The following is a 72,089-nucleotide window of genomic DNA, read 5'->3' as shown; positions in this document are numbered from 1 at the left end:
AATTCTACGTAGCTTAACCAGACTCGTGATTTATTTTAGGCAGGCTATTTAATCATAATAAATAATGGAAAATAAAAAATAAAGTGCAGACCAGATTTGCAACCAAATATGTTTTATGATTATTTATATTAACCCTCAATTTAATTACAATACTGTTCAAAAGTTTGGAGTCACTTAGAAATGTCCTCGTTTTTGAACGAAAATCACACTTTCACAGTGATAGCGACTCCGGCTGGGAGCCCCTGGTGCCAAGGTGCCCATCCCCCACTGAAACGGGTTCATCCACACCTACCCCCGCCCGGCCATCTAGAGGTGTGAAGACAGTAACAAAGAAGCGGAGGGGAAGTGTGGAAACTGCTGGCAGAGAGGTAGAGGGGAAATGGCACTCTGTGCTGGAGGAGGATGTGGAGCCACGTCCTCCAATATTCCAACCAAAAAGGCCACCAGGGCCTCAGCTCGACATGACATCAAAATACAGCCCCATGAAACTTTTTCAATTGTTTTTCACCCCGGGAGTTGTTGATTCCCTGGTGTGTAATACTAACAAGTATGAGGCTAGGAAGCAAGCAGGAAAGAAAGAGGCATGGAAGCCCATTTCCATGTCAGACCTTTTCTGCTACTTTTCACTGTCATGTCCTCTACAAGGTTTTTAAATATCTCACAGGCGCTTCACATCAGTGACCCAGAAGTTGATGAGAATGACAGGAGGAGAGGCACCGCAAGGTTTGACAGGCTCTGCAAAGTCAAACCTCTCTACCCCAGCATGGTTGAGGCCTGCGAGATCCATTTTCAGCCCGCCCAGAACTTGTCCATAGATGAGAGGATGGTAGCCTCAAAGGCCAGAATTGGCCTAAAACAACACATGTGTAACAAACCAACTAAGGGGGGTTCCAAGCTGTTTGTTTTGGCTGATTCTGTGTGTGCATACACGTGCAATTTTTTTGTCTATGAGGAGAAGAACACTTGTGCGACTGGTAAAGGACTTATTAATATTAATATTTGAGATTCTTCACAGTAGCCACCCTTTGCCACTGCTCAATTAAAAAAAAAAAAAAACCTTGGTCGACCAACAGCCTATCGACCAAACAATCAACTGGTCAACTAAATAGGGTCAGCCCTAAAATGAATCATAGAATGTCGTTTTTGGGACATGATGAAAACATTAATACACGCTAATAATAGTTAAACAGTTAACTAGCCGGGCAACAAGATGTTTTTTTAATTCGCTACCAAGTTAGTTTGTTCTGTTCACTATTATATTTTATAGTCTAGGACTGCCTGCTACTGCAATGTCTGACTGTCTGTCTCTCCACTTGAGAAACAGCCCAATCGTTTTACATGCAGGTAATGAGCGTACTCACAGACGCTCTAAAGTGTCATTCCGATCCTGGCTGATATGTTGATTTTTATGCGATTGATAAAATATTTAAACTGTGCCTTAATATATAACATTATGAGAAATTATTAAATTCATTTAAATGACTTTTCAGAGAGAGCAGGGTGGGGGACAGACAGGTGACAGAGTGAGAATGAGAGCGAAAGATCGAGACAGCAAAAGGGAGACAGATAAGAGGCTGTGAATGAGATCCAGTCATATTCTCACTCTCCGTGGTGATAAATGGGTTTGGCCTGCTCTTGCCATGGTCTCTGTGGCCTTAGTGCCGTAAAGCCTGCTCTGTTCCGCTCTGTCAGCCTGCCTACCTCTGCCAGGTTCACTGCTCTGTCTGGAGAAACCCAGAAATCCTGACATAAACTGCTCAAAATAACACACACACACACACACACACACACACACACACACACACACACCCCCCCCCCCCACAAACACAGATGGCTGATGAATGCTTGAATTAGAAACAAAAACTGTATATTGCATCTGGAATAACCAAAGTACACGATTGTCTTTTCTAAATCTTTGTGACAATTAAGATCATAGAAACTGGGAATGACAAGAAAAAGAGTGATTCATTTTTTAGACCTAACGGTTTTAGCCTCGCTCTATCCCATGCCAAGCCCATCTTCTAATCGTTAAACAGGTGAGAGCAGAGTGGAGCAGTCAGTCAGTTTCACACACACCTCTGGAGACAAATCCCAACATGATGGAGGGCTAGAGCCACAAACCAGGCTGAAATCCATCAGGCTAAAGAAAGAGTGAAGCGCACGTGCACACCTTCCCTGATACACACACAACCCCCAACATCAAGGACAAGAGTCAGGGGTCGTTATACACTAGAGGGCAACGTCTCCAGGGATTGATAGCTGTGTGATTGAGAGAGGGATGAGTAGATGAGTTTTGAGCGAGAAAGAGCGACAGAGCGAGAGAGATGGAGGTTTAAGCGAGCGCTGTTGGTGGTGAGAGGACTGATAAATGGCTATGTAATTCTACAGATGCTGTGATGAAAAAAGTAAGATGTCGCCAACAGAGATGGTCACCTTGCTTCAAGTCCTTAGGAAACTATGCAGTATTTTGATTTCTTACATTTTTACCCAAGGAAATCGTAAGTCTTATTACATACAGCCGGGAAGAACTATTGGATATATGAGCGGAGTCAACTTACCAACATTACGACTAAGGAATACGACTTGCCCAAAGATGATCCACTGTTTGGACCAGCACCCAGGACAATGGACCTAATTCCAGAAGCCGGCCCAAAACAATGGCGACGCAGAAGGGGCAGACGGAGCGGCCCTCTGGTCAGGCGGCCCTCGCCCACCGCTCCTGAGTATACTAATCGCCAATGTCCAGTCTCTTGACAACAAGGTAGATGAAATTCAAGCAAGGGTTGCTTTCCAGAGAGACAGAAGAGATTGTAAAATCCTCTGTTTCACAGAAACATGGCTCTCTCGGGATATGTTGTCAGAATCGGTTCAGCCACCAGGCATTTCAATGAAAACACCTCTCTGGGAAGAGTGGGGGTGTATGCTTCATGATCAACGACTCATGGTGTAATCATAACAACATACAGGAACTCAAGTCCTTTTGTTCACCTAACATAGTATTCCTCACAATCAAATGCCAGCCATATTATCTCCCAAGAGAATTCTCGTCAGTTATCGTGACAGCGGTGTACATTCCCCATCAAACAGACACCAAGACGGCCCTCAAGGAACTTCCCTAGACTCTATGTAAACTGGAAACCCTATATCCTGAGGCTGCATTTCATGTAACTGGCGATTTTAACAAAGCAAATTTGAGAACAAATATAGTGCAATTGCATAGTGCAATCAATATGCTGTTAGAATTTGCTTTGCAATACACTCAATCACTTTTCTTCACAAGCATTTAGCTACAATCGCATTAACATCTGCTAACCATGTGTATATGACCAATAAAATTTGATTTGACATCACAGAGGGGAGACCAGGACAAAAACCAGGTCGGCCACCTCAACCACAGGACAACACACCCATCCATCTCTGTCAACAGGCTCTCTCTTTCTCTCCATCAATCGATTTGTCTCCCTTACCCTCTGCCAATCTCCCTCTCTCTCGCTGTCTGTTTTGCCCTCTACCTCTGTGTCTCTTAATTATGGCCTCTGAATTAAGTTCATATTTCATCGTTGGCATCATGTGTCTGGCTAGTCAGCTTGGATATGTAATAAAGCAGCGACAACTCCATTTAAAAAGCAGATCCCGACTGCTGGCCTGGTGTAATCACTGTTGACAGACTTAGAATCACTGACTGTACCATGCTGCTCCCCCCCAGCCTCCATCTCCCTCCCCTCAGGAGTCCATAATAATACACAGATGACAGATGAAGACATGTACTGGTATATGGATGGCTTTAAATCCTCTTATGACCTCACAAGATAGCGCCATACTGGATTGCCGCCGTTTTGCAAGCGTCGACAGAAATTTGCTACTTTGTGATTATTTTGCCATTTATTTTTACTCTATTTTCACTAAATAAATCCGCTATCATTTCTCACAACCGACAAGAACTCTTGAACATCAGATCGGCAGTTACTTACCCCAATTCCGATGGTTTTAGCGTTGAAGTATGGTACTGCCATGATCCGAAATAATACCATGGTATTGCCTCATCGATATAGCATGGTTTTAAAACTGCATTATACATATGGTACCATCTTTATGAATTATGCGATAACGTAGTACAACAGCAGTACAATGCTTTAAATAATGAGAGGCAGGATACTATTGTTGGTCCTAGTTTGTCTCTAAGGGCAAAGAAAAAAGGAAACCGTTGCTGTGAAAAAGGGGAAACAGTTTCTGTATCAATAGTAGTTTTATTGCTCATGTTTGGGTTCCCCGTGTTGCCAACCTGAAATGTGGGAGAATGGGAGATATCTGGTAGCCGTTCAATTCCGGCGCCGACAGAGATGGCCGCCTCGCTTCGCGTTCCTAGGCAACTACGCAGTATTTTGTTTTTTTACGTGTTATTTCTTACATTGGTATCCCAGGTACTCTTAGGTTTCATTAAATACAGTCGGGAAGAACTACTGAATATAAGAGAAACGTCAACTCACCATCAGTACGACCAGGAATATGACTTTCCCGAATCAGATCCTGTGTTCTGCCTTCCACCCAGGACAACGGAATGGATCCCAGCCTGCGACCCAAAACAACGACGTCGTAAAAGAGGGAAACAAAGTCTTCTGGTCAGGCTCCGGAGACAGGTACATCTCGCACCACGCCCTAGCATACTACTCACCAATGTCTAGTCTCTTGACAGCAAGGTTGATGAAATCCGAGCAAGGGTAGCATTCCAGAGGGGCATCAGAGACTAACGTTCTTTGCTTCACGGAAAGATGGCTCACTCGAGAGACGCTAATGGAATCGGTGCAGCCAGCTGGTTTCTTCACGCATCGCGCCGACAGAAACAAACATCTTTCTGGTAAGAAGAGGGGCGGGGGCGAATGCCTTATGATTAACGAAACGTGTTGTGATCACAATAACATACAGGAACTCAAGTCCTTCTGTTCACCTGATTTAGAATTCGTCACAATCAAATATCGACCGAATTATCTACCAAGGGAATTCTCTTCGATTATAATCACAGTCATATATATTCCCCGCCAAGCAGACACAGATGGCCCTGAACAAAATGTTTTTGACTCTTTCCAAATCACATATCCTGAGGCCGCATTCATTGTAGCTGGGGATTTTAACAAGGCTAATCTGAAAACAAGACTCCATAAATTCTATCAGCATATCGATTGCGCAACCAGGGCTGGTAAAACCTTGGATCATTGCTATTCTAACTTCCGCGACGCATATAAGGCCCTCCCCCGCCCTCCTTTCGGAAAAGCTGACCACGACTCCATTTTGTTGCTCCCTGCCTACAGACAAACTAAAACAAGAAGCTCCCGCGCTCAGGTCTGTTCAACACTGGTCCGACCAATCTGATTCCACGCTTCAAGACTGCTTCGGTCACATGGACTGGGATATGTTCAGCATTGCGTCAAACAACATTGACGAATATGCTGATTCGGTGAGCGAGTTCATTAGAAAGTGCATTGATGATGTCGTTCCGATAGGAACCATTAAAACATTCCCAAATCAGAAACCGTGGATTGATGGCAGCATTCGCGTGAAACTGAAAGCGCGAACCACTGCTTTTAACCAGGGAAAGGTGACCAGAAACATGACCGAATACAAACAGTGTAGCTATTCCCTCCACAAGGCAATCAAACAAGCTAAGCGTCAGTATAGAGACAAAGTAGAGTTACAATTCAACAGCTCAGACACGAGGTGGTATGTGGCAGGGTCTACAGTCAATCACGGATTATAAAAAGAAAACCAGCCCCGTCTCGGACCAGGATGTCTTTTTTTGCTCGCTTTGAGGACAATACAGAGCCACTGACACGGACCGCAACCAAAACCTGCGGACTCTCCTAAAACATTTAAACGCGTTAACCCTCGCAAGGCTGCAGGCCTAGACGGCATCCCAAGCCACGCCCTCGGAGCATGCGCAGCCCAGCTGGTTGGTGTATTTACGGATATATTCAATCAATCCCTATCCCAGTCTGCTGTTCCCACATTCTTCAAGAGGGCCACCATTGTCCCTGTTCCCAAGAAAGCTAAGGTAACTGAGCTTAACGACTACCGCCCCGTAGCACTCACTTCCATCATCATGAAGTGCTTTGAGACACTAGTCAAGGACCATATCACCTTCACCCTACCTGACACCCTAGACCCACTAATTCTCTTACCGCCCAAATAGGTCCACAGACGATGATATCTCAACCACACTGCACACTGTCCTAACCCATCTGCACAAGAGGAATACCTGTGAGAATGCCTATGTGAGAATGCTGTTCATCGACTAGCATTTAACACCATAGTACCCTCCAAAGTACCCTAGATAGTACCCTCCAAACTCGTCATCAAGCTCGAGACCCTGGGTCTCGACCCCGCTCTGTGCAACTGGGTCCTGGACTTCCTGACGGGCCGCCCCCAGATGGTGAGGGTAGGTAACAACATCTCCACCCCGCTGATCCTCAACACTGGGGCCCCACAAGGGTGCGTTCTGAGCCCTCTCCTGTACTCCCTGTTCACCCACGACTGCGTGGCCACACACGCCTCCAACTCAATCATCAAGTTTGCGGACGACACTACAGTGGTAGGCTTGATTACCAACAACGACGAGACGGCCTATAGGGAGGAGGTGAGGGCCCTCAGAGTGTGGTGTCAGGAAAATAACCTCACACTCAACGTCAACAAAACAAAGGAGATGATTGTGGACTTCAGGAAACAACAGAGGGAGCACCCCCCTATCCACATCGATGGGACAGTAGTGGAGAGGGTAGTAAGTTAAGTTCCTCGGCGTACACATCACGGACAAAGTGAATTGGTCCACCCACACAGACAGCGTCGTGAAGAAGGCGCAGCAGCGCCTCTTCAACCTCAGGAGGCTGAAGAAATTTGGCTTGTCACCTAAAGCACTCACAAACTTCTACAGATGCACAATCGAGAGCATTCTGTCGGGCTGTATCACGGCCTGGTACGGCAACTGCTCCGCCCACAACCGTAAGGCTCTACAGAGGGTAGGGAGGTCTGCACAACGCATCACCGGGGCAAACTACCTGCCCTCCAGGACACCTACACCACCAGATGTCACAGGAAGGCCAAAAATATCATCAAGGACAACAACTACCCGAGCCACTGCCTGTTCACCCCGCTATCATCCAGAAGGCGAGGAAAGTACAGGTGCATCAAAATGGGGACAGAGAGACTGAAAAACAGCTTCCATCTCAAGGCCATCAGACTGTTAAACAGCCACCACTAACATTGAGGGGCTGCTGCCAACATACTGACTCAACTCCAGCCACTTTAATAATGGGAATTGATGGAAATTGATGTAAAATATATCACTTGCCACTTTAAACAATGCTACTTAATATAATGTTTACATACCCGACATTCCTCATCTCATATGTATATACTGTACTCTATACCATCTCCTGCATCTTGCCATCTTTATGTAATACATGTATCACTAGCCACTTTAAACAATGCTACTTAATATAATGTTTACATACCCTACATTACTCATCTCATATGTATATACTGTACTCGATACCATCTACTGCATCTTGCCTATGCCGTTCTGTACCATCACTCATTCATATATCTTTATGTACATATTCTTTATCCCTTTACACTTGTGTGTATAAGGTAGTAGTTTTGGAATTGTTAGGTTAGATTACTCGTTGGTTATTACTGCATTGTCGGAACTAGAAGCACAAGCATTTCGCTACACTCGCATTAACATCTGCTAACCAAGTGTTTGTGACAAATAAATTTGATTTGATGCCCAACTTCCATCAACACTTCTCCAAAGCAACTACGTGCGATAAAGTTCTAGACCACTGCTATTCTACCCTGTCAAGCATGCATACAAGGCCCTCCCTCGTCATCCATTTGGCAAAATCAGATCATGACTCTGTACTTTTGCTTCCTGTTTACAAGCAGAAACTCAAACAAGAAGTACCTGCAATTCGCTCGGTTGAGAAACGGTCACCAGAATCAGAGGTTATGCTACAGGACTGCTCTGCTAGTGCTGATTGGAATATGTTTTGAGACTCCAGCGCCAACATTGACGAGCTAACCACCTCCATCACAGACAGAATTAAGTTCATATTTCATCGTTGGCATCATGTGTCTGGCTAGTCAGCTTGGATATGTAATAAAGCAGCGACAACTCCATTTAAAAAGCAGATCCCGACTGCTGGCCTGGTAGAATCACTGACTGTACCATGCTGCTCTCCCCCCAGCCTCCACCTCCCTTTATTAGACTTCTTAGAAAATGCATCAGCAACGTAGTACCCACGATGAGGGTTTTCTGCTTCCCCTATCAAAAGCCCTGGATTAACAAGTTGGCGCTTAACTAAAGAACAGGGCTACCGCACACAGTGCCATCTTAGACAACCCTGATGCTATGGCCAAAGACAGGAATAATTACAAGAAGGCCTGCTATAAACTCCGTAAAGTAATCAAACGAGCAAAAGGATAATATAGAAATACAGTGGAATCATTACACAGACTCCGCCACACACCGTATGTGGCAGGGACTACAGTCCATTATGCATTACAAATCGAGACCCAACCGTGATCTGCCCAACGATGCCTCTCTACCAGACGAACTCAATGTATTTTATGCACGTTTTGACAACAACATCGAGCCAGGTGTGAGGGACGTCACCAACCCAGAGGAATGGGTGATCTCGCTCTCCGGGCCCCAACGTTATTCCAGGGCACGTGCAGAACAGTTTGGCAGGCAAATACACAGTCATTTTCAACCTCTCCTTGTCCCAGTCTGTAATCCCAATGTTTTAAGATGACCACAATCATTCCTGCGCCTTAGAACTCTTAGGCTTCATGTCACAATGACTACCACCCTGTGGCACTAACTTCTCTAATTGTTAAGTGCTTTGAGAGGCAAGTTATGGCACATATTAACTGCCTCATCCCAGCCACACTAGACCCACTCCAGTTTGCATACCGCCCCAACAGATCCATAGATGATGCAATCTCAATTGCACTTCACACTGCCCTCAGCAACCTAGATAAGAGGAATACCTATGTGAGAATGCTGTTAATGGACTACAGCTCAGTGTTCAACACTATTGTCCACTCTAAGCTCGTCACCAAGCTTAGGACTTTGGGTCTGAATGCCTCCCTCTGCAACTGGATCCTGGACATCCCGCCATGCTGACCATTAATAGAGGGGCCCCACAGGGGTGTGTGCTTAGTTCCCTCCTGTACTCCCTGTTCAACAACTGTGTGGCCATGCACAACTCCATTATCAAGTTTGCTGATAACACGACGGTGGTAGGCCTGATCAGGAGGTCAGTGACCTGGCAGTGTGGTCACATAGCAACAACCTCATCCTCAATGTCAGCAGGACCAAGAAGCTGATCATGGACTTCAGGAAACAGGGGTGGCGAATACGCCCCCATCCACATCAACAGGGCAGCAGTGGAGCAAGTAGATCTTCAAATTGTGCCAAAATCACTAAGGACTTAAAATGGTGGTTGAAAAGGTTTGGCATGGTCCCTCAAATCCGCAAAAGGGTCTACAGCTGTACCATTGAGAGCATATTGACTGGCTGCATCACTGCTTGGTATGGCAATAGCACCGCCCTCGATCACATGGCCCTACAGAGGGTTGTGAGGACAGCCCAGTACATCAGTGGGACCAAGCTCTCTACCATCCAGGATCTCTACATCAGGCGGTGTGAAAATAAGGCCCGGAAAATCATCAACCACCCAAGCCATATACTATTTTCCCTGCTGCCGCATGGCAAGAGGTACATCAGACACCTGAACAGCTTCTCTCCCAAAGCAATACGACTAACTAACAAAATAGCTACACAAACTGTGTTAACCTTGTATCATTATTGACCTTTTATTTCAATCTCGCACTGTCTCTATGCACACTCACAGGGCTCTACACACTCAAACTCTCACTCCATCATTTGCTCACTCAAACATTCCAGGCTGTATCACAACCGGCGGCCGTGATTGGGAGTCCCATAGGGCAGCGCACAATTGGCCCAGCGTTGTCAGGGTTAGGGTTTGTCCCGCGGTAGGCTGTCATTGGAAATAAGATTTTGTTCTTAACTGACTTGCCTGGTTAACTAAAAAATGTAATAATTTAAATTTTAAAAATAATAATTTAAAAACTCTACACACCCACAAGCTGCTGCTACTCTGTTTATCTTATATCCTATTGCCTAATCCCTAATAGGCCGTCATTGTAAGTAAGAATTTGTTCTTAACTGACTGTTTAAATATTTCCAGTATATAGTATGGTTACTTACTTTGTGTATTTCATATTCTTATTTCTTGTGTATTTTTGTAGTAATATATTGTTATTGATAATTGCATTGTTGGGTTTTCAGTTTGCAAGAAAGGCATTTCACTGTACTTGTACATGCGACATTAAAACCACAGGTTGTGTATCAAGCTCTATACAGTGGACCCTTCTTGAGTCATGAGTTTTCCCGGTTACACGAGTCTACTGAAAATGGAATGTTTGGCAAAAAAGGCGAACCTGTTATGGTCTTTGCCTTTCAAAATCAGAAGTGGTCTTCTTTGACATTCAGCACCTCACTTACCACAATCCTATTCCCTCATGTGTCTCAGCACGACCCTGAACCACTTCATGACTAATAGCTTACCTCCCGTTGTATAAACCAGAGAGACAGTCAGTGACACATAGCCTCACAAAATGATCTAGCCACTGGGCTGAATCAGCGCTATCACAATGACTCAAACAATAGAACCGACTCCCTCACAGGTACAACCTCGCTAAGACGCCTTCACCTCTGGCTCAGGCACAACGACGGAAGCTGGAATCATTGAGGCGGATCAGACAGCACACATACAATCACACAGCACAATCCAAGGATATTCAGAGCATTACAAAAGCCGACTGCAGGGAAAATCATCAACGGTACAAAATGGTTAAGAGCGAGTCTGACAACACGTAAGTACACACACACCTGAGCAGCTCCAATGCAAGTCATACCAAACTGCCCCCATGCCTTTCCAGGACGGAGCTGATAAGCCAGACAGATACTGCAGGATTAGAGGACTGACAAAGAACAAAACCTTGAAACTTATAGGAGAACAAGCGTAAGTGAAAGGGTGAATAGACTCCTTCAAATCACCCATAGAACTTTAAATCCTCCATAGAATAGCCCTTAGAAGTTGAAAGCGTAAAACACACAAAAAAAAATGTTCAAATCGGCCATATAAATGCCCATGAAAGAACAATACCAAAGCTACTGCCGTTACCCCATTACGGCCTTGGATCACAAGTTAAAGCACCATCTCGTCTCAAAGGAGTACAGTAGAAGTAAAGCTAGAGAACGAGTAAGTACAAACTAAAAGCATCATTTGTGTCCCTTGGATTATGCACGGTGGCCACTGGCCAGATGGCAAAGTTTAGTTCCCCCTCAGCTATTCATATGGCATCGTTAGAACACAGCAGATGTTTCACTGCTTGTTTTCTCAGATGGAGTTCTTTACCACAGAGCTATGAACTGGGTTTTCTATTAGAAGGTGAGACGGGGAGGTGTTGCAACCCAACACAATGATACAAGGTCAGATATCTTTCCCCTAAATGGTTTAGTTCAGGATTGGGGTGAACCTGTGTGGTTGAGTGGTAACATTCCTACACGAAGCACATATCAGAGCTTCAAAACGGTATTGGGTTCGATGATCCCTATGAGCACCATTCCTACATGAGTCTGATCTTAGATCTGTAATTCATATCCAGCAACATACCAAGGTCAGTGTTGGGTCCAGCCAGGACCTGTTTAAACTTGTCCAGGCGGGATGCCTCCCTCTCTGTCATGGCTGGGGTCCCGGAGGTGTTCTGGTCAGCTATACGAGCCACCATGGGGATGGTGGGCCGGTGGGGCAGGGACTGCTGTCTGTGGAGCGACGCATCTGGATAAACAGAGAGAAGGGAGAGATACTGAGAACAACAAACACACACAAAGATGCACACACTTGGTCACACGCAAAAACACAAACACGCACACCTGTTGCGAGCACCTTTCCTCTGAGCACACCCATTGAATTCACATGTCATACAAAACTGTCACACAAACACTGTGTAACCCAACCACCTTTCTCCACTACAGTAACAGCAAACCTGCATTTTTATATTTATTTAACTAGACAAGTCAGTTAAGAACAAATTCTTACTTACAATGACAGCCTACCCCAGGCCTAACCCTAACAATTGTGCGCCAACCTATGGGACTCCCAATCACGGCCAGTTGTGATACAGCCTGGAATCGAACCAGGTTCTGTACTGACGACTAGCACTGAGATGCAGTGCCTTAGACCGCTGTGCCACTCGGGAGCCCCATTATAGACAATAACAAGGCAGAGTAGAGTTTGTTCCCAGCAGCAGAAGTAGAGGACAGCGGAGGACACCCAGAGAAGGTGTAGAGTGCTGCAGGGCCGAGGTCAGGCCACTCTCTCTCTTTCTGTCTCTCCATTAGCAGAGAGCAGCTTGTTTGTAGGCTGAAAGCGTGGAGGGAGGGGAGTGCCAGGTTAGACAGAGGGGAGAGGAGACGGGGTAGAGAGAAGCTACCAGACAGACAACAATATTATAGTGATGTGACTAAAGGAAAATGAACACAGATTTTTTGTGATGAGTTGAGCTCAAGACGGCAGCTTGGTTTGAACACAGCATGCAAAGGGGAGTGTGTGAATACTATCACTTCCTGCAGGCAAAGAACAGAGTGGGTCGCTCAACCTCCACTGCATAATCACCATGATATATAATTTACCCAAGCACTACAATAGAGAGCAGAACTATCACAGAAAATATGAGGTCTCTCCCAGCAGGAAGGGCAGTGTGCGAGTAGGGGTCCGTGTGCGATTAGGGGTCCGTGGGGGAGTAGGGGTCCGTGGGCGAGTAGGGGTCAGTGTATGAACACATCAGATGCGCGGGTCTGTCTTTTGTGTGTGTGAGTGAGAGAGTGAGAGATATATATATGCGTGTGTACTGATCAACACAGATGAATGGAGCAGACACCAGACAGTGTCTACTCTGCCAGTGTCTCCTCCATGGAGATAATACTGGAGTTAGGGCTGCTACGGGCTGCTGTCTTATCTCCTGCACCACCACAGACAGCAGGCAGATGTTCCCTACTGCACAAGACAAACACCACCCTCTGCTGCTGCTACCACACTAACAAATGAACATGAAAAGCCTAGCAGGCTCAGAGCAGAGGCAGGGGGAGAGGAAATATTGTGTATAGAAGGAGTGGGTGAAGACTGAAGACAGAGGAAATTATGGGCCCTATGGAGTGGGGTTCCTCCTTTCAAGATTCCTTCCTTGTTAGGAAGTTGTTCCTCACATCTGTCACCTCACCTGACGCTTACATTTTTTTGTCTGTTTGTTGATTGATGGATAGAGAGGAGAGAGACCGAGAAGAGAAACGTGCGACATATGTCTACTTACCCTTAGGTGATCCGATGGGGGCCTCACTCAGTGACTTCACCAGTCTGCCATCACTGAGCGGGCTGGGCTCACAAGCAAACGACACCTCAGGGGTCGATTCCTCCCCTTCCTCCCACTGCTCTTCCACCTCTTCCTCATGCGCCTCTTCCTCTCGGTCCTCCAGCTCTGACGCGTCGGCATCGTCCTGTCTCTGCTTCTCCTGCTGCTTGCTGTGGTTCTCGATCACCTGCAAAATGACAATAACATATTTTTTTAAATGTAACTCCTTAAAAACAGCTTAATGTATTATAAGGGCGTATAAGTTAATATAAAACAGGGCTTATGAGTACATAAGGGCCTTTGAAACACCCAAGGACGACTGACTGCTGTGTATGTTGACAGGATAGAATCACCTTGTTGGCGGTTTCCATGACGACCTCGGTGTTGAGGTTCTGTGCAGCCATGGCGAGCAGCTCGTCGTCGTCGTCCCCCACGTCCCAGGCATCGCTGGTGATGCTCTCAAACTCCTGGAAGGTGGTGGCTTTCTTTGGCTTCCCTCCCGGTGTCATCTGGGGCTTGTTGCCCGCTTTGATTAGACTAAGATGGGGAAAGATGAGAAGTTAAGGGTACTAGAAGTCATCCAAAGCATTAAAAAAAAAGAGACCAAAAACCCAAAATTATACATGTATTTTCAATTCATGTTATTTTTTTAGAGGAAGTTGGAAGAGGTTGGTAATAATGGTGAATTGAATGACAGGTGTAAAACTTAGAAAGGATGAACAGAAAGGCCATGAAAGATTAGGACTGGGAGACAAATTCACCCTGGTAGGGCCACTTCACAAACATCCCTCAACTGTTCATTCAATGGAATTAGAGATTCAAATGCCAAATACAGTTGGTCAAAAAGTGCCTACTTCAGCCAAAGAACATACCCTTGTACTAAATTCCAAAAAATCTCAATTGAGTGTATTTTGAAGTTCTATTAATGATACTGGAGCTGTGCCCCATCTACAGATGGATATTCTCACGTTGACGCAGCGAGCCGATGTTGAAAAGAACTGACTGACGAGAATGTTGGGGGGGAAAAAACTGAATGACGATAATGAAAGAAATTAAACAATCACAAAAACATTCCGCAAGGACAATCAATGAGTCAGCATCTATTTGAATTATTTCAAAAAGCTTATTGTAAAAGGTACACAATCACAGCGCAGATTAAATCAATTAACAACAATTTATCACAGAAAACCTTCCTTTGTGTATGAGAGACGTTTTCTTCAGGGGGGGGAAAAAAGTAATAAAAAGCCAATTTAATTTATCCTTTTTCCTCTCGTGTCCATGAGACTCAGGTGTGCACCAGAGATTGAAAAGCAGCACGGGTGGAAGGAGAGAGGAGAGGGGACACTTCCTTTCCATCTCATTATTTTCACTCAAAACAAAAGCATTAGCATAACAAAAGCAAAGCCAAGTTCAATATGACTCTACTTGTGACTAGCCCACTCCTGACAGGTGATAAAACCATGGAAGTCAGCCTAACAATAACAAGTAAATGAAATAAACCCCTCTGTGGACATCAGCCACATGATTAGACTTGCAGCACTTTGATCTAAAGGCAAAGCAACAAAAGCCTATTACTGAAGATCAGCTGTTTCATCTGTTTCCGCTCTCTCCTTGTCAACCCACAACCAACAGTTGGGAGAATATACTTGGTATACCGGTACGTGAGCAGATGGGTGGAGTTTCAGAACTATGCTGGACTGGGCTGGACTGAACTGTGCTGCACAGCCCAAAGAGCCAGTAGAGAGATTATTATTCAGTTACCTATATAGAATATTTGATTAAGCCTACCTTGGGTCTGTGTGAGTTAATCTAACAGATGTCAAATGGAGATAAGACAGATCATTAAAAAAAATAGTAGGTGCCACAGCCTGAGAAGTAAGCCCTTCTAGGTGCCAAATCTGTCTCTGCTTTAGAGCATTTCCATTGAAAACGACCCATGAGCACCAAAATGTGAAGTTCATAGGCGCATATAAAATTGTGAAAGCGAAGAGTATATATTTTGGCAAATTTAAGGTATACATTTTCCATCTAAAAAATGTGGCATAATTAAAGGTTTTATTTCTGGATAAACAGATGGAAAAGGGGACTTAAACATCTACCAGAAAAAGTCTTAAAAACGGTATTAGAAATGCATCAAAACACAATAATGTCAATGTATAGACCCTTGACAACTAATATCAACCCTTATATTTAGTATTGGAGAAATGGTTTACCTTCTGTAAGTTTAAGAAATAGTCTTGTGCCTTGTAATTCTGTTACCAAAACCCCACATATCTTAAGATATTTTCTCATTTCTCTCCCTCATGAGGGAGGATAATGTAAGCTCACAGAAGTAACAAGTAATGGTAGACCTACCAGTTAGTTACTGATATCAATTTTGTTTACTAATTATTAAAACTCCTAATCAGTTACCAAATTGGTAGCCGAATTACCCCCCCCCCAAAAAAAAACACTGCAACTGAAATGACTACAATGGAAAATAATGTGTCACAAACCACAGTTGGGTCACCTTCTACTGTCCTCTCTACCACTGGCATACTTATGTTCAGCTCAGAACTGATTTCTTTGTCTTTCTGTTGTCTGGTGGTCAAACCAAGAGTGTTAATGTTAATGGACCCAGTTAATGTCACCTCTTCCAGCACTTACTGACACCCATCCATGAGCACTCTCTCTTTCAATTTACTGTAACCAGCATCCTCACTCACTGAGTAACGGCCAACACCAGACGTTCATGGACATTGAAAAGTAGTTCACATTTGGTCAGGCCACCCTGGCCTTGATGTGAACATCCACAGACAAAACACACTGGACCAAATCTGAACCTATCATCACAGACATACATTTGGATAGCAGAGTGCAGTACAGGGAGTAGAGCACAGAACAGTGAGTAGAGCACAGTACAGTAAAGTTACATACAATAGTATAATATAGGACAATACAGTAGCATACTTTACTGAACGCTGCTGTATTGTACTGTCCTGTCCTCTGCTGTGATGTTCAAACTTGTAAAAAATGAGCTGACATGCCATTATTTCTGCAGACATCTTTGAATCTTAATTCGGAGCTTTTGGACAATGTGGTCTCATAAAAATGTGTGGGAGATTTTATTGTAATTCCCTTACCAAAGTCATTGTGCATAGATTTGTATGGTTTGGTGAACTTTGAAATCAATCTATTTTTTGTTTGTCATACATTTGAAAGTGAAAAACCTGAGTCAAAGCATAATGTTATTACCGTGGAATTGCCCTTATGCCAATTTGCTGTTCTATTGGCAAGGAAACGATGTAGCTAGTGCTGATTAAACAGTTAGACACCCAGGCTAAAGTGGAGCGGACATAATTCCCTATCCTCAATCAAGTCAAACGGGTGCTTAAAAAGACAGTCAAACAAGGACATGCAGTGTTTCTTTTAATTACAATAGTCCTAACTCATCGATCACACAGACAGCGTCATTGTGCAAAATGGTATGCAGTGTCATCTGGATCGAGGCGAAAGGAAGTTATAATAGCATTGAAATTTAGCCTCAGCATTTCCTGAAAGTTAGAAACTTCTGCTACCATTTCTGTCAAGCCATATCATTTGATGCGTATGTTGGATAAATACAACGTATGCAACACACTGCAACTGTCTCTGCAATGACGCAAGGAAAGCACAGCGTTCCATAGTAAATGAATGTACTTCTGTTGTACCAAAATCAAATGTCGCTGCCGGTGTGATTGAGGCGAAAGGAAGTTATAATAGCATTGAATTTTAACCTCAGCATTTCCTGAAAGTTAGAAACTGGATTTTCAGGTCAGTCCACTACTCCAACCTGAATGGCCATCTTAAATCCCATATCAAAGGACTAAAGCTACCTACATACCCGAAAGCAACAGTCACCATTCATTATAGAATATGTCCCTAATGGCATGTTATTCCCTATATTGTGCAGCACTGGAAGGATATGGGGAGCCATTTGGGACTCAGACATACTGTTGGACATATACCGCACAACTAATCAGACACTTACTTAGCATGCAGAAGAGGGTCGAAAGGAGGGTGTTGAGCACCATACACATGTTGTATGCTGTGGAGAGGGGAAAAAACACAATGACCTATTGCTATGCTTTGACAAGAAAATCTACTGAAATAATGTATTACAGTGTATTATAGTAAACAGTGGATAACATGTCTCTGTCAACTAATGCCTTGATTAAGTTAAAGTGCACTCCAATAATGAGAAAATTCATTGAGCAGACCAACTTTGGTTTACTTAGGTTTCATTTGAAAGCAGCTGTCAACAGTAGTTGGCAATATGATGCCGCATTTGATTATTTGATGAGCATGTAGCCATCTAGCCTAAACGTAAAGTTACTTAACGTGGCTACACATCATAAAGTTCAATAAGTCGTCTTGTGAATTTCATTGCTGGTAACGTTATGATGACAATACGCTCTGACAACGAGTCAGTTCAACCAGGAAAGGCTACTAGCTAGCTAAATTAAAACCTTAGAAAGTTAGCGAACTGGAGCCTAAACGTAAAGTTACTTGGAACTTAGCTACACATCAAAAATAAGTTCAATACGTCATATTGATATTTAATTTTTGCTATATTGACAATACGCTCTGACAACGAGTCAGTTAAATCAGAAAAGGCCAACAGCTACCTAAATAAAAACCTTAGAAAGTTAACTTGCTAGCAAGGAATGCTAGGCTTGGCTATCTGGTTAGCTAAGCTAGCTGAATACCAAACGACGAACTCATACTACAAGCATTTAGCTAACGTTAGCGGCTGGTGATATGTTCTCTAGAATCACTGAGGCAAGAGCATGCGCACGTTTGACAACCCCATAAAGTATGACATGAAGCAACACATAATTATTGGATGTGTGAAAAGCTAAATGTTTCAACGTTACAGTCAGTGTGACCTGTAATTTCAAACGTAATAGTGCAACGGAGCTAGCTAACAAGCAGTGAGCAAATGTAGCTACCAAGAAGGAACACGTCACTTATACCTGCCAGGGACCTTAGCTGTATTTCTTTTCCAGAATTGTTTCTTGTTTCCGTCAGTTGACATTTTCTTTCCCTGGTACAATATGTCACAAACACAAAAATGCGAGTATTGTTACCGAAAGTTTTTAAAAAGTCTAAAGCGTGTTTATTTACGCCCAGGTCCCTCCTCCAAAACTCAGAACGCCGCCATGTTGGAGCTGCGTTAGTCTGAGCAAGCGCTGTAGGGATTGGTCAGTTTCACAATGCCTAGCCATCGCCCAATCACAAGTACAATCTACTGTATGTGAGTTGAGACGCGCTTGACGTCATCTTCAAATGTGTCAGTTGCTGCATTCATGTGCTCGTCGAAACTAGAAACTCTGAATTATCCGACTGGCTAACAAGTTATAGTTATCTACGTCCCGCGTTCAACGAACCAGGAAGACAGAAATGTCCATGTTTCATTGTTCCGACTAGCTTTGTGAACGCAGTAAACGTCGCTGAGGTATAATACCGCGTTCAAGTCCTAGTCGGAAATAGGAAACGCAGCACGTGATTAACAACAACCATTGAGCAAGTCGGACATTTCCAAGTTTCCTTGTGCAGACTAGTACTTGAACGAGGTATAATATAAACGGTCAATGTGGATGGCAGATGAGCTGGCAGGTAGGATTTAGGTTCTCCCTGTCTCTGGCCCACACTCCAGTACAGAATGTGGAGGATATCAAATCAATCAAATTGGCTCCTGAGTGGCACAGCGGTCTAAGGCACTGCATCTTAGCGCTAGAGGCGTCACTACAGACCCTGGTTTGATTATAGGCTGTATCACAACCGGCCATGATTGGGAGTCTGCACAATTTGTCCATGTTTGGCGGGGTTAGGCTGTCATTGTAAATAAGAATTTGTTCTTAACTGACTTGCCTAGATAAATAAAGGTTAAATAAAAAATAAATCAAACTGTAGACCTTACTGTGAAATGCTTACATACAAGACCTTAACCAACAGTGCAGTTCAAGAAGAGTTAAGAACATATTTAGCGACTAAACCAAAAAAATATTAAGTAAAAAAATACTATGTACACACCCCTGAAGGGCCCCAGTGTTGAGGATCAGCGTGTCAGATGTGTTGTTACCTATCCTTACCACCTGGGGGCGGCCTGTCAGGAAGTCCAGGATCCAGTTGCAAGGGAGGTGTTTAGTCCCAGGGTCCTTTGCTTAGTGATGAGCTTTGAGGGCACTATGGTGTTAAACGCTGAGCTGTACTCAATGAACAGCATTCTCACATAGGTGTTCCTTTTGTCCAGGTGGGAAAGGGCAGTGTGGAGTGCGATTGAGATTGCGTCATCTGTGGATCTGTTTGGACGGAGGCGAATTGGAGTGGGTCTAGAATATCCGGGAGGATGCTGTTGATGTTAGCCATGACCAGCCTTTCAAGCACTTCATGGCTACCGACGTGAGTGCTACGGGGCGGTAGTCATTTAGGCAGGACACCTTCGCTTCCTTGGGCACAGGGACTATGCTGGACTGCTTGAAACATGTAGGCATTACAGACTCCGTCAGGGAGATGTTGAAAATGTCAGTGAAGACACTTGCCAATTGGTCCGCACATGCTTTGAGTAAATGTCCTGGTAATGAGTCTAGCCCCGTGGCTTTGTGAATGTTGACCTGTTTAAAGGTCTTGCTCACGTTTGCTACTGAGAGCGTTATCACACAGTCGCCCAGAGCAGCTGGTGCTCTCAAGCATGCTTAAGTGTTGATTGCCATAAAGCAAGCATAAAAGGCATTTAGCTTGTCTGGTAGGCTCGCGTCACTGGGCAGCTCTCGTCTGGGTTTCCCTTTGTAGTCCATAATAGTTTTCAAGCCCTACCACAACCGACGTGCGTCGGAGCCGCTGTAGTAGGATTCAATCTTAATCCTGTATTGACGCTTTGCTTGGTTGATGGTATAGAGGGATTTGTTATTATTGTCCGGATTAGTTTCCCATTCCTTGGAAGCAGCAGCTCTAGCCTTTAGCTTGATGCGGACCTTGCCTGTAATCCATGGCTTCTGGTTGGGCTATGGTCACTGTGGGGACGACATCGTCAATGCACTTATTGATGAAGCCGATGATTGAGGTGGTATACTCCTCAATGCCATTGGATGAATCCCAGAACATATTCCAGTCTGTGTTACCAAAACAGTTCTGTAGCGTAGCATCCGCGTCATCTGACCACTTCCGTATTGAGCGAGTCACTGGAACTTCCTGCTTTAGTTTTTGCTTGTAAACAGGAATCAGGAGGATAGAATTATGGTCATATTTGCCAAATGGAGGGTGGGGGAGAACTTTGTATGCATCTCTGTGTGTGGAGTAAAGGTGGTCCAGATTGTTTTCCCTCTGGTTGCACATGTGACATGCTGGTAGAAATGAGGTCAAACGGATTAAAGTTAGCCTGCATTAAAGTCCGCGGCCACTAGGAGCGCCACTTCAGGATGAGCATTTTATTGTTTGCTAATGACCTTATAGAGTCGGTTGTGTGCGGTCTTAGTGCCAGCATCGGTTTGTGGTGGTAAATAGACGGCTACGAATAATATAGATGAGAATTCTCTTGGTAGATATTGTGGTCTACAGCTACCTCAGGTGAGCAATAACTGGTCCGCACATGAGAAATAGACATCTTACCAGACGTAGCTTCTCTGTTCTGCCGGTGCATGGAAAATCCCGCCAGCTCTATATTATCTGTGTCGTCGTTCAGCCACTACTCGGTGAAACAAAAGATAGTAATGCACCATAATGTTGGATTCCAACCGCCAATAAACCCCACCGAAGAAGAAGATGACAGATGATGATTTCCTGTACATGGTGGCAGGTAGTCTAATGGTTAAGAGCGTTGGGCAAGTAACTGAAAGTTTCCTGGTTTTGAACCCCAGAGCCAACTAGAGTGAAAATGTATGATGTGTCCTTGAGCAAGACACTTAACCCTGAGTGCTCTGGATAAGAGTGTCTGCTAAATGGCTAAAATATACAGATAAAATGATCAAAAGCAGCAACAAGCAGTTAAGATCTGTACTATGCTGGTTCCAGACATAAGTGGTCACTTAGGGACCCTGGCCGCTAGGGTCCCCTTACCCCAAAAAATAAAGAAAAATATCAATATATATCCAAAATTCATTTTGGATTTTAGAAAGACTTCAAATAAGTGCTGTGTTTCGTGTCGGCTTACCCTGGTGTAACATTTTGTTAACTGTATGAATCTCTCTCTCGGAAAAGGTAACTTTAATCAATACATTTGCCTGTATTTACCCACCTCCCCCCAAAATTAAATGCAAATTAGCTGCTAATGTGGCTATCATACAGAACTACAAATGCCTGTAGCAAGCGTCACGTCCCTCACCAGGGACATGATGATCTGGATGAGACTTCCGAATCGAGACAAAGGTAAGAATCTATGGATAAACTATCTAATGTTAGCTACATTTTGTAATTAATAAATGGGCAATTCTGTGAACTGTCTTGGGCTAATTATCTGTCTTAAATGCCTGTTATCTGCAGTTGCTACAGTGCCTAACAAAAGTATTCATTCCCCTTGGGGTTTTTCCTATTTTGTTGCATTACAACCTGTAAATTAAATTGATTTTTATTTGGATTTCATGTAATGGACATAATAGTCCAAATTGGTGAAGTGAAATAAAAAAAATAAAAAGTTTCAAAAGATTCTAAAAAATAAAAACCTGGAAAGTGGTGAGTGCATATGTATTCACCCCCTTTGCTATGAATCCCCTAAATAAGATTTGGTGCAACCAATTACCTTCAGAAGTCATATAATTAGTTCAATAAAGTCCACCTGGGTGCAATATAAGTGTCGCATGATCTGTCACATGATCTCATTATATATATACACCTGTTCTGAAAGGCCCTACCACTAAGCAAGGGGCACCACCAAGCAAGTGGCAGCATGACAACCAAGGAGCTCTCCAAACAGGTCAGGGACACAGTTTTGGAGAAGTACAGATCAGGGTTGGGTTATAAAAAAATATCAGAAACTTTGAACATCCCACAGAGCACCATTAAATCCAGTCTTAAAAAATATAAAGAATATGGCACCACAACAAACCTGCCAAGAGAGGGCCACCCACCAAAACCCACGGACCAGGCTAGAAGGGCATTGATCAGAGAGGCAACAAAGAAACCAAAGATAACCCTGAAGGAGCTGCAAAGCTCCACAGCGGAGATTGGAGCATCTGTCCATAGGACCACTTTAAGCCATACACTCCACAGAGCTGGGCTTTACAGAAGACTGTCCAGAAAAAAGCAATTTCTTACAGAAAAAAACAAGCAAACACGGTTGGTGTTCGACAAAAGGCATGTGGGAGACTCCCCAAACATATGGAAGAAGGTACTCTGGTCAGATGATACTAAAATTGAGCATTTTGGCCATCAAGGAAAATGCTATGTCTGACGCAACCCAACACCTCTCATCACCCCGAAAACACCAACCCCACAGTGAATCATGATGGTGACAGCATCATGCTGTGTGGATGTTTTTCCATCAGCAGGGACTGGGTAACTGGTCTGAATTGAAGGAATGATGGATGGCGCTAAATACAGGGAAATTCTTGAGGGAAACCTGTTTCAGTCTTCCAGAGATTTGAGACTGGGACGGCAGGACAATGACCCTAAGCATACTGCTAAAGCAACACTGAAGTGGTTTAAGGGGAAACATTTAAATGTCTTGGAATGGCCTAGTCAAAGCCTCAATCCAATTGAGTGTCTGTGGTACGACTTCAAGATTGCTGTACACCAGCGGAACCTATCTAACTTGAAGGAGCTGGATCCGTTTTGCCTTGAAGAACTGACAAAATCCCAGTGGCTAGATGTGCCAAGCTTATAGAGACATACACCAAGAAACATACAGCTGTAATTGCCGCGAAAGGTGGATCTACAAAGTATTGACTTACTTTGTGGGGGGGGGGTGAATAGTTATGCACGCTCAAGTTCTGTTTTTTTTTTCATAATAAAAAAGATTTTGTATCTTCAAAGTGGCAGGCATGTTGTGTAAATCAAATGATTCAAACCCCCCCCCAAAAAACAATTTTAATTCCGGGTTGTAATGCAACAAAATAGGAAAAATGCCAAGGGGGGTGAATACTTTCGAAGCCACTGGACCTAGCTCATGGTTAGCTAAACTCAGCAAAAAAAGAAACGTCCTCTCACTGTCAATTGCATTTATATTCAGCAAACTTAACTTGTGTGAATATTTGTATGAACATAACAAGATTCAACAACTGAGACATAAACTGAACAATTTCCACATACATGTGACTAACAGAAATTGAATAATGTGTCCCTGAATAAAGGGGGGGTCAAAATCAAAAGTAACAGTGAGTATCTGGTGTGGCCACCAGCTGCATTAAGTACTGCAGTGCATCTCCTCCTCATGGACTGCACCAGATTTGCAAGTTCTTGCTGTGAGATGTTACCCTTCCACCAAGGCACCTGTAAGTTCCCAGACATTTCTGGGGGGAATGGCCCTAGCCCTCACCCCCCGATACAGGTCCCAGACATGCTCAATGGGACTGAGATCTGGGCTCTTCGCCGGCTATGGCAGAACAGTGACAGTTGCAGGAATTCATGCACAGAACGAGCAGTATGGCTGGTGGCATTGTCATGCTGGAGGGTCATGTCAGGATGAGCCTGCAGGAAGGGTACCACATGAGGGAGGAGGATGAGATTGCCTGCAATGTCAACAAGCTCAGTCCAATGATGCTGTGACATACCGCCCCAGACCATGATGGACCCTCCACCTCAAAATGTATCCTACTCCAAAGTACAGGCGTCGATGTAAAGCGTGATGTCTGGTGAGAACCTGCCTTACAACAGGCTTACAAGCCCTCAGTCCAGCCTCTCTCAGCCTATTATGGACAGGATAGAGGGATTCTGCATTCCTGGTGTAACTCGGGCAGTTGTTGTTGCCATCCTGTGCCTGTCCCGCAGGTGTGATGTTCTGATGTACTGATCCTGTGCTTGTCTTGTTACAAGTGGTCTGCCACTGCGAGGACGATCTGTCCTGTCTCCTTGTAGCGCTGTCTTAGGCTTCTCACAGTACGGACATTGCAATTTATTGCCCTGGCCACATCTGCAGTCCTCATGCCTCCTTGCAGCATGCCTAAGGCACGTTCACACTGATGAGCAGGGACCCTGGGCATCTTTCTTTTGGTGTTTTCAGTCAGTAGAAAGGCCTCTTTAGTGTCCTAAGTTTTCATAACTGTGACCTTAATCTGTAAGCTGTTGGTGTCTTAACGACCATTCCACAGGTGCATGTTCATTCATTGTTTATGGTTCATTGAACAAGCATTGGAAACAGTATTTAACCCTTTACAATGAAGATCTGTGACGTTATTTGGATTTTTACGAATTATCTTTGAAAGACAGGGTCCTGAAAAAGGGACATTTCTTTTTTTGCTGAGTTTAGTTCGCCATATTAGCCTGGCTAGATGGTCGCTTATTTGTCTAGCCATTTAAATGCATACTCAACTCTCAAGTTGAAGTTGAACTTCATGACTGATGCCATGGCTGTGCCTGGTAAGAAGGGAGCAGCAGCGAACCACAAGACTGCAGCCAAGGCAGCACTGGTCCACACCTGACCTGAGTGTTGGGTGAGTAGTATTGATTATTACTGTATGGGGAAGTCCCCAAATACAGGTGTGCCAAGCTTGTAGCGTCATACCAAAGAAGACCCGAGGCTGTAATCTCTGCCAAATGTGCTTCAACAAAGTACGTAGGAAAGGGTCTGAAAGCTTATGTAAATGTAATAGACGTATATATTTTAATACATTTGTTCAAATTTCAAATATCATTATGGTGAATTGTGTGTAAATTGATTAGGACATTTTTTAAAATCCATTTTAGAATAAGGCTTTAACAAAATGTGGAAAAGTAAAGGGGTCTGAAAACTAACCTAATGCACTGTATCTGCCCCCTTTATTTATCCTATGGTTCTGACTTTGTGTACAGGGAGAATACTGGAAGAACCGCCCATATTCTGTATTCTGTCGCTGTACATTTCAAAAGTGCTGAAGAAAGAGTTATATTGACTACGTCTGTCCTAGCTCGCTCATTAATGTCTTAATTGAAACGACAGATTGCCTCTTATCCGCTCGTTGTTCCCTTATGTCAAAGTTTGTGCATCTCAATAATTGAGATCTGTACGCCAGACAGAGCCACAGTCTATTTGAGGGATGGAAATCGTGGCTGATCTCCAAACCAAAACAAGGAGCTACACCTCAACCTCCCTATTTTGCAAGCCACTACCCTAGAGCATATGAGAGTCCTCTGCCCATCAAAAAAAACAAGTACCAAGATCTGATGACCATGCTGAACTACTTGCCAGCTGCTGCACGCTCTTTTTATAAATCACTGCAGAGTGAATCATTTGTTGTTAAACCAAGCTACATAATTAACTGTTTTTTCTGTGAGTTTATGATCCCCTGAACCTGTATAGTGTGTTGAATCTGAATACATTTCAGAAGACAGGTCACCCATATTGTAGGAAATTAAATGTATAGTAGGTGTTTTCTATGTGAATCAATTTGTATATGATTTGAACCAGCACAATATATTGAATTAATTTAATTTTAAGATGTTGTTCCTAGTGTAGAAAATGTTATGTACAATGTGTTCTGTTGAGAATTATTTTGTGTGTGATCATTTGAACCTTTTTTAATCTGAATGAATTAAAAACAAATAAGTCATCACATACAGTATGTGAGTATTCATTTGATATTGATTCGCTTTTTTAAATTAATTACAATATACAGTACGTCTCTCTGTCACCACATTTAGCATGAACTCTAAGCAGTTAATACTTATTTACTGCTGTCACCTCAGTGCAGAAGGACATGTCTTGCCTTTAGCATGGGTTTAACGCAATTCAAAACTTAATTGCTGATCATAGTGTTAAACGCAAAGAGAATGGTTTTCTGGACGTTTTGTAATATTGACCTTAGGGACCTGCATATTGGTACATCACATTGATCCATATTTGATATTTACAAGTTGTGCTTGTTTTGATTGAATTAATTTAATTGGATCCTATTTTTGTAGTTATTCTATGGTATGTTCACATTGAGGGCTTCATTTTAAATGAGACTAAGATTTCATGACTCAACTTTTAAGAAAAGTCATCAGTGCTAAAGTTGATAGACCAACTTTTAAATGAACCTCCATACAAATGAATTAATAACATATTGCATTTAAGTTATTTACATGAAGGGCATCTGTACTTGAAAGTACTTAAAACATCATATCAGGTGTTAAAAAAAGGACATCTTACAAGAGTCATGCAAAATGTCACATATACTGTTCTTCCACAAATTGAAATAACAAAAAAAGATGAATTATTGTTGGAAGATATCAATCCATGGTGCTGAAAAGAAAGCTCTGCTGTTGAGAAAGCTTTATGTAGGCCCAAACAGTTTGTGGTGCCTTTAAAATCAAATCAAATCAAATTGTATTGGTTACATACACATATTTAGCAGATGCTATTGCAGGTGTAGGGAAATGCTTGTGTTCCTAGCTCCAACAGTGCAGTAATATCTAACAATTCACAACAATACACACAAATCTAAAAGTAAAAGAACGGAATTAAGAGATATATACATCTTAGATTGAGCAATGTCAGAGTGGCATTGACTAAAATACAGTAGATTATAATACAGTCTATACATATGAGACGACTGAAGCGGTATGTAAACATTATTTAAACATTATTAAAGCGACTCGTGTTCCATTTTGAAAGTGGCAAGTGATTCCAAGTATATGTATATAGGGAGGCATTTCACCTTTGTCGCTGTTATAATGTAATGAATGAAAAGTAGTGTAGTGTCGTGGCTTTGCTGGCATGCATCTGAAATGTTTTTGGGGGAGTTTGCCCCACCAAGATTTACAAGCTAAAATCCCCACTGAGCAATATAGATTTCCCAAAACAAAAATCTGTTACAAACAGTGGACTAAGTTTTGTAGATTTTACCCTCCACAAAGGTTAAAAAAAAGAGTTGTTTAGGGGTGCAAGGGTGAATTTTTGTTATTGCACACCAGCACTTCACAGTAGGCGTTTCCTAACGGAAATATGCAAATACATGGTAGAACGCACCCAATAGGATCTCGCTAGCTCTGCCCACCTTGTTCTGCCCACTTTGACTCATTTGCAGTGGTGTAAGTACTTCATTAAAAACACTTTAAAATACTACTTACGTTGTTTTTTTGGGGTATCTGTACTTTACTATTTATATTTTTTTGACAAGTTTTACTTCACGACATTCCTAAAAAAAACAAAGGTACATTTTACTCCATACATTTCCCCTGACACCCAAAAGTACTGGTTACATTTTGAATGCTTAGCCTTAGCAGGACAGGAAAAGATTCAATTTATGCATTTATCAAGAAAAAAATCCCAGGTCATCACTACTGCCTCTGATCTGGCGGACTCACTAAACACACATGCTTCATTTGTAAGTTACATCTGAGTGTTTGCTATCTGTTAAAAAAATTTAAAAAAAGAACATAGTGCTGTCTAGTTAATTTAAGGAAATTGGAATTATTTGTACTTTCACTTTTGACACATAACTATATTTAAAACCAAATACGTTTTTTAAACTTTTACTCAAGTACTATTTTACTTAATGTCTCACTTTTACTTGAGTGATTAAGGTATCTTTACTTTTACTCAAATATGACAATAAGGTACTTTTTCCAACACTACAAATGTGTTCCCAATGAAAACGACAGACTCGGGTCTATCTTGGGTTAATTTTAGTTGTAGAAATCTTTGGCTATAGTATTTGACGTTGGGCGCGTTCGACTGGATCACTTTTGTCAAGTCTTCCAAAGGAGGGTTGCATTATGGGGATTAAACATTTCTGACTTGTGCCTACATGTCAACTGCATGGGGGCTTGAGCAATAAGGTGAAAGCAACCGACTCAAGATGAAAGTAAAGCAGTGATATCAGGGGAGGTGTATCTGCCACAGCCAAAATTCGGACACTGTGGTGGTTTTCCAACAGTAAGGCTCAGATCAACATAGCATTGTCAACATAATATATATACGTTTGTCTGTAAAATGTCAAAATAAACTTTACTATTCACCCATGTCACATACTCAAACTGGAAACATAACGTGTGTATAATTAATTGGTTCGAGAGAGGTTTCAAATCACTTTTAATTTGTATCCCCTGTAGCGTTGAAATGTTGCTTCCTGTTTCAGTCATGTATTTGCCCACACTCACATGGGCCAAACAAAAACACCCAAATTATTGATAAATAGTGCCTCCCACAATGGAGGTGGTGGCTGCATGATGCAGTTGGTGAAAAGCAACTATATAAAAAAACTGCATGACCTTAATCACAATTTTGATCATTTACACAGTCGACATGTAATTGCAAGTCAAACAATTTGTACAACCATAACACAACACACTTTGAAAGAAGGTATCTAACAGTGCTCAATTGCTAGACAAAAAAATTATCTGCTCGAACGCGCCCGCTCTCTCATTTTGCCTGTCAGCAAAACATTGTTGAGCGATTGAGTTTATGCAACGTGTTTACCTCGGCGTGCTTGTGAAACACTACACATTGTAACAATGCTCATAAGTGAATTCTTCATTATGGTAAATCAACCAACGTTATTGTCAACGCAACTTTTTTACAAGAACAGGGTTGTAGAAGTGACTCTGAACCGCGTTATGTTGGGATTTTGGAAGGAGATTGAGACGAGGAGAAAACGCTCTGCGAGCTTCAATTGTATTTCTAAAGATGGTAAGCACATGAAATGCTATTATTATAAGGTCTAGTTTTTAGACAGACCATCCGTTTCATTGGCCAGTGTGGGGAGTTCCTTATTAATTCGTGACTACAATGAAATAAGCGAAAACCCGCAAACACTTGTCGCTCGATGGAATGAGTTTGACAGCTGTGCCTTAATAGAAAATAAAGTAGAGGTCAGTCATTAAAATACTTTTAGAATTTTACTCAAAAAGTATGTGGTTTTAAATGAACTTAAGTATCTAAAGTATATGTCATTGCTCAAATATACTTAAGTAGCAAAAGTAAAAATAATTTAAAATTCCTTATATTAAGCAAACCAGATGGCACCATTTTATTTTTATAATTTACTGATAGCCAGCAGTGCACTCAAATACTCCGACATCATTTGCAAACGAAGCATTTCTCTTTAGTGAGTCTGCCAGGTCAGCGGCAGTAGGGATGACCTGTTGATAAGTGCCTGAATTGGGCAATTTTCCTGTCCTGATAAGCATTCAAAATTAATGGAGTACTTTTAGGTGTCAGGGAATATACATGGTGTAAAAAGTACATTATTTTCGTTAGGAATGTAGTGAAGTAAAAGTCAAAGCTGTCAATATAAATAATGAAGTACATATACACCAAAAAACGATGTAAGTTGTACTTTAAAGTAGTGTTACTTAAGTACTTTATGCCACTGTACAAGTTAAATTGTGGGGTATTTACAATAAACAGGAACATATCTGAAATACTGAACAAAAATGAAACATGTAAAGTGTTTACCCCATGTTTCATGAGCTGAAATAAAAGATCCCAGAAATGTTCCATACGCACACAAAAAGCTTATTTCTCTCAGCTTTTGTGCACAAATTTGTTTACATCCCTGTTATAATGAGCATTTCTCATTTGCCACGATAATCCATCCATCTGAGAGGTGTGCCATATCAAGAAGCTGATTAAACAGCATGATCATTACAAAGGTGCACCTTGTGCTGGGGACAAAAGGCCACTCAAATGTGCAGTTTTGTCATGCAACACAATGCTAAGTTTTGAGGGAGCTTGCAATTTGCATGCTGACTGCAGGAATGTCCACCAGAGATGTTGCCAGATAGTTAAATGTTCATTTCTCTACCATAAGCCGCCTCCAACGTTGTTTTAGAGAATTTGGCAGTACGTCCAACCGGTCTCACAACCGCAGACCACATCAGTCCAGGACCTCCACATCCAGTTTCTTCACCTGCGCGATCGTCTAAGACAGGCCACCCGGAGAGCTGATGAAGGTGGGTTTACACAACCAAAGAATTTCTGCACAAACTGTCTCAGGGAAGCTCATCTGCGTGCTTGTCGTCCTCACCAGGGTCTTGACCTGACTTCAGTTTGGTGTCATAACTGACTTCATTGGGCAGATGCACACCTTCGATGGTCACTGGAATGCTGGAGAAGTGTCCTCTTCACAGATTATCCCAGTTTCAACTGTGCCGGGCATAAGCTACAGACAACGAACAAAAATGCATTTAATTGATAGTAATTTCAATGCACAGAGATACTGTGACAAGATCCTGAGGCCCATTGTCTTGCTGTTCATCAGCTGCCATCATCTCATGTTTCAGCATGATAATGCACGGCCCCATGTTGCAAAGATCTGTACACAATTCCCGGAAGCAGAAAATGTCCCAGTTCTTCCATGGCCTGCATACTCACCAGACGTCCCCCGTCGAGTATGTTTGGTATGCTCTGGATCGATGTGTACGACAGCGTGTTCCAGTTCCCGCCAATATCCAGCAACATTGTACAGCCATTGAAGAGGAGTGGGACAACATTCCACAGGCCACAATCAACAGCCTGATCAACTCTATGCGAAGGAGATGTCGCGCTCCATGAGGCAAATGGTGGTCACACCAGATACTGACTGGTTTTCTGATCCACACCCCTAACTTTTTTAAAGGTATCTGTGAACAACCGATGCATATCTATATTCCCAGACATTTTTTAAATTGTAAAAAAAAAAAAATCTGTGTATTTACTCTACGATATCCATGGTTTTACACCAACCTGTGGCAAGTGAATGAAAAAGTATGACTTTAAAGAATATATATTGAATAGTTACCTTCACCATATATGGCCTTTTTATCAAAACCATGCAGGGGGTATCTGAAGTGTTTGTTAGTATGTCAGTCTCATGTAGCAAGGGTCTGGCTGCATTCAACAACATGTAAAACTTTTTCCTACCAAATGCAACTGCTACAGTTGAAGTCGGAGGTTTACATACAACTTAGCCAAATACATTTAAACTCAGTTTTTCACAGTTCCTGACATTTAATCCAAGTATAAATTCCCTGTTTTACGTCCGTTAGGATCACCGCTTTATTTCAATAATGTGAAATGTCATAATAATAGTAGAGGGATTTATTTCAGCTTTTATTTCTTCCATCACATTCCTAGTTGGTCAGACGTTTACATACACTCAATTAGTATTTGGCAGTATTGCCTTTAAATTGTTTTACTTGCGTCAAATGTTCGGGGTAGCCTTCCACAATCTATCCACAATAAGTTGGGTGAATTTTGGCCCATTCCTCCTGACAGACCTGGTGTAACTGAGTCAGGTGTGTAGGCCTCCTTGCTTGTACATGCTTTTTCAGTTCTGCCCACAAATCTTCTATGGGATTGAGGTCAGGGCTTTGTGATGGCCACTCCAATACCTTGACTCTGTTGTCCTTAAGCCATTTTGCCACAACTTTGGAAGTATGCTTGGGGTCATTGTCCATTTGGAAGACCCATTAGCGACCAAGCTTCGTGACTGATGTCTTGATGTTGCTTCAATATATCCACATCATTTTCATTCCTCATGCGGCCATCTATTTTGTGAAGTGCACCAGTCCCTCCTGCAGCAAAGCACCCCCACAACATGATGCTGCCAGCCCCGTGCTTCAAGGTTGGGATGGTGTTCTTCGGCTTGCAAGCCTCCCCCTTTGTCCTCCAAACATAACAATGGTCATTATGACATTTAATCCTAGTAAAAATGCCCTCTTTATGAAATGTCATATCTAAAGAACAACTTAAAGCACTAATATCTAACATGTAAATAGGTGTTATTCAATCTGCCAATGTTTTCTGCCTCCCTGGCTTTGTTTATTCAAGTGAAATGAGGTCCTTGCCATTGTCATGACGTTGGCCACTTTGGGTATAGCAAGCCCATCCCCCTCTCCCTGCCTCCCCCTTTCCTCCTTCAACTAGGTTGCTGTGGTCAGAGAGACGTCATAAATTCCTGAGAATCTCCTCATGGACACACAGTATAGAGAGAGTAGATTTTCATGGAGAACAAAGGAAATCCTTCCACCTCACAGAACTTGAGGTACGAACAAATTTCATGTTCCGGAGAAAGTATAAAAGATCGGTGAAGAATCCAGCTACGAACTGGTCCGTTTGTCACAACTTGTGACATAGTGAAGACTGGGTTCGTGGAGATAACCAACAATTTACGACGTTTGGAATGAGACTAACATGAGGTAAAGTAAATAATTAATTAATTTGAAGACTAATTGATTAAATAAAATATCTGAAAAGTTATTTTAGGAAATGATAACTTTGTAATCTGAATATTTTTCCTTGGTGCCCCGACTTTCTAGTTAATTAGTTACGTGATTAATCAGTTGACCGCGTAATAACTAATTACAGAGAATCTTTGATAAGAACTATCAGTCTTCAGGTAATGATAGTAAAGACACGACACCATCCCATTACACCAGTAAATACAGTGATTATCATCACTTAACATTGCGCACTGCCATTGGCCTTTCTCTAAGTGGAACCAAATGGCCTTTAATAACCCTTGAAAGCTCTCAGGTCAATGTTCACCCATGGCAGCAATATCAAACGTACACACACACACACACACACAAACACACCCTCGACTAGCACACTGACAACAAGGGTCACTGTCCTTATCTGTAAACTAAAAAAGGGGTGTTAACCTGGCTAATAACTCATTAGGGCATTTCCTTCGAAAAGGACCCATGAGCACCAACATATGAGCACCAATAGGAGCTTATAAAATTGTGTGTCATATGAATAAGAGTCTGTATTTTACTGTATTTGCTGGTTTTCAGTATAAAACTTTCAAATAGCTCTTTGTTGACTGTTGCTGGGTGCTATGGTCCTCCATTAAAACCGGCCTGTACCCTACCTGCCCTAAGCTTTCTCCTGGCCCTTAACACCTAGTCTGAATTAGTCCTGCTAGGTGACCTAAACTGGGACATGCTTAAATACCTGACCAAGTCCTAAAGCAATGGGACTCCCTAAATCTTTCTCAGATTATTACCAACACCACAAGGTATGGCTCCAAAGAAAAGGCTACTCTCCTCTGTTATCCTCACAAATAATCCTGATCGGTATCAGTCTGGTGTTTTCTGTAATGACCTTAGTGATCACTGTTTTACAGCCTGTGTTTGTAATGGCTGCTCAGTGATATGACCTGTCCTGATTTGTCATAGACACTTGCTAAGAAACTTCAATGAGCAAGCCTTCCTTAATGAACTGGCCTCTGTAAAATGGTATAGAATCAGCTTGATCCCCTCTGTCGAAGACGCTTGGACCTTCTTTTTTATATTTTCAGTGGTATTGTTAACAAACACGCACCCATAAAGATAATAAGAATTCAAAACAGGTTCAGCTCCTGGTTCGATGATCTTGCAGAGTTACTCCACCTCGAATTGCATTTGGCTAAAGGCTCGGCACACGTACACGCAGGCTGACTGGCTTTCTTTGAGGCAAGTGAGAAATAAGTGCAGTCAGGCTGTCCGGAAGGCCAAAGTTAGTTACTTTAAGGAGTAGTTCTCTCTCTGTGGGTCTAACCCCAAGAAGTTATGGAAAACGGTTAAAGACCTGGAGAATAAACCCTTCTCCTCACAGCTGCCCATGTCCCTTAAAGTTGATGTGGTTGTTACTGGCAAGATATACATGGCTGAGCTCTTTAATCACCACTTCATAAAGTCAGGATCCCTATTTGATTCAGCCGTGCCTCCTTGGCTGTCCAACATTTCCTCATCTCCCACCCCTTCTAATGCGACTATCCCTAGTGCTTCTCCCTCTGTTTCCCCTGCTCCTCTACAAAGTCTCTCCCTGCAGGCAGTCACTAAGTCTGAGGTGCAAAAGGAGCTCCTTAAACTTGACCCCAAAAAGCCCCTCTTTAAGTTTAACCTGTCTCTCCTTTCTGTGGATGTCCCCATTGCTTGGAAGTCAGCCACGGTTCTGTTATTTAAAGGGGGAGATCAAGCTGATCCTAACTGTTATAGGCCTATTTCTATTTTGTCCTGTTTATCAAAAGTGTTGGAAAACTTGTCAATAATCAACTGACTGGCTTTCTTAATGTCTATATTATTCTCTCTGGTATGCAATCTGGTTTCTGCTCAGGTTATGGATGTGTCACTGCAACCTTAAAGGTCATCAATGATGTCACCACTGTCCTTGATTCTAAGCAATATTGTGCTGCTATTTGTATCGACTTTGCCAAAGCTTTTGATAGGGTAGACCATTCCGTTCTTGTGGGTCAGCTAAGGAGTATTGGTGTCTCTGAGGGGTCTTTGGGCTGGTCTGCTAAATACCTCTCTCAAAGAGTGCAGTGTATAAAGTCAGTATCTGCTGTCTCAGCCACTGTCTGTCACCAAGGGAGGTACTCCAAGGCCTCAACCCTAGGCCTCACGCGCTTATCAATTTACCTCAACAACATCGCTCAGGCAGTAGGAAGCTCTCAACCATTTATATGCAGATGAAAGTCTTCTAATCAGCTGGCCCATCCCCGGATTTTGTGTTAAATGCTCGACAACACAGCTTTCTTACTGTCCATCAAGCTTTCTCTACCCTTGACCTTGTTCTGAACACCTCCAAAACAAAGCTCATGTTGTTTGGTAAGAAGAATGCCCCTCTTCCCACAGGTGTGATTACTACCTCCTGAGGGTTTAGTGTTTGAGGTAGTCACCTCATACAAGTACTTGGGTGTATGGCTAAACGGTACACTGTCCTCTCAGCACATATCAAAGCTGCAGGCTAGGGTTTGTTTCCTCTATCATAATCCCTCCTCTTTCACCCCAGCTGCCAAACTAACCCTAATTCAATGACCATCCTACCCATGCTAGATTACGGAGACATAATTTATAGATCGCAGGTGAGGGGGCTCTTGAGCGGCTAGATGTTCTTTACCATTCGGCCATCACCAATGTTCCTTATAGGACACATCACTGCACTCTATCCTCTTCTGTAAACTCTCTGTATACCCGTCTCAAGACCCACTGGTTGATGCTTATTTATAAAACCCTCTTAGGCTTCAGTCCCCCCTATCTGAGATATCTACACGCATCCCTTGGTCGCTCCTCTTTTCAGTTCGCTGCAGCTCGCGACTGGAACGAGCTGCAAAAAACACTCAAACTGGACCGTTTTATCTCAATCTCTTCATTCAAAGACTCAATCATGGACACTCTTAATGACAGTTGTGGATGCTTTGCGTGATGTATTGTTGTCTCTACCTTCTTGCCCTTTGTGCTGTTGTCTGTGCCCAGAATAATGTTTGTACCATGTTGTGTTGCTTCCATGTTGTGTTGCTGCCTTGCTATTATGTTGTTTTAGGTCTCTCTTTATGTAGTGTTCTCTGTTGTCGTGATGTGTGTTTTGTCCATTTTAGTTTATATATATATATATATATTATTTTTTTTATCCCAGCCCCCGTCCCTGCAAGAGGCCTTTTGGTAGGCTATCATTATAAATATGAATTTGTTCTTAACTGACTTGCCTCGTTAAATAAATTGTTAGGAAATGAAGGCATAGAAGGCAAAGTTTTTAAAGCAGAGAATGGTCTAGAATGTCATATGCTGTAGCGTTCAGATTTCCCCTTCACTGGAACTAAGGGGCCTAGCCCGAACCATGAAAAACAACCCCAGACCATTATTCTTCCTACAGCAAACTTTACAGTTGGCACTATGCATTGGGGCAGGGTAGTGTTCTCCTGGCATATGCCAAACCCAGATTTGTCTGTCGGACTGCCAGGTGGTGAAGTGTGATTCACCAATCCAGAGAACGTGTTTCCACTGCTCCAGAGTCCAATGGCGATGAGCTTTACACCACTCCAGCCAACGTACACCACCATGGAAACCCATTTCATGAAGCTACCAATTAACAGTCCTTGTGCTGATGTTGCTTCCATTGGCAGTTTGGAACTCAGTAGTGAGTGTTGCAACTGAAGATTTTTACGCTCTTCAGCGGTCCCGTTCTGTGAGCTTGTGTGGCTCAACCACTTCGCGGTTGAGCAGATGTTGCTCCTGGACATTGCTACTTCACAATAACAGCACATACAGTTGACCAGGGCAGACATTTTATGAACCGACTTTTTGGAAAAGTGGCATCCTTTGACAGTGAAGGATGCCACCTTCACTGTCACGTTGAAATTCACTGAGCTCTTCATGGAGGCTTTTATACTGCCAGTGTTTGTCTATGGAGATTGCATGACTGTGCGATTTTTTTAAATATTTTTTTTATTTTTTTTTATTTTTTTTCTTTCTCACACCGTTCAGCAACAGGTGTAGTTGAAATAGCCTAATGACTGCATGTTGTCATTTCCCACAGTGGTTATGGTTAGAATTGTTGGAGGGTTAGCTGGTCCAAAATCTGCGCTTACAGGAAATGAATTTTAGCTGTGAGTTTGCCCTCTTGGCCTATTTGTATAGGGGTAGATCTGGAGCGTGAAGGAGACACCAAAACAGTACAGTATGTTCTGTTTGTGCAGAGCAGGAATCCTGTCTGTCAGAATGCCACCTGACTACATTATGGGAGACTGCGGGCAAAGTGTATTACATTTACACTAGGGCTGTTATGGTGACCGCATTACCGCCACACCGGCGGTCGTGAGTTATGACCACAGTCAAATTCCACGTGACCATTTAGTCACGGTAATTAGGCTTCTCCAAGCTCTGTTGCTGCTGTCATAAGTAAAACTTGCTAACTGCCTGGTACTTCACACTCCATTGTCCCTCTAATCACTCTGACATCAATGTGAATGTTTTTCAAAAGTCAAATCAAACACTTCATGAGAGCTCATGTTGCGCAACATTTCTATACAATTGCATGAGAACCTTTTTTTTTTTTTTTTTTTTACATATTAAAAGAAGATCCCATCAGCTCTCTATACGCTTGGCCTACTATATTTATTTAACAACTTTCCTAATATTAAGCAGATTGCTTCACTTTACAACAGGAGAATAGCCTACCTGGCATTCCCTATGCCCCTGTTCCGAGACAGGTGCTTGATAATGCTCCATTCTAAATTAAAACTAATTTCACACACACATTATTTAGTATATGTAAAGACAAGATTAAATTAAGAATATGGGTGGTTAGCTGGTCTGGTTAGCTGGTCTGATGGGTGGTAATATTAGCCTATCACTTGAGATCATACAGTAAGGCAAGAAATAGCACATGCCTTTTTTTTTCCAACTTTTTTTCTAATCATAGTCGCACACCTCATGTAGCCTAGCCCATAGGCCTATATGTTTTAATAAGGTTAGTATCACACCTCATGTAGCCTAGCCCATAGGCCTATATGTTTTGATAGGGTTTGTATCACACCTCATGTAGCCTAGCCCATAGGCCTATATGTTTTAATAAGGTTAGTATCACACCTCACACCTAAAAATTCACCTCTATAATAAACCATTACATGCGTAACAGCATTTGTGGTCACTTTTGAGAACAGTGTTTTCCCGCTAATGTATTTCATTTTGAAACATTTGCCCTTATAACCTGTGTTTATTGTTGCACTTAAAATGTGAAGAAATAGTTTGTCAAATGGTTTATCAACATTTTAAGCGAAATGATCTGTTCCATCAGCGTTATTGCTTTTAATCACTTTATTTATTTATTGTTTTTGGTGGGCTGGGAATCTATCGCATCCCACAACTGTCCCAGAGTATGCTAGGAATAATTTATTTCTTGCACAGAAGGACATGTTGACCAATATAATAGGTAAACTTTTTGGCTATGTGGGATAGTAGATTGACATAGGCTAGTGCTTTTGCTGTTCGTTAGGCCTACTCATCTTGTTGGCTGACAAGAAAGTAGGCTAAATGTGGACAGTTTTTATGTCATCTTCAATATGCACCTTGGAATTCGATAAGAGGGATATGCGCAGTTGCGTCCCCGATGTGTCTGTCTTCACTTGTAGCCTACTTCTTACCTGAGATGCTTGTGAGAAGGACCCGATCAAGTAATGGCATTGGCTAATAAGAATTGAGATCTGAGAGAGCCATGTGAGTGACAGGTGCTTTGGAGCACGGGAAAAGGGAATTATAAATATTATATTCAGCCCAAGGGCACAGATTTTTTTTTTAGGAGGCATTACAGCCACACATACCGATACCGCCGGGAAATTCGATGCCTGGTGAGAATATTATCTTGTGAGAGAATGTGTGCAGCCTGCACAAGAAACAAATCAGATCTCATGCCTTTCATGCCACTTTATTCAAATCATCATTCGTTGAATCATGTTGCCTTTGAAGGGTATTAAAAATTGAAGGTAGGAAGAGCTGTTTCTTTGTTAACTGCTCAACACAGAATATGGGCATTTGCACACTTCCCTAGAAATCGTTAGCTAAATAAAATGATATTTTCTCCTATGTTCAGTTGTATTCTTTATACTTTAAAAAATGGTTTTCCAAAACCTTTTTATAGTTCTGTACCCCTTCAAACATTAACCCTCCAGCTGCGTACCCCCTTTAGCACCAGGGTCAGCGCACTCTCAAATGTTGTTTTTTGCCATTATTGTAAGCCTGCCACACACGCACTATACGATACATTTATTAAATATAAGAATCAGAAACCCGGCTTGTGGGAAGTGACAAAGAGCTCTTATAGGACCAGGGCACAAATAATAATATAATCAATAATTGTGTTCTTTATTTAGCCATGTTACATAGGTACGTGGTTGCAAAAGGCATCAGTGTCTTAACAGCGCGATTTGCCAAGGCAGGATAATCTGAGAGCGGCCCTATCCAGAAATCTGGCAGTGGCTTCTGATTTGGTGCATTTTCGATGAGTCTCTCTTGTTCAGATATCGGTAAGTGGACTGTAGGCAGGGCATGAAAGGGATAATGAATCCAGTTGGTTGTGTCATCCGTTTTGGGAAAGTACCTGTGGAATTGCGCACCCAACTCACTCCGGTGCTTCGCTATATCACATTTGACATTGTCCGTTAAGCTTGTTTAAGCTCTCAATTTAAAAAATAAACGTGTCAATACTTTGCCCCTTGATAACCAGCACACTTCTGTATGTTGTAAAAGCTTTACATGGTCGCTGCCCATATCATTGCATAGTGCAGAAAATACACGAGAGTTCAGGGGCCTTGCTTTAACAAAGTTAACCATTTTCACTGTTGTGTCCAAAACATGTTTCAAGCTGTCAGGCATTCCCTTGGCAGCAAGGGCCTCTCGGTGGATGCTGCAGTGAACCCAAGTGGCATCGGGAGCAACTGCTTGCACACGCGTTAGCACTCCACTATGTCTCCCTGTCATGGCTTTTGCACCATCAGTACAGATACCAACACATCTTGACCACCAAAGTTCATTTGATGTCACAAAGCTGTCCAGTACTTTAAAAATGTCCTTTCCTGTTGTCCTGGTTTCCAGTGGTTTGCAGAAGAGGATGTCTTCCTTAATTGACCCCCCACAAACGTAACGGACATATACCAGCAGCTGTGCCAGGCCTGCCACCTCTGTTGACTCATCCAGCTGTAATGCATAGAATTCACTGGCTTGTATGCGAAGCAGTAATTGTTTTTAAACATCTCCTGCCATGTCACTGATGCGTCGTGAAAGTGTTTTATGAGTCATTGCCTTTTTATAGTTTTTTGGGGCCTTTTCCCCCAGCATTGGTCCTAGCCATATTCGCGGCAGCAGGAAGAATTCCTCCACAATAGTATGGGGCTTGCCTGTACTAGCCACTCGGTAGTTCACCATTTAAGACTCTTCTAGCCCCTTTTATTAATGGTATCTATTGCTTTTATACATGTTTTACTACTCGAAAGTCATATTAATTCTCACTCAAACTTCCGTGTCTTATTTTTCAAATTGGCATGCTTCTAAATGTCTGAACAAGAGTGAAGGTTTTATCGAGTTGTGAGAGAGTACTTTTGCACATATAATACACCATGTATGTGGCTGAGGAAAGGCACTACTCCCAATATAAGTGAACCCCAAATCAATGTAGTTCTCATCATATTTGCGCCTCTTCGATGGTCCAACGTCCCTGTCTGTTGTTCGGTGCTTTCCCGGGTGAGGGGGCAGTAGCTGTTCGGCTGCATCAGATTCACAACTGTCAGTGTCCATGCTAGCTGTGCTAACAACAAATATAGAATTACTGATGCTAGCATTGGATGTGATCGTGGAAGCAGAACAACTTGTCATCGACAGGTGCAGGTGTAGTACTACCAGTAGAGCTGGTATGTGTCTCTAAGGACGCGGGCCTTACTTTTTGTAACAATTCATCCATTTTCGAGCAAACGGAATGAGCAGCAGCTACTTTTGGCTACATGGGACCATTAGTGGAATTCCAGCTTAGAGAGAAATGCTTAATGTGATTGGATGTTAATTATTTGACTAGGCTACCTGTATTTGACATCGTGTTGTTAATTCCCTGAACACTAGATGGTTACATTTTATTTGGGGCAGTGAAGCGAGGCTACTCAAGTGCGGAAAAAAACATCACCCATATGTATAGCACCGTTGGCAAATCTAAATGGACTGTTTGAAAATGTGGCGTATCCCCTGCGGCATTGCACATACCCCTGGGGCTAGGTGCCCCAGTTTGGGAATAGCCGGCTATATTAAATGAATTTGATCAACTTTTAAAAAATGTAGATGTTCCAAGGTCTGCATCAGTGGCTTGAAGGCTATGCGTGGAAGCCAAGAGATTAATTCATTTTAACGTTCATTAACGGTCAATTACCGTGAGACCGGCAGTTATTTGCGTAATTTCATGACCCCCACAACCATAATTTACATTAAATTGTATTCATTTAGCAGAAGCTCTTCTCCAGAGCGACTTACAGTTAGTGCATTCATCTTAAAATAGCTAGGTGAGACAACAACACATCCCAATTGTATCGTGCATTTCCCCTCAACAAGGTATTTATCAGCAAAGTCAATGCAAGTGGGAAAAGAGAAGTGCATTTTTTGGAGAGGGGTGGCTGGGGGCACCGTGAAGGTTTATTTAAGATTTTTTTAAATGTTATTTATTTGTTTAATCTTTATTTAACTAGGCAGGTCAGTTAAGAACAAGTTCTTAGTTTCAATGACGGCCTAGGAACAGTGGTTTAACTGCCTTTTTCAGAGGCAGAAGACTCTTCAAAGATGTAGGCTTTCAGGCTTTAAGTTTTAGGCTTTAAGTTTTCAAAAGATGGGCAGGGACCCCGCTGCCCTGACTTTGCGAGGAAGCTTGCCTTATTCCACTATTGGGGAGCCAGGACAGAGGGCCAAGGGACTAAAAATGGTGGCGGAACAGAGTTCTCGAATTGGAATGTCGTGTTGGAGCAGAGCATGAAGGTAAGGAGGTGCAGTTCCCGTTGCTGCTCTGTAGGCAAGCACCAGGGTCTTGAAGAGGATTCAAGGTTTGACTGGGAGTGTGTGTAGGAGCGAGGTGACATGGGGGAACTTAGGAATGTTATCATTTAGAAATTGTACTATTCCATTATCAGGCCAAGTAAGAATGGGTTTGAGGTTTAAAAACTGCTGAGTAAGTACTTTATAAAAATCCCATGCTTTGCTTTACGCAGCTCACCTTTTTCTATGGATTTAAAAATACATCCCTTGGTTATATCTGACTGTACACATTAGGACTGAGTTGTTTTTCCTGCCCATATGAGCTGACTATAAAAACTCTTGGGTCACAGTTAGGTCATGTTGTCAATACAATCTCGAAGCACTGTGCATTCTACACACAGTAGTTGTTAGATACCTTTTCTTGGTTATAGCTGTGCCAGACCAGTGAACAGTGTGTGGCAAAAGCGCCTGTGTTTTCTAACTTGCGTCACACTGCCAAGTCAGGTCACATACTGTCCAGCAATTGTAATTGGTTTGTGTTTTCAGCGTGGTAGGGGAGTCCGCTGTGCAAGCCAGTGATTCAAGGCAGTGCTTAGTTAGCCACCGGCTTAAGAGGCTTTACGCAAATTGGGTCTGCTCTATAATCATCAGCTCCTAATACTGACGTTTCTTGAAGAGGAAGACCCAGTCACAGATGACTGGGGCCCTGCAATGTACACATGACACTGTAGTTCACTTGTTCTCACGTTGACAGTTTCTTGCTGACCAGTTTTTCTTCACAATTTGTTTGTTCTTAGGCGTTATGCTCTGAAATAAAGGCAGAGCATCTTTGGAATGTCAGTCGTTGTGCCAGTGAACTTCCACTTACCCTGTGTTTCATCAATGTATTTCATATTTTTATTGGAGTGTTTGGTTAATTCCATCATGTCATACGCCCATAGCGTCACAGTGATAAAACCGGTTTTAAACCCTTATGATTATGACGGGCTGTAAACCTGGAGTCACCCATCCCCATCGCTCTGCTATCACTAATCAGACAGAGTCCACATGTGACTTAAAGAATAACCCCTCCTGTGGATATACTGTCGCTAATATACTGGAGAATGCACAAGGAATCCCGCCCTTGTCATTGTTTAGCATTTCCAGTCCTGGAATGCTTCTTTATGTTGATAATATGACTAAATATAGAACCAATGGTTATGCTTGACCGAGTGGGTGTAAGTTGGCTGACTGTCCATGTCACAACACTAAAAGCTATAACACACACACAAATGCCTATTGGGCAGGGCTCATCAACTAGAATCTTGAGAGGATGGTCAGGGGGCCAGAACATATTTCCAAATCATTTGAAACTGCAAATTGATTCCCAAACAGATATAACATTTGACTTAAACAATGATTTCAAACCTTGCTTACATTTCTACAGTATATGATCACATATATCGCTCTGTTATGCATGGGATTCCTTTGAATAAATTAAACACTGGGGGATTTTTTTGTGTGTGTGTCAGAACTTGGGGGGCCAAATAAAATCACATGCGAGCCAAATTTGGCCCGAGGGCCACCAGTTGGGGTACCATGCTGCAGTGTGTATGAGGAGCAGCTCATATTATGAGTGATAATTCTTCAAGTGTTGTTCTTGCTGCCCTCTCATTTTCATTATCAAAAAGTGGCTTTCATCATGATGCAGGTTAGGCTGTAGACCTAGATGTTCATGACGGTACCAGTCAAAAGTTTGGACACCCACTCATTCAAGGGTTCTTCTTTATTTTTACTTTGTTCTACAATGTAGAATAATATTGAAGACATAAACTATGAAATATCACAAATCAAAATATATTTTATTATAGATTCTTCAAAGTAGCCACCTTTTGCCTTGATGACATCTTTGCACACTCTTGGCATTCTCTCAACCAGCTTCACCTGGAATGCTTTTCCAACAGTCTTAAAGGAGTTCCCACATATGCTGAGCACTTGTTGGCTGCTTTTTCTTCACTCTCTGGTCAAACTCATCCCAAACCATCTCAATTGGGTTGAGGTGGGGTGATTGTAGAGGCCAGGTCATCTGATGCAGCACTCTATCACTCTCCTTCTTGGTCAAACAGCCCTTACACAGCCTGGAGGTGTATTGGGTCCTTGTCCTGTTAAAAAACAAATGATAGTCCCACTAAGCGCAAACCAGATGGGATGGCGTATCGCTGCAGAATGCTGTGGTAGCCATGCTGTTTAAGTGTGCCTTGAATTCTAAATAAATCACTGAGTGTCACCAGCAAAGCACCATCACACCACCACCTCCATGCTTCACGGTGGGAACCACACATGCAGAAATCATCCGCTCACCTGCTCTGCGTCTCACAAAGACACAGCGGTTGGAACTAAAAATCTCAAATTTGGACTCCTCAGACCAAAGGACAGATTTTCACCGGTCGAATGTCCATTGCTCATGTTTCTTGGCCTAAGCAACTCGCTTCTTCTTGTTGGTGTCCTTGAGTAGTGGTTTCTTTGCAGAAATTTGACCATGGAGGCCTGATTCACACAGTCTCCTCTGAACAGTTGATGTTGAGATGTCTGTTACTTGAACTCTGTGAAGCATTTATTTGGGCTGCAATTTCTGAGGCTGGTAACTCTAATGAACTTATCCTCTGCAGCAGAGGTAACTCTGGGTCTTCCTTTCCTGTGGCGGTCCTCATGAGAGCCAGTTTCATCATAGCGCTTGATGGTTTTTGCAACTGCATTTGAAGAAACTTTCAAAGTTCTTGAAATGTTCCGTATTGAATGACCTTCATGTCTTTAAAGTAATGATGGACTGTCATTTCTCTTTGCTTATTGGAGCTGTTCTTGTCATAATATGGACTTGGTATTTTACCAAATAGGGCCATCTTCTGTATACCACCCCTACCTTGTCACAGCACAACTGATTGGCTCAAACGCATTAAGAAGGAAAGAAATTCCACAAATTAAATTTTAAGAAGGTACACCTGTTAATTGAAATGGATTCCAGGTGACTTCCTCATGAAGCTGGTTGAGAAAAATGCCAAGTGTGCAAAGCTGTCAAAGGCAAAGGGTGTCTACTTTGAAGAATCTCAAATATGAAATACATTTTGATTTTTTTGACACTTTTTTTTTTTTGGTTACTACATGATTCCATATGTGTTATTTCATAGTGTTGATGTCTTCACTATTGTTCTACAATGTAAAAAAAATAATAACAATTAAGAAATCCATGTATGAGTAGGTGTGTCCAAACTTTAGACTGGTACTGTATGTCAACGTTAGGTGGTTACTGTCTATGACTGAGGTAGATCATTAACGTCACCTTGTGCCTGGTCTGAACCCTCCACTTCCTTGAACAAAGCCATAATGACTCTGATACTGTCACCCTAATCCCAGTGTGGCACGGTCACATGAGATGTTTACTGGCATATGGTGATGCAAGATGTAGTGCCCACAGCCTGTTAATAGGAAAGTCAACTAAACAGGAAGGCTCATTCCAAGCATTCACATGATCCCAGGACATAAATAATGTTCCTTGATTTCATTCATGCAAGCACTGGGGAATATGACCCTAAAAAGACACCCATTCAAGTAAATTTAACCCTAGGTTATCTTTGCCTTTTTTGATATCGAATCTCTATTGTTGAATTCTAAATCCTGACCGCATGTCAATTTGTCCTTTGTGTAATTGCTGTGTTAATTGTGGGGTACTTAACTGTTTTTCTGTGTTGTTTCTTAATGTTTACAGCAGACCACCATTTTCTCCTGGTGTCTGAGATAGTTGGTGCCAGAGAGACCAAAGAAGAAGAAGACCAAACAAACAAAGATGGTGGAAGGAAGCATAGAGTTCTGTTGTATCCGTATGCATTTACAGGTAGGAGAGGGATACATCATCTGGCATGGGATGGTTTGTGGAGGCAGACATCTTTTTGTTTTGTTTAATCAACCCGAACAAGCCATGAATTTGTTGGAATGATAGTATCCCTCTTGACTTTTCAGTTTTCCATTCTGTCTTTGCTCTCTCTCTCTCTCTCTTTTTCAAAATAGTGTCCTACACGGAGAGGACCAAACATCACTGCTGGCGGTGTAAAGACATCATCTTCCATTGCTTAGACGAGGCACAGCGTCAACAGTGGGTCCAGACAATCAACAACCAGCTCTCACTACTCAGTATGTCCTTTTCAATGCAGACGTTAAACACACACCAACTTTTTAAAGGCTCTCGATTTTGTCAAACATCTATGAAGGTGTATCTCTTTAAATGTGTTTTACCAACCATTTATACACTATTTAGCATCTTACCAAGAAGTACCTTTCCAATGCTTTCTGCTCATCTAACCTTCAATATCCCAACAATTTATTCTGGAGAACATTAAGAGAATCAGTCAGAGGATGTCAGTTTGATAACGGAGCATTTCTGTAAAGTTTTGTTGGTTAATGAAACTTCATGAAGTTGTCAGACCGTCACACTCTACCGTCCGTTAAACTAAATGTTGAGTCCTCCATTTTTAATGACCAAACAGGCTCTCCTTCACTTTGCAGGCATCCGACCGAAACGCTTGCTAGTGTACATCAATCCCTACAGTGGGAAACAACGTGGGAAGTGGATTTACGAGCAGAGAGTAGCCCCACTCTTCTCTCGAGCCTCCATCTCCACCGACGTGATCGGTGAGTTCCTGTCAGAGGGCCTACATTAACATTTAAATAAAAAATGAGCTTTTATGGCCCGGCAAATATTTATTTGTTGACTTGGCAAACAGCCTATACCCGCCAACCACTCCCAAGAATATGGTTTTATTTATAGCACCATCCATCAATGGAACACTGTAATGGAAGCTGTGATAGTCGATAAACATGAGAATCCATTCCAAACACATCTATGATTCATGGGATGCTTTGGGAAGACCATGGATCGTCTAGGGCAGGGGTACTCGACTCTTACCCTACGAGGTCCAGAGCCTGTTGGTTTTCTGTTCTACCTGATAATTAATTGCACCCACTTGGGGTGCCAGGTCTAAATCGGGACACTGATTAGAGGGGACAAATGAAAACGAGTACTGGAGTTGGCTTCAAGGTCCAGAGTTGAGTTTGAGGGGTCTAGGGTATTGGCAGGGGGAGGCATCACATAGCTTGGGAAGATCATGAATTGTCTAGGGCAGGGATGGGCAACTCCAGTCCTTGGGGGCCGGGAATGTTGTTTCCCTTTTTCCCCATCGCTAGCAAACACAGCTGATTTCAAACTTATTGCATTTTAAACTGAAGGTCCTGATTAGTCGATTATTGGAGTCAGGTGTGTTAGCTGGTGCTGGAGCAAAAGTGTGAGACCAACCAGGTCCCCGAGGACTGGAGTTGCCGATCCCTAGTCTAGGGTATTGGCAGCTCGCGGCCATAGATCTGTCATGGGTTTAAGGCTGGACCCAGACCCATAGCTCGAGGTGTTTTAATTGGTGTTGGCCTTTCACCATTTGTTGGAACCCCTTTATGGTCAAAAACATATCTTTTCTTTCCTTTTAGACAATGGGAAGAGCAATACTCGATGCAGGATTCTTGGCTTAACCATTTTTTTGTCTTGACAAGCTTGTGAGATGTTCATCATGGGTTTTTAATAGTGACGATATAACTTGTTTCCATAGTTACGGAGAGTGCCAATCATGCCAGGGATCACTTGAAGACGGAGGTAGATCTGAAGCAATGTGACGGGTGCGTTTTAGACACAGCAGGAAAACACTTCAATCACCTGGCATAGACTTTACCATCTCAGTCAGAAATGACTTTGTTGGTGCAAAAGACTAAGTGAAGAATTCAGTACAAAACAGTTCATGTTCAACCACAATGCATTCATGTCTGAGGGAAGAAGACTGCTGAGAGCAAAATGGACATTTATAGCAGTATCAATACAACAACCGCATTAACATGAAAGCTGAGGGGGGCAGATTGTCTGTGGGTTTTTACTCCTCCATTGTACTGGAGGATGCATTGTAAACATGGTGTCCCAAGGATGCATTTGCCGGGTCAAAATGACCCGATAATGTAATATCTGTGTTTTATTTATATGGGTCAAAATGACCCGATAATGTAATATCTGTGTTTTATTTATATGGGTCAAAATGACCCGATAATGTAATATCTGTGTTTTATTTATATGGGTCAAAATGACCCGATAATGTAATATCTGTGTTTTATTTATATGGGTCAAAATGACCCGATAATGTAATATCTGTGTTTTATTTATATGGGTCAAAAATATGATAATTTTTGTGGAATATAATTATTTTGAGTGATGATTTGGACTTTTTCAATCATTATTTTATTGTTAGAAATGTTTTTTTAGTCGCTTTTCAACAGCTCCATTTCAATGATGACATATTATGAAATTCCATAATGGCTATTGAAAATATTGGCATCTTTTTCTTACAATCAATCTTTACAATCAAAGTTTCACATTCAACCTTTTAGTGTGAAGAACCAAATAAAGCCACCTTAAGCATGTTTTATAATATTTCATTTTTAAAAATCCAAATATATCAATATAACCGACAACACTAACAATTTTGAATATAGAAAGCATGAACACTAAAAGGAACAACATGTGTGTGTGATGCTTACTTGTGCTGTCTTAGTCCATGCATTTGTTACAAACCACAAGCATGTGACTGCTCTTTGCAGATGGATGTTTTGCACTGAGAACACCAGCAGCTGACTTCTATCCTTTGCACTTGGGCAGAGCTGGCACCTCTTCCTCTTCTGGCCCTGGCTGCTCTGAGTGGTGGGTAGAGCTGGCACCTCTTCCTCTTCTGGCCCTGGCTGCTCTGAGTGGTGGGCAGAGCTGGCACCTCTTCCTCTTCTGGCCCTGGCTGCTCTGAGTGGTGGGCAGAGCTGGCACCTCTTCCTCTTCTGGCCCTGGCTGCTCTGAGTGGTGGGCAGAGCTGGCACCTCTTCCTCTTCTTGCCCTGGCTGCTCTGAGTGGTGGGCAGAGCTGGCACCTCTTCCTCTTCTGGCCCTGGCTGCTCTGAGTGGTGGGCAGAGCTGGCACCTCTTCCTCTTCTGGCCCTGGCTGCTCTGAGTGGTGGGTAGAGCTGGCACCTCTTCCTCTTCTGGCCCTGGCTGCTCTGAGTGGCGGGTAGAGCTGGCACCTCTTCCTCTTCTGGCCCTGGCTGCTCTGAGTGGTAGTGGCATGGCTCTTTCATCACCCCACATCTTTCCATTGTCTCAGTTCTTCTGTTTAGATGGGAGAACCTTCCTGAAGGACAACCATCTCTGCAGCACTCCAACAATCAGGCCTTTATGGTAGAGTGGCCAGACGGAAGCCACTCCTCAGTAAAAGGCACATGACAGCCCGCTTGGAGTTTGCCAAAAAGACACCTAAAGGACTCCCAGACCATGATAAACAGGATTCTCTGGTCTGATGAAACCAAGATTGAACTCTTTGGATGGAATGCTAAGCGTCACGTCTGGAGGAAAGCTGCTCATCCACTGTGACGCAGTCGCTGGGGATAAACCTTCTACAGTTTTGCTTTGAAAAGGTCCCTCACATACTGGAAGGCTGCCAGGTGATCCGTTGCCTCTCTGAACACTCTGGTCCTCTTGTCATCAAGCCTCAGGTAGCGCCAGATATCTTCCGACCGACATGGTGGCCTTATACATTAGTTCCTGCAGTGGATCCAAAAATAGCTCCCGTGTGGAGACATCCCACCTTTTATCCTTGCCGGCGAGGAGGGTTCAACCAATTAAGGCCTTTTTGTTCCTCCTTGTTGACCTCTCTCCACTCTGTCCCTTTTCCTGTCGCTCTTCTCCGTCCTTCTAAATTTGTACACTTTAGGACCTCCTCAACGATGTTATCACTAATGAACAGCTCCCAGGCAACTTTTGGTGACACAACTGATTTCCCCGGCACAGGCCCTGGGCAGCTCCTCAGGATGTTATGGCTTCTGGTCCTGAATTTAGTGGGAGGGCAGGGGTGTTCACTCCAGTAAGACCCCTTTTTATTAATTTCGGTTCCGAGGAATCCTCCCCATCTGTAGAATGATCTAGAACAGCTGGACTACCAGGTGCATCCACAACTCCAACCTGACCCACAGGCACATAGTCTGTGTCATCTGAATTGGATACCTCAGATTCTGAGTCGGAGGCACCAATGGCTTCCTCATTCAGCATCTGTAAAACCATTTTGGTTGTATATCTGGCCACATTCTTATGAGCCTCCTTATGAAACTCCTTTTACTCAAAGAGTTCAAAAGGATAAATGAAAAAGGTGATTAATGAACATTTAAAAACAAGATATTTAATAAATGTTATTAATTACTTAGATTTTATTGTTGAAGCAAAAAGAAAGGTTAGTTTGACGAGTGCAATGCAGTGAATTCTATAGGAAATACATACCGGTCATATTTGACCCACATATGAAAACTTGAGGTAGTGATGTAAAAACTCTTCCTTAAAAGATAAGAAATAAAAAACAAAACTAGGATGTTAGAACATTAAATATACATTATTTCAGGAATTCCTGGAATATTTCATGATGACATTTTGGGGGGAGATCAGTACAGCAAAAAAAAATTAAACATTAGGCTGGGTCATTTTGACCCGACATATGAATCCTAAGATTAATCAATTATGGTCACTGATTTAGTTAGGAAATTCCCTCAGCTGGTTGTCTAGGTCTTAATTGGACACAAATTGAAAGGAAAGCAAAAACCAGCAGACCCTAAGGCTGGTCTCAATGGAGTGTTTTCATGCATTGTGTGTGTGTGTGTGTGTGTGTGTGTGTGTCCCTGTTCAGGGTGGTGTGCGTGGGAGGGGACGGGATGTTCAGCGAGGTTGTCCACGGCCTGGTCTCTAGGACCCAGAGTGATTCCAGAGTGGACCAGAACCAACCGAACCAGGACCTGGTTCCATGTGCGCTCCGCATCGGAATCATCCCTGCAGGTATGAGGGGAGGAGAGAAGCAGAGGAGAGGAAGGAATGGGAGAAGTTAAGTTATGGTGAGGTAAAGGCACGTTCTAGCCCATAGAATGGGACTGTGTTATACCTCTGTTAGTGGCCATGGCTGTGATTGACTCCCACGGTGGCTAACCTTAATCCCCATGTTCTGTTTTCTGGCTGTTGCTGAGTTACGAGTTGGAATCCCTATAGCAACAGGGCTTGGGGTCCCACAGGGGGTTCTGAAGAGTCCATCACTCAAAACTCAATTAGAAGGGGCCTGTTGTGCTGCATGACCAGTTTAAAAAAAGAAATAAAAAAATCATCATACATTTCACCACGGTGAAATCCATTACTTCACAATACCTAAGGTTGAAGATGGAGGAGGAGAATCAAATCACAGCTGGTTTGGCCTATAGCTTCAGTGATTCTGTAGGTTAATGCTTCTACTTAGCATTGAGTGCCTGCTGCTGCTGGGGTCCAGAATTAGTCTTTTTCCAGTCAGTCAGATGAAGATGAAATTATTACTATAAGCCAGTTAACACTATATCTAGAGAAAAGGACTCACGGTATCACAGTTTTTGTTTGTACATTTGCCCTGGTTGGTGTCCCACTGACAGGTCTCATGAGGTCAAGTGTGGCCTTTTCTGCCTCCACTGCTTATCCTGTACAAACATTTAAAATATTGTTACCTATCAATCAATCGAAACATAATTTTGAGGCTGATAAGGGATAGTGATAACCAACTGTCACGCTGTAGTGCGGTTCCGTATACCAGGAGAAATAATAACCAGAAGTAATAATGATGTATTAATCAGACGTGGTAAGATAGCGAACAGAACCTCTCGGTGTCAAATAGACTTTCACTGAAATAGTATGAGTGTTTACAAAGTCAACCCAGCACACACACAGCCTTGGTTAGAGTACCCAAGCCAACGGTTGTATCAGGTAACCTACCTATAAACCCTAGTGACTGTGTGTAGTTCAACACATTCACATTGTCTTATCACATATTTTCAAGGTACTATGTTTAGGTTCATGACTCAACCTTGACTGTTATTCCATTAGGTAGGCAGACAAGACAGAGATAGTGAGAGAGGCTTTGGAATGATTTGAATGAGGAAGTGAGTCAAAACTGCAGGAAATATCTCCCAGATAAAAAATCTGGAAATTCAGAGGGAGCTGAGAGAGTAGCTAGTTTCCTCTCTTCTGTGAATATTTTTGACTGGGTGTTAAGGTTTGTTGTTTGAAAAGGACTGCGTTGAAACAATGACTGGTAGATGATCCAAGACCCAGCTCAATTAAGCCCGACCATTGTGACAATGAGTCGTCATAATGCCGCATCAAATGTACATGATCTTAGGGGCGTTGGCAAACGCAATGTAAGTAATTTAATTGATGTACCTCTAATTGCACCGAATATATCTGCTTATCCTACAGCTTATTGTAAGCAGTAATCATGAGCCTATAAACCAGAGTTACTGTTAGCGCTGAGGCGGTGTGCAATAGTAGGTAGCCCACTTTATGCAGCTCACCCTGCACTATCAGCTCCAATGTAAATAGCATGAGTAAGTCTACCTCTGAGAAGCTTCCCAGTAAAGCATTAAAAGCAATCAAGCAACCCAGAAAAGTGCTAAAAATAGCCCATATTAAGATATGCAGCCTAAGAAACAAGGTCCATGAAGTCAATAACTTGCTTGTAACAGATGACATTCATATTCTGACTATCTCTGGGACTCACTTAGATAATACCTTTGATGATACAGTGGTAGCAATACATGGTTATAACATCTACAGAAAAGACCGAAATGCCAACAGAGGCGGTGTTGCGGTCTATATTCAGAACCACATTCCTGTAAAGCTTAGAGACGATCTAATGTTAAATACTGTTGAAGTAATATGGCTACAGGTTCATCTTCCTCACCTAAAACCCATTCTTGTGGGAAGCTGCTATAGACCACCAAGTGCTAACAGTCAGTATCTGGATAATATGTGTGAAATGCTTGATAATGTATTTGATATCAGCAGAGAAGTATATTTCCTGGGTGATTTTTAAATATTGACTGGCTATCATCAAGCTGCCCACTCAGGAAAAAACTTCAAACTGTAACCAGTGCCTGCAACCTGAATCAGGTTGTCAGTCAACCTACCAGGGTAGTTATTTTACGCCCCTGAAAACAGGGGAGAAATAATCACGACAGCGATACGGTGTTGTATTCTCAATTCAACGTTTAGTTCAATCATTTCACAAAAGTAACACATTACAAAACAACAGAAAACCCATTATACAAATAACACAGCAAAATATCTTATTAACAATGCACATGTTCATTCACAATCGACATAAGATGGCAGCTACTCTCAGTACGATGCTATTCTTCACTTCAACCGAGCAGGGCTAATATTACTCTCTTCAAACTTAACTCTAACTTCCTCAAGACGTTACTAAAACACACCTTAAACACTCTTGACATGTTAGCGAGTTATAACATTTAAATTACTATTTTTATCATCAATAAAGTACCTGAAAACAGGGGAGAAATAATCACGACAGTGATACGGTGTTGTATTCTCAATTCAACGTTTAGTTCAATGAGAAAAGACCGCGATTTTCCCCAGGAATATGGGTGGAGACCAGAGCAATCGATCTCCGGCTCATAGATTAAGAGCATTTCGTAGATGACAGATGAACACTTTTAGGCACCACAAAATAAAGTAATCAATATAACGTTTACACATTACTCTCACAATTCGTACCCTTTGACAGATTTGAACTTTAACACAATTATATGAATGTTATCAATCTCTATCAACTAATACTGAATGCATCTTTTTAACCTTAGATGTTTTAAGATCCTCACATACTATGAACTTACTAATACTTTTCACTGTATAACAGGCTATGAATATTTCCTTTAACCTGTCACAGTTACAAACAGCACAGGAATTAAAATGACTGTACCATCTGTTAAATCCCCTTGGATTGATGAGGAATTGTATGGTTGAGATGGATGAGGCACAAGGTATGGCAATTAAGTCTGGCAGCCCAACTGATTGGCAAACGTACTGCAAATTAAGAAATCATGTGACTAAAATTTAAGAAAAAGAAAAATGAACTACACCTTGAAACAAATATAAATTCTATAAAGAATGATAGTAAAAAGCTTTGGGGCACCTTAAATAACATTTAAGGCCAACTCGGCTCCTTTGTTCATTGAATCACAAAGCCCACTGATATTGCAAACTACTTTAAGGACTTTTTCATTGGCAAGATCAGCAAACTTAGGGATGACATGCCAGCAACAAACACTGACACTACACATCCAAGTATAACGGACCAAATTATGAAAGACAAGAATTGTAATTATGAATTCCCTAAAGTCAGTGTGGAAGAGGTGAAAAAATGTATTGTTGTCTATCAACAATGACAAGCCATCGGGGTCTGACAATCTGGATGGAAAATTACTGAGGATAATAGCAGATGATATTGTCATTCCTATTTGCCACATCTTCAATTTAAGCCTAATGGAGAGAGTGTGCCCTCAGGCCTGGAGGGAAGTTAGTCATTCCGCTACCAAAGAATAGTAAAGCCCCCTTTACAGGCTCAAATAGCCGACCAATCAGCCTGTTACCAACCCTTAGTAAACTTCTGGATTTTATTTTGGACCAGATACAATGCTATTTCACAGGAAACAAATTGACAACAGAATTTCAGCCTGCATATAGGGAAGGACACTCAACAAGCACAGCACTTACACCCAACGGCTGAGAGAAATTAATGATAAAAAGATTGGGGGGGCTGATTGTTAGACTTCAGTTCAGCTTTTGACATTATTGATCATAGTCCGCTGCTGGGAAAACATATGTGTTATTGCAATAATGTCTAACAGAACACAGATGGTGTTCTTTAATGGAAGCCTCTCAAATATAATACAGTTAGAATCAGGAATTCCCCAGGGTAGCTGATTAGGCCCCTTGTTTTTTTTGTTCTTCAATTTTTACTAACGACATGCCACTGACTTTGAGTAAAGCCAGAGTGTCGATGTATGCGGATGACTCAACACTATACACCTCATCTACTACAGCGACTGAAATGACTGCAACACTCAACAAAGAGCTGCAGTTAGTTTCAGAGTGGGTGGCAAGGAATAATTTAGCCCTAAATATTTCTAAAACTAAAAGCATTGTATTTGGAACAAAACATTCACTAAACCCTAAACCTCAACCAAATCTTGTAATAAATCTTGTGGAAATTGAGATGACTTAACTGTTTGGAGTAACACTAGATTGAAAACTGTCATGGTCAAAACATATTGATGCAGTAGTAGCTAAGAAGGGGAGAAGTCTGTCTATAATAAAGCAATGCTCTGCCTTAACAACACTATCAACAAGGCAGGTCCAACATGCCTTAGCTTTGTCGCACCTTGACTACTGTTCAATCGTGTGGTCAGGTACCACAAAAAAAGGACTTGACTCAGAGCAATTGTCTCAGAACAGGGCAGCACGGCTGGCCCTTGGATGTACACAGAGAGCTAATATTAATAATATGCATATCAATCTCTCCTGGCTGAAAGTGGAGGAGAGATTGACTTCATCACTAGTTTTATTTATGAGAAGTATTGACATGTTGAATGCAACAAGCTGTCTGTCTAAACTACTGGCACACAGTTCAGACACCCATGCATACCCCACAATACATGCCACAAGAGGTCTCTTCACAGTCCCCAAGTCCAGAACAGACTATGGGAGGCACACAGTACTACGTAAAGCCATGACTCCATGGAACTCTATTCTACATCAAGTAACTGAAGCAAGCTTTAAAATTTGATTTTAAAAACAGTAAAAAAATAATAAAAAACACCTTATGGAACAGCGGGGACTGTGAAGCAACACAATGTGTCACAGACACATGCATACACACACACACACGATAACATACGCAGTATACATACACATGGATTTAGTACTGTAGATATGTGGTGGTGTAAGGGCCTGAGGGCACACAGTGTGTTGTGAGATCTGTGAATGTATTGTAATGTTTTTAAACTTTTGCTGGACCCCATGAAGAGTAGGGCAAACTAATGGGGATCCATAATAAATACATGCTCGGCTCACACAGTCACACACCCAAGACAGCCAGGCTTCCTTCACACACACACACACACACACACACACACACACACATCTTCAATCTTCACTTGATGAAGAAATATGGAAGTGTAAACCAGTCTGTAGCACTACAGTTAGTTTTCATTTCAATTCAATAACTTTTCAAAAAGTATTGGAGAAGCAAACCAGTCAGCCCATGTCACCCTTTTACTCTCTGCTGTGTCATTGTCAGATTCTTGATAAGAGCAATCTGAAAAGAGAGGAGTGTGATTACTAAGCAATGAGTCCATCTGTAAACGGCAGGGCTGATTTCCCAGGCTCTCTGTTCTGTCACGGTTCCCTGAGTCAGCTGAAAACATCTAGCTTGCATCCCAAATAGCACCCTATTCCCTATATAGTGCAATACTTTTCATCAGAGCCTATTAGGGAATAGGGTACCATTTGGGAAGCATCCCTAGCATCAGTCTGCAGTCTAGCTGTAGAGATGGAAATAGGAAATAAGTCTCCTCACCGGTCTGTCTTGGTGTCGTTGGTTCGTCTCAACAGATCGTAAATTATCTAACTGTGACAGATATGCCTGAAATGACTGTCCCCCAGCTGAACGGTAGCGCACGGTCGATAGAGACCTATTACCATAATATCAAATCAGAGATTTCTAAGTCAAACGGAACATTTCTCTCAAGTGCCAGGAAGGGTTTGCGTTTCGTTTTCCCCTCATTTACTGTGTAGTGAGTGCTGATTGCCCAGATCCAGACAGACCCATTGGCTATGATATCTTTCTTTGGCCCTGGTACATATAATCTCTTTTCTGCCTAATAAAACTACTTAAACTCTTGTTCTAACTCCATCGCAAAACTCTAATCATAAAACACTTTTATGGCCATTGATGATTCAATAAAAACCATATTTAAACACTTAAACAATAACTCCTGGATACAGACAAAGCCTAGTCCTGGGGTAAAATGCCATTTCATTGGAGATTTTACATTGGATGTGCCTTTTAGTCCAGGACTAGGGCTAATCTGTTTCTGGAGAAAACGGCCCCCAAAGTTGGTGGTTTGGGATTAGTCTTGAGATTCAAGATACTATTACGTGACTGACGAGGCCTGTATCTCTCCTATCCAACAGGTTCGACTGACTGTATCTGCTATTCTACCACAGGCACCAACGATCCAGTGACTTCAGCCCTGCACATCATCATGGGTAAGTAACCATACACACACACACAAACACAAACAGGTCTATCGGTCTCCTACCTGTCCACGTCGAGATTTAATAGAATGTCTTAATATATCTCGGTGACAATGCTCACAATTAACTGCATCTCTCAATAGTACAAGCATTCTATGTCTGGGTATAGTACTGCATCCTAAGTCCTGCAGGTACACTTGTGTTGTCCCATGCGCACAGTCTGGAGTGTGGTTTAAAGAGATAACATTGTACTCTACTAGAGTCCTGTCCAGGGGGGTTGGGTCAATTCAGGAAGGACACTGGTTATTCCAGTTCTCTTCCATGCTTTTCAATGAGGACCCATTTGAATTTGGTTCACTTTCTGAATGGACTGATATTGAAATGGCATTGACCCGGACGCCAAGAATATTCTACAGGGAGTGTTCCGTGACGACATTCCAACCAGTTGAATAAGGCCCCCTTTCTGTCTGTTTTCCAGGTGACTCCCAGCCCATGGATGTGTGTTCTGTCCATCACAACAACACCTTCCTCAGGTACTCCGTCTCGCTGCTCGGATACGGTTTCTACGGCGACGTGCTGACAGACAGCGAGAGGAAGCGCTGGATGGGGCCTTCCAGATACGACTTCTCGGGTAAATAATGGAGTTATAAGTGTTATTACAATTGCAGTCCAACGATTAGTTACTGCATCATGTAGTAAAAAAATAAATAAAAAAATCTAAATTTCCGAATATGACCTACAGGGAAAGGGAGGAATGAGTGGAGAAACTAAACATTTCACACAATGTCAATATCAGGATTTTCAAAGCCACACACTGCTTCACACATTGCAGGCCTAAAGACGTTCCTGACCCATCAGTATTATGAAGGGACCGTCGCTTTCCTGCCCGCTGAGGACAACCTGGGGAACCCTAGAGACAAGATCAAGTGCATGACTGGGTGCCATATCTGTGAGCAGGGTGCCAACAATGGGCAGCTCCTCTCATTGGATCATGTCGACAAGATGGCTGAAGAGAACTCTGACAAGGGTAAGAGGTTATAGTCCTCTGTAAAGTGTGTGCAGTGTGTAGTCTTTTCCCTGTTGCCATGTCTGTTGATAAAGCTGATGTCCCTCCTGTCCCCATGTCTGTTCCCTCGTCTGTCTGTCTCTCTCACTGCCATGTCGCCCGACAGACAGTCCTAGTATACCGTATGGTGTTGAACACACACACTCCTCACAGCCCACTCTTCTCATCCCAGACCCGTATCTACCCCACAACACACATACACACACACACTACAGTCCCCACTTTTGGGAAATGGGAAACTCTTCTCAGCCGGCATTTATTTATTCTGAGCAGCAGATAGGATAAGTAGAGTTTCCTGAGAGCCACAGAGATCCCCTTTCTCCTCTCATCTCCCGGGACTCTAATTGGTGTTAATTTCCGGCTTCTCTGTTGTGGCTGGCTGGAGCGCTGGCTGAGGCGACAGGTCCCTGTGGTGCTGGGACACACACACACACAGACAGAGGGAGTCAGAACCCCACTAATCAGGGAGATAGTTGGTCTGGCTGCCAGAGTTGGCGGCGGACTTGCTGCACACGTTTTGGCGATCAAATCTCCAACAACTGCTTAAGCAATGGAGCAAGACGCCGGCTCGGTGCCACGTCGCAAACGAGCCTCCCGAAATGTTTAATGTGTGCGTGACACTTGAGAGGTTCCCGAGCTAAGACGATGCCAAGACCTACAGTAAAGTTTGTAAATGTCTAATCACAATCCCATTGGTAGTTTTTAAAGACGTCTAATCATTTACTTTCCAAGTAAATTAATTTAGTTTTTTTTATCCCAGTGGACTTGTTAATGTTGGTTCAGGTTATCGTTCCCGTGAGTTTGTTTTACGAGGCGACTAGAATAATTAAGCGTTTTATGGACTCGGATCACATAATATTCCCCATGCGATCAGGGATATTATCGTAAAACACTCAGACATTTTGGAGTTACTGTACATCCCCCATTAAACCACTCAACCAGTCATTTAATGGCAGAAGACTTTTATTCACCTAACAGTTACCGAGTGCAATAACACATAATATTTTGTCCAGCCTCGCTCCTGATTTTAGAGCACCCAAAGAGTCAACAAGAGTGTTTTTATATTTTACTAGCAATAATACAGACGCAGCACTGTCGGGAAGAATTTTCCCCAAAAGGGATGACACTTTTAATCGATCAACTCCTCTTGTGTTTAAAGAGACCAGTGGTGATGGTGTATGGCGGGTGATCCGGGGGAAGTTCCTAGCAATCAACGCTGCCAGTATGAGCTGTGCCTGTCCTCGCAGCCCTAGAGGCTTGTCGCCCTATGCCCACCTGGCCGACGGCACCACAGACCTCATCCTGGTACGCAAGGCCTCCCGCCTCGACTTCCTCCGACACCTCATACGACACACCAACAAGGACGACCAGGTGGGGAACTCTGAGTTGTCATTGGTCGAAACATTTAGCTATTTATTTATTTATTTTCACATTGGCAAGCGTAAAAGATCATTTAGATGTAAGATGACTCAATCAGAGGTGGATATCACCCCTGCCAAAAAGTGATAAGATTTAGCAAAGTTATTTGCCAAGTAAGTACGGATTGTTTTCAAACCATATTCATCTCTGGTAATGTACTGGCTTGATCCACAATACAACTTTTGAAAGTCACAAGGGGTTCGGGGGGAGATGGAGAATTCCTCCGTCACTTGCTCAGTCACTCATCTCTCTCACGTACTGCATGTCACGGGTTACTCAGCCTTCACAGAGAGAGGGGGAGGGAGATTGAGTGGGAAAGAGTTTCCCTGTACTTTGCTTGCAGACCTCATTGTTTAGTTGGCTGACACAGCTCTTTCTAAATCAGGGTATACCTCAGTTCAGACACTCTCTTGCGTCCCACTCCGCCCTCTCTCACTTTTCGTAAATATCCCAATTCTACAAAGTGATATCCGAATTCTACAAAGCGCTCTGGATAACTTGCATCATCCTCCTGCGCATACTGCCACACACACAGGTGGGACGGTAGGATTTTCATTGCATTATACCTCTGTAATATCTGCATAGCCCATCCACCACGGAGCGAAACATGGAGTGAGAGGCCAGTAAGTGTATTCATAGTTTTGTCGAAAGCTTTTTAGGGGACACTTGGTATGAATACTAACCAGGCCCAGTCATAAAGTAATTGTGATGGAGAATAAATCGCTCTGACACCCTCCCCTCCTCTCCTCTCAGACAATCTGTGGAGTAGAACTGAGTAGTGATGGGGGGTGGGGGGGGAATAAAGGGAGATTGTTTTCTGGGGCAGTGAAAGATTCAGACCTTTGACTGACCCCTTCTTTTCTGCCTCTTTTCCCAACTTTCTATCCATCCCCTCTTGTCTTTACTCCCTTCTCCTTATTCCTCCCTCTCCGTCCGTCCCTCCCTCCCTCCCTCCCTCCCTCCCTCCCTCCCCCTCCCTCCCTCCCTCCCTCCCTCCCTCCCTCCCTCCCTCCCTCCTCCCTCCCTCCCTCCCTCCCTCCCTCCCTCCTCCCTCCCTCCCTCCCTCCCTCCCTCCCTCCCTCCCTCCCTCCCTCCCTCCCTCCCTCTCCGTCCCTCCCTCCCTCTCCGTCCCTCCCTCCCTCTCCGTCCCTCCCTCCCTCTCCGTCCCTCCCTCCCTCTCCGTCCCTCCCTCCCTCTCCGTCCCTCCCTCCCTCTCCGTCCCTCCCTCTCCGTCCCTCCCTCTCCGTCCCTCCCTCTCCGTCCCTCCCTCTCCGTCCCTCCCTCCCCTGACTTCCGTCCCTCCCTCTCCGTCCCTCCCTCCCTCCCCTCCCTCCCCTGACTTCCCTCCCTCTCTGTCCCTCCCTCTCTGTCCCTGACTTCCCTCCCCTGACTTCCCTCCCCCTCTGTGCCTCCCTCTCTGTCCCTCCCTGTCCGTCCCTCCCTCCCCTGACTTCCATCCCTCTCTGCCTCCACAGTTTGACATGTCCTTTGTGGAGGTGCACCGTGTGCGGCGGTTCCGTTTTGTTCCAAAGCAAAGCAACGGGATCTCAGAGGTGGACCTGAGTGAGACCAGTGGGAAGAAGATCTGTAACCAGGTCTGTACGGCCCATCCCAACAACGACACGGGCCATAGCAACTGGAACTGTGATGGGGAGATCTTGCCTCATGCGGATATACAAGTGAGGTATGCTATTCAGAATTGTAATATGTTGGTTTTGTTAAGAGATGTAAGAAGGTTGAGGTCTACCCACATACACACACACACACACACACACACAGTGGTCCCACTTCTTCCACCTCAATATCAGTAGAGATCTTTATATAGCATGATGGTGGCTCTCTCCCTCCACCACCACAACATCAGTAGAGATCTTTATATAGCATGATGGTGGCTCTCTCCCTCCACCACCACAACATCAGTAGAGATCTTTATATAGCATGATGGTGGCTCTCTCCCTCCACCACCACAACATCAGTAGAGTTCTTTATATAGCATGATGGTGGCTCTCCCTCCACCACCACAACATCAGTAGAGTTCTTTATATAGCATGATGGTGGCTCTCCCTCCACCACCACAACATCAGTAGAGATCTTTATATAGCATGATGGTGGCTCTCCCTCCACCACCACAACATCAGTAGAGATCTTTATATAGCACAACAGTGGCTTTCTTCCTGAACACATCATTTACTTTATGCTCCGTTATACTTTGCCAATGAGGCATGGCTGTGTAATCCTAGTTTATCTAATTCAATATCCCGTCCACTGTTAAGAGCCTTTTAGTCCGTTCATTTATTGCCTTTTTCCTCTCCAGTAATTGTTCTTGGAATGAGTCCGCGAATGAGCGGCTGAGATAATTAATGGCGATAACCCTGATTTCCCCCCCCCCCCCCCCCCCCTGAAAAGAAAAGAAATAGGCTGCTTTCTTTCACTGCTAGACAGACATACTATTTGAACCACCAGTGTGACTGACTGGAAAATGAAATCTGAGTTGAACTCTTATTTAAGTCAGGGTCTCTCTAATGCATTAACCTCCACACTACTACTGGATCATTCCAAGTCTCATCACAGTATTTCTGTCACCAGGCCACCTGGTCGCTAAATAACAATCTCGGTTTTTACTCTAAAAGGAACAGTGAAGATTCTGAGCTTGGAACCTGATCTCCATTCCGTCTGTGACATGAACAGTAAAGTCAGACTGGAAACCAACACTCGTTATGTTGATACATGTGTAACTGTTCTTCTGTGTGTGTGTGTGTCTCTCTACAGTGTTCACTGCCAGCTGATCAGACTATTTGCCAGAGGTGTCGAGAGGAGGACCACGTTTGACACTTACACATGGTCTGTAATAGAGGGATCAAGTCTCTCGTGGCAAGCTTAAGGGGACCAACTGTCCCCAATTGTGCTAGAAAGTCCTGCATTTGGACCCTTTATCCCTCCATCCTGCAACCACACATGCAAGTCCTGCATTTGGACCCTTTATCCCTCCATCCTGCAACCACACATGCAAGTCCTGCATTTGGACCCTTTATCCCTCCATCCTGCAACCACACATGCAAGTCCTGCATTTGGACCCTTTATCCCTCCATCCTGCAACCACACATGCAAGTCCTGCATTTGGACCCTTTATCCCTCCATCCTGCAACCACACATGCAAGTCCTGCATTTGGACCCTTTATCCCTCCATCCTGCAACCACACATGCAAGTCCTGCATTTGGACCCTTTATCCCTCCATCCTGCAACCACACATGCAAGTCCTGCATTTGGACCCTTTATCCCTCCATCCTGCAACCACACATGCAAGTCCTGCATTTGGACCCTTTATCCCTCCATCCTGCAACCACACATGCAAGTCCTGCATTTGGACCCTTTATCCCTCCATCCTGCAACCACACATGCAAGTCCTGCATTTGGACCCTTTATCCCTCCATCCTGCAACCACACATGCAAGTCCTGCATTTGGACCCTTTATCCCTCCATCCTGCAACCACACATGCAAGTCCTGCATTTGGACCCTTTATCCCTCCATCCTGCAACCACACATGCAAGTCCTGCATTTGGACCCTTTATCCCTCCATCCTGCAACCACACATGCAAGTCCTGCATTTGGACCCTTTATCCCTCCATCCTGCAACCACACATGCAAGTCCTGCATTTGGACCCTTTATCCCTCCATCCTGCAACCACACATGCAAGTCCTGCATTTGGACCCTTTATCCCTCCATCCTGCAACCACACATGCAAGTCCTGCATTTTTTATTTTTTATATTTATAACTTTCATTTTTTTTTTTTTTAAGTCAGTTGGTCACGTATTTCAGACTTCCCATTTATTTGAGGAGAACTGCCATCAGCTTGCGCTTTTGACAAGACATATAGGCGCTTTCCCTTCCCAGTCAAGTATCTTTCCTGATGCATCTCCCCACCGGAGCTTAAGCGAGTATCTGCCGCAATTACACCAGATTGCAGTACAGGTTTCCGAGAGTATGGAGACCCATAATGAGATGAACGAAAAGGAGGAATCTGTTCTATGTACCTCCAATCAAAGTATGTGACTGATGTTCTGTGTGGGCATCCAAAGACAATGTGATGGGAAGTGGAAATCACCAAGCTAGACTGTCGGTAATGCCTCACTGCTTCTGCGTATCGCTGTGATACAATGTGAGGGCAGAGAAACTCCAGGGCAATCAGAGGTCCCTAAGTGATTTTGCTTTCCCAGGAAGTTTCGCACCTGTGGCACAGAGCTACAGTTTGTCTATTTTGAAGTTATTTAGTTAAGACTAGTAGCCCCTCTCACTAGTGGGGGGGGGGGGCTGCTGCCAGTGGGTTGTCCTCTGTGTGTAGGGTAATGTCTTTGTGAGAGTGCCATCATAATGAGTTAGCGCCGTTACAATTATACACCAGACTGCCATCAGACAGATGCTGCTTCCTGCAGCCAAAACATCAGCCAACTCTAGGACACACACACACACACACACACACACACACATCTATCATCTGCCACTGTGAAACCACACACAGACCTAAACTCTCAACACTGTGGGAGGCTCGGCCTGTTCTTTTGGAAGCCTCTCCACGATCATTACTGGTTGCTGCGAAAGGCCATGATTATATTTCAACTCTGAGCTGTGAGTGAATCAGGTCGTGCTTATAATCTTCCCTGTGGGTGAACGGTCTATGTGGCTGTCCCGTTCTGATGAACTGGCTGATGTTTCTTTGCTGTGTACAATGGATATATCTGTGTGGAACCAAACGGTGTCAGCCCCACGCTGACTCGCTAAGCCATCTGACGTGGGGGAACGTTTTGACAGAGTTCTGCTGAAGGCTTTATAATGACCGAAATATTTATGTAAACCATTCATCTTGCGGGTCTCAAGATGACATGACACACTGTGTGTAACTAACCTGTGATGTGGATTATGATTAGATAAGGATTGAATATGTATGAATGTTTGGATACAGCTTAATTAAAGTGCTTTTAAACTAATAAGTGTGTGAAAAATGTGTATTTTTCTAGAAATGGTCGGAGGGCATTTTGAAGGTTGTGACTTTGGTGTCAAGTGCAAATTGTATTTTTTTTTTTTTACAGTAGGCTTTGAGGCTTTTAATAAACGTAAAGCCTTCATCAACCCTGTGCAGGTTTTGTAGTGGGTCTAAGTGTGTTCCTTGTTCATGTCTTCTCCGTGTCTCTTCTCTTGTTATTCCTTAAACAGGAAGGACATTTGCCTACACATAAAAGCAGAGACTGAAAAACGGGCCCCAGACGCAGCACTGTCGGTGGCTGGCATCCCTATCCTCTCTTGGCATGGTTTACAGGATGTTATTATAAATTAACTACATGTTTCCCTGTTATCTCTAAGGGTCTTCCATAATGCTGGATGTGCCGCAAAGCCCATTCCGCTGACAGATATGCTTTACTGGGGAAAGGGACGAATGAGACGCCCACTGCATTTAATGGGCTTATTACATGAAAACGACTGCAGGGGAGATATAAATTGTCTCTGGCTCCTCTCTTCTCCCCTGGCGTCCGATGGAGAGATATTTTGCCTCGACCACATTTGTTCATCCACTCACTGTCTCTATGGCCCACACATTACGGTGCTATCTGGACCGGCATGGCAATGAAGTAATGTCATTTTCCGATCTCCTCTTCCTACCCTCGGAGTGCATTCAATTTCCTCCCTCTCTCCTCCCATCCTTTCGTGCTTCACTGTGTCTTCATTGAAAGCGGGTTTCGGGTCGCGTTCCCGTCGGGACCCACTGTCTCATTCTCAAGAAACCCGGCCTTCGTCCTGAGACACAACGATAAACACACACACAGCCAGCTGCTGTCCTTGGCTCACACCTAAACTGCATGGAGATTGGAGACAACTCATTGTGAGTGTGATTACACTTGCATTTTTACCCAGATGATGAATTTCCATTCCCATCCACCTTGAGACAGCTCCGCTCTGTCAGAACCCAGGATAGTAGCTGTCTACACTGATCCCTAGTCTCGGGCCCTAAAGAGCCACAGCTGGGCTCAGGTAATGCATTCTAATGGGCTAGAGAAACAGCCACTCCAGGTAAGGAGCCAATGCAGCGATGCAGAAGAAATCGTAAGGCCATGTGAAGCAGAACTGGGTAAAAGCAAATCATTCGGGTCCTTAATCAACGTCATCGGCAGCCGGGGAGTACTTGTTTGGGGGTTAACTGCCTTACTCGGCACAGGGATTTGAACCAGCGGCCTTTCGGTTACAGGCCCAACGCTCCTAACTACTAGGCTATCTGCCACCCCCTCTGAGAGGGAGAGATGGAGAAAGTGTTTTGTATTTCCTGAGGCGGTGGCTGTGAGCGGAGGAGTGCAAGAACCAGGATCAGAGGAGTGAACCCAAAGTGTTGCTTGCTGGCTGCCGCGGGGCTCTATCCATCTATTGATTGTAGCAGTCCTCCTGCTTCCATTTCTCCTCAAAGAACTCAGACTGCCATAGATCAATGGGTCCAACACGCCCACTTCAAACACCCTGATACCTGCCCCCCCCCCATCACCGCAGGCCATGAGAGGACTGACCACACACTCTACACCCCTGTGCCAGACTAGGCAGTCTGCTATGAGAGCTGTGTATACCCAATTACCCCAATCCTTAGCTCTGTGCCGGCTGGGCCTACACTGGCCCTCACAATGTAACCCTACATAGCCTCTCAGTGGGACACTAATAAAAACTTCACAGGCCTGGCTGGAGAGAATGTTACCTACTGGGAGGTCACTGACAGACGAGTGTGAACACTGGAGAGAGCGTGGTGAGGTAAAGACTGTATTGGTTAGGAACCTTTCTCTGTCTACAATTGAAGGCCTGCTTCATTGCAGTCGAATGTTTGCCATCCACAATAATCAGCTGTCAGATATAAGTCCCAAAACACTGGCATTTACTGCTGTCATTTACTTCCTGTTTAATCACAAACATAAGATAATTCATGACATGGCAATGTGAGCAGAGACCTTACTGCCTGTAGCAATTTGCCCTCCGGTGTAGTAACAGGCTACTGCAGGTGCGATGGTTTAGGTCCATTTAAAAAATTCAGTCAATTCAGGATTTAAACTGAAATTCCAATTCAATAATTGTAAAAAGGCAGTCTTATTTTCAATGACTTCTCAATCAACTTTTAAAAATGAAAAGCTATTGATGTTCATTCAATTCCAATAGACTCCAACCTTGGTCTCTACCGGAGAGCTAGTCAGTTGATTAGGACTGTGTGTATAGTGGAACAGCTTTTTCTCTGTCCAATTCAGACCAGCCGAGCTGGACTTGTTCTGTAGCGAAACACTCCCATGTTATTGCAACCCTAATGGTGCTTAAAGTAATCGCACCACGTAATGTTCCTCCTTTCCCCCCTTTCGCTGAGCCCCATCAGATCAGCCCAATCCAATGGGAACAATGGATGCATCCAAAATGGCATGCTATTCCCTACATAGTGCACTACGTTTGACCAGGCCCCATAAATTGAATAGGTGGCCATTTGAGACCATGAGGCCATTCCATTCCCCTCTAAATGATACTATTAACCATATTGCGTTTGATGACTCTCAGGCAACTGAAGTCAAATGAGGCTCGGGTTCACTGAGAGTTTAATTGACTGGATACAAGGTTTATCTAAAATATTGCATGGTTGGATAGAAAACAACTACAGCATAAGTTGTTAGAAGGGATTTATGTTGTTAGGCAGTATTTCTAAGATCTGTTGTGCATTGTTATACATTCATCACCACAACCTCAAACTGACTGTCCTACCGATCCTTGAATTCGGCGATGTCATTTACAAAATAGCCTCCAACCCTCTAATCAGCAAACTGGATGGAGTCTATCACAGTGTCATCTGTTTTGTCACCAAAGCCCCATATATTATCCACCACTGCGACCTGTATGCTCTCATTGGCTGGCCCTCACTACATATTCTTTGCCAAACCCACTGGCTCCAGGTCACCTATAAGTCTTTGCTAGGTAAAGCCCCGCCTTAGCTCACTGGTCACCATAGCAACACCCTCCCGTAGCACGCGCTCCAGCAGGTATATTTCACTGGTCGTCCCCAAAGCCAACTCCTCCTTTGGCTGCCTTTCCTTCCAGTTCTCTGCTGCCAATGACTGGAATGATTTACAAACATCACTGAAGCTGGAGTCTTAGCTCCCTTTCTAACTTTAAGCACCAGCTATCAGAGCAGCTTACCGATCACTGTAACTGTACATAGCCAATCTGTAAATAGCACACCCAACTAACTCATCCCCATATTGTTATTTATATTTGCACCCCAGTATCTCTACTTGCACATCATCATCTGCACATCGATCACCCAAGTGTTTTTATTGTAATTATTTCGCCACTGTGGCCTATTTATTGCCTTACCTCCCTAATCTTACTACACACTGCACACACTGTATATAGATGTTTCCATTGTGTTATTGACTGTACGTTTGTTTATCCCACGTGTAACTCTGTGTTGTTTTTTTGTTCTCAACTGGCCTACCTGGTTAAATAAAGGTGAAATAAAATAAATCAATGAAAATACATTGGCGGAAATATGAACATGTTTTACTTCTTTCCAGTTGGATGAGATGGGTTCCTTCTATCAACTGAGGTGGTCTGGCACCCTATTCCCTACATGGAGCACTATGTGCCCTGGTTAACAGTATGGGCCCTGATCAAAAGTAGTGCACTATAAAGGGATTAGGGTGCCATTTGGGATGCAATCCTGGTCTCATTAGGAGTGTGTTTTGGCATTGAGAAGAATGCATTGGTTGGCTGATTGATTGATCATCCTGTTGGTCTAGACTGCCAACATCACACCCGTTCTTCAGAATCAGGTCAAACACAAAGACACCATAGGAAAAAAAAGAACTCCCATCTACACTACATGACCAAAGGTATGTGGACACCGTGTTGTCGAACATCTCATGGCAAAATGATTATTGGTCCCCTTTGCTGCTATAACAGCCTCCGCTCTTCTGGGAAGGTTTTCCGCTAGATGTTGGAACATTGCTGTGGGGACTTCCATTCATCTACAAGGGCATTAATGAGGTTGGGCACTGATGTTGGGTGAATAGGCCTGGGTCGCAGTCTCGTTTTAATTCATCCCAAAGGTGTCCGATGGGGTTGTAGTCAGGGCTCTGTGCAGACCAGTTAAGTTCTTGACAAACCATTTCTGTGTGGACCTCGCTTTGTGCATGGGGGCATTGTCATGCTGAAACAGGAAAGGGCCTTCCCCCAAACCGCTGCCACAAAGTTGGAACCACAGATTCATCTAGATTGTCATTGTATGCTGTAGCTTTAAGATTTCCCTTCACTGGAACTAAAGGGGACTAGCCCGAACCATGAAAAACAGCCCCAGACCATTATTCCTCCTCCACCAAATTTTACAGTTGGCACTATGCATTGGGGAAGGTAGCGTTCTCCTGGCATATGCCAAACCCAGATTTGTCCATCGGACTGCCAGATGGTGAAGCGTGATTCATCACTCCAGAGAATGCGTTTCCACTGCTCCAGAGTCCAATGGCAGTGAGATTTACACCACTCAAACCGATGCTTGGCATTGCTCATGGTGATCTTAGGCTTGTGTGCGGCTGCTCGGCCATGGAAAACCATTTTATGAAGCTCCCGACGAACATTTGTGCTGATGTTACTTCTAGAGGCAGTTTGGAACTCGGTAGTGAGTGGCCTACCACTTTGCGGCTGAGCCGTTGTTGCTCCTAGACGTTTCTACTTCACAACAACAGCACTTCCATTTGACCCGGGCAGCTCTAGCGTGGCAAAAATGTTAAGAACTGACTTGTTGGAAAGGTGACATTGCTACGACGGTTCCACGTTGTAAGTCACTAAGCTCTTCAGTAAGGCCATTCTACTGCCAATGTTTGTCTGTGGAGGTTGCATGGCTGTGTGCTCGATTGGATACCCCTGTCAGCACCGGGTGTGGCTGAAATACCCGAATCCAGTCATTTGAAGGGGTAACCACATCTTTTTACATATATATATATATATATATATACATACATACATACATATAGTGTACGACTTCCGTTGCATCCATTTCTCTAGCTCTCCATTGGTCGCTTAGAGCTTGGGGATGTTTGGTTAGAAGTTTACAGTACATTAGTCTCCCCCCTCCTGTGTCATTTTATTTCACATGACTCTCTTCCTGTTTGTCATTGCTGGGGATCATGGGCCATTGCGTCAGTGGAAAGGACCCTGTATGGAGCACAGCATGACAATGACAAACAAATGTGGTCATTATCTGATGGGGTTAAACTGACGTTACCTCCAGGAGGGAGACATCTTATCCTTGTCGGGGAGGAGAACACACACACACACACACAGACACACATGGGTGCACACACTGTCTGTGGGAAGAGAAGAAGCCTTGCTGTGAGAGAACAGCCACATCCCATTCCTCTTTACTGCACAATAACCGTCCCAGCCTGGCTCTCCAGGAGATGGAGGGAGAGAGAATGAGAGAGAGAGGACATGTCTCTGAGTTTGCCGCCCACATTTGTAAACTGTCTGTGCAGAGAAGAGGAGAGAGAAGTGACGGCCCTACAGTGCCCCCCTCTGGTTGTCCTGTCACTTTCTCTTTTCGCGCTTATCTCTCTACCCCCCTCTCTCTCTCATCTCTTCTCTTCTCTCTCTAAATACCCCCCCTCTCTCTCCTCTCTTTCTCTCGTCTTTCCCCCTCCATCTCTCTCTCTCTCGTCTTTCCCCCTCCATCTCTCTCTCGTCTTTCCCCCTCCATCTCTCTCTCCTCTTCGTCTTTCCCTCCATCTCTTCTCTCTCTCGTCTTTCCCCCCTCATCTCTCTCTCTCTCTCGTCTTCCCCTCCATCTCTCTCTCTCTCAGTCTTTTCCCCTCCATCTCTCTCTCTCTCTCCTCCAGTCTTTCCCCTCCATCTCTCTCTCTCTCTTCAGTCTTTCCCCCTCCATCTCTCCTCTCTCTCCAGTCTTTCCCCCTCCATCTCTCTCTCTCTCTCTACAGTCTTTCCCCCTCCATCTCTCTCTCTCTACAGTCTTTCTCCCTCCATCTCCCTCTCTCTACAGTCTTTCTCCCTCCATCTCTCTCTCTCCCTCTCTCTACAGTCTTTCCATCTCCCTCTCTCTACAGTCTTTCTCCCAACATCTCTCTCTCCCTCTCTCTACAGTCTTTCCCCCTTCATCTCTCTCTCCCTCTCTCTACAGTCTTTCCCCCTCCATCTCCTCTCTCTCTCTCTAGTCTTCCCCCCATCTCCTCTCTCTATCAGTTCCCTCCTTTCTCTCTCTCTCTCTCTTGTATTTCCCCCTCCCATCTCTCTCTCTCTCTTGTATTTCCCCCTCCATCTCTCTCTCTCTCTTGTCTTTCCCCCTCCATCTCTCTCTCTCTTGTCTTTCCCCCTCCATCTCTCTCTTCTCTTGTCTTTCCCCCTCCATCTCTCTCTCTCTTGTCTTTCCCCCTCCATCTCTCTCTCTCTCTTGTCTTTCCCCTCCATCTCTCTCTCTCTCTTGTCTTTCCCCTCCATCTCTCCCTCTCTCTTGTCTTTCCCCCTCCATCTCTCTCGCTCATCTCTTGTCTTTCCCCTCATCCCTCTCTCTCTGTCTTCTCTCATCTCTCTCTCTTGTCTTTCCCCCTCCATCTCTCTCTCTCTCTTGTCTTTCCCCCTCCATCTCTCTCTCTCTCGTCTTTCCCCCTCCATCTCTCTCTCTCTCGTCTTTCCCCCTCCATCTCTCTCTCTCTCCAGTCTTTCCCCCTCCATCTCTCTCTCTCTTGTCTTTCCCCTCCATCTCTCTCTCCTCTTGTCTTTCCCCCTCCATCTCTCTCTCTCTCCTTGTCTTTCCCCCTCCATCTCTCCTCTCTCTCTGTCTTTCCCCCTCCATCTCTCTTCTCTCTTGTCTTTCCCCCTCCATCTCTCTCTCCTCTCTTGTCTTTCCCCCTCCATCTCTCTCTCTCTCTTGTTTTCCCCCCTCCATCTCTCTTCTCTCTCTTGTCTTTCCCCCTCCATCTCTCTCTCTCTCTTGTCTTTCCCCCCTCCATCTCTCTCTCTCTCTCCCTCTCTCTACAGTCTTTCTCCCTCCATCTCTCTCTCTCTCTCCCTCTCTCTACAGTCTTTCTCCCTCCATCTCTCTCTCTCTCTCCCTCTCTCTACAGTCTTTCTCCCTCCATCTCTCTCTCTCTCTCCCTCTCTCTACAGTCTTTCTCCCTCCATCTCTCTCTCTCTCCCTCTCTCTACAGTCTTTCTCCCTCCATCTCTCTCTCTCCCTCTCTCCACAGTCTTTCCCCCTCCATCTCTCTCTCTCTCTCTTGTCTTTCCCCCTCCATCTCTCTCTCTCTCTCTCTCTTCTCTCTCTTGTCTTTCCCCCTCCATCTCTCTCTCTCTCCCTCTCTCTACAGTCTTTCTCCCTCCATCTCTCTCTCTCCCCTCTCTCTACAGTCTTTCTCCTCCATTCTCCCCTCTCTCTACAGTCTTTCCCCCTCCATCTCTCTCTCTCTCCCTCTCTCTAGTCTTTCTCCCTCATCTCTCTCTCTCTCTCCCTCTCTCTACAGTCTTTCTCCCTCCATCTCTCTCTCCCTCTCTCTACAGTCTTTCTCCCTG

General features: G+C 43.5%; 2 protein-coding genes across 3 annotated transcripts in view; one reads left to right on the top strand and one right to left on the bottom strand.

Annotated features, from left to right (window-relative positions):
• LOC109864391 (TBC1 domain family member 22B-like) overlaps positions 1 to 18,704 on the bottom strand; it is a 170,981-nt gene extending 152,277 nt beyond the window's left edge. The window contains exons 1-5 of the mRNA XM_031798280.1: positions 18,486 to 18,704; positions 17,501 to 17,557; positions 13,845 to 14,028; positions 13,453 to 13,678; positions 11,757 to 11,921 (exon numbers count right to left, since the gene is read on the bottom strand). Of these exons, the coding sequence (XP_031654140.1) occupies positions 11,757 to 11,921; positions 13,453 to 13,678; positions 13,845 to 14,028; positions 17,501 to 17,557; positions 18,486 to 18,547 (694 nt within the window). The 5' untranslated portion in view covers positions 18,548 to 18,704. The remainder of the gene's footprint in view (positions 1 to 11,756; positions 11,922 to 13,452; positions 13,679 to 13,844; positions 14,029 to 17,500; positions 17,558 to 18,485) is intronic.
• A 10,074-nt stretch (positions 18,705 to 28,778) lies between these two features.
• Positions 28,779 to 64,495, top strand: cerk (ceramide kinase). 2 transcript variants are annotated; one of them, XM_020452585.2, is made up of 12 exons: positions 28,799 to 29,251; positions 45,554 to 45,679; positions 45,853 to 45,975; positions 46,348 to 46,473; positions 47,439 to 47,505; positions 50,585 to 50,730; positions 56,962 to 57,036; positions 57,503 to 57,655; positions 57,857 to 58,051; positions 59,250 to 59,461; positions 60,985 to 61,193; positions 62,279 to 64,495. In XM_020452585.2, the coding sequence occupies exons 1-12, from the start codon at positions 29,077 to 29,079 to the stop codon at positions 62,388 to 62,390; spliced, it is 1,719 nt and encodes a 572-aa protein (XP_020308174.2). In that variant the 5' UTR covers positions 28,799 to 29,076; the 3' UTR covers positions 62,391 to 64,495. The 2 variants fall into 2 exon arrangements, with proteins under 2 accessions (XP_031653978.1, XP_020308174.2); XM_031798118.1 differs by lacking the exon at positions 47,439 to 47,505 and having other exon boundaries at positions 28,779 to 29,251; positions 62,279 to 62,661.
• Positions 64,496 to 72,089: the final 7,594 nt, after the last annotated feature.

This window comes from Oncorhynchus kisutch, linkage group LG19 (assembly GCF_002021735.2).
Source record: "Oncorhynchus kisutch isolate 150728-3 linkage group LG19, Okis_V2, whole genome shotgun sequence".
NCBI classification, from domain to species: Eukaryota; Metazoa; Chordata; class Actinopteri; order Salmoniformes; family Salmonidae; genus Oncorhynchus; species Oncorhynchus kisutch.
The sequence above is the reverse complement of the archived record's forward strand: the minus strand, read 5'-3'. Positions and strand labels throughout refer to the sequence as shown.

Excerpts from the sequence above, each read along its gene's own strand:
- cerk (XM_020452585.2), top strand. The coding sequence starts at position 29,077 with ATGCTCATAAGTGAATTCTTCATTATGGTAAATCAACCAACGTTATTG. Across the intron at positions 45,976-46,347 it reads CAACCAGCTCTCACTACTCA|GCATCCGACCGAAACGCTTG; the intron begins GTATGTCCTTTT and ends TTCACTTTGCAG. Across the intron at positions 58,052-59,249 it reads TGAAGAGAACTCTGACAAGG|AGACCAGTGGTGATGGTGTA; the intron begins GTAAGAGGTTAT and ends TTGTGTTTAAAG.